Raw genomic sequence first — 72,089 nt, 5'->3', positions numbered from 1 at the left:
TATAGAGTTTTGGAGATAGCAGAGCTGCAGATTTTGGGATAAGCTGCTTGCAATTTGCAGGAATGATTCACGGTGAGTTCCTTTAGTTAGAAAACTTCCCTTTGGGTAGTTAAATTATACCTTTAGAATAATAGAATATGATTTAGTACATTAGTACATAATTTAGTGACAATATGATTAAGATTTATACCCTTGCTAGAGTACTCTAAAATAACTTTTATGTTGATAAATATGATTATGGTAATGTAGAAGTTAGAGGAAAAATATTATGATAAGTTTTACGTGAGAATGAATAAATATGCAATTTCGGCTAACGTTACGTAAAGTGAGAATTGTTTGATTTTATTACTTTATTTTGACTCTTAGCTAAATTAAATTACACTTTTAAGGTAATATAGTGGTTTGGCTTGGCTAAGACTCCAATTCTCATTATTGCCGAATATGTAGCCGAAATTGTATTATGCATATCCTCTAATCATACACTACCATAATGTATATTTATTTGTGTAAAGGAATGTTTAGAGTAAAATGGCCATTGGAACAAATTATTCATGGGTAGATTTCCAATTATTGGAAAGTAAAGAATTCTAAGTATGAATGTTCGGCTTAATTAGTCGGATTTAATTTATCAGGATATGGGGAAAATTTTATAACCTTTTAGGAATGGCATATGACAACGATATGCCTAGAACCTGAATAGGTTAGTATCCGAATTAATTTCAGAACAAAGACGGAATCACTACGTCTTTATTATTAGTTTCAGGATGTTTTCATTAAAAGAAAATCAGTTAAGTTATTCCTCTCTATCTCCCCGTCAGTAGTGGAGTTGAGGATTAACTCAGTTATTAGAAATCAATTCAAGTTATAATATTAAAACATGTTTAAGTTGTGGCTTTCGCTATCCCGCCAGTTGGATACGAAAGGTTCCCGCCAGTTGGAACAGGCACTATCCGTGAGGATGACCCCACAATAATCAGAGGAGTCCGGTATCCCCGTCAGTTGGGTTCCCGCCAGTTGGAATTATTACCGGTCAGAGTGGAATAAATTCCGGGGTTACTCCACCTGGGTTTATTCCGTAAAATCAACTCAGATAATATTGTTTGTTCAACGCTAACATTTCTAACATAATATGACAGACATTATGATTATAATTATGATTATGAGTTGAGTATGTATTAGGATTATATCAGTCTTTTAGACAGCGATCCTAGTTATCCCCCGATCGCTCAGTTATGCATGATAAAAATTGCATAAACCCAAAAACGGTTGAGTTTAGAGACAAATGGCGATCCTAGGTTCCCTGAGATTGCCTACAGCCTAGGATAGGTGGAACTCACTGAGACATCCCGTCTCACCCCAATCCCTTTTATTTTATTTCAGAGGCATAGTTGGATCGCAAACAGGGCAGTTCGTGATGAAGTAGAAGAAGAAGCTGGACAATTATATTTACTTGTCAATGCATGTATGTTGTACGCGTCAGTGGCACTATTTTAAATGTATAGACAAGTAGTTTTATGATATGCAGCGGAAGAAATTTTATTATTGTAATTTTAGTGTATCCAATGCCAAGTTTAACGAGCATACTAGATATCCTAGGTAATTTCTAGTATGGGTGTTACAATTTCTCTTACCAAGAGCAAAAAACAATTACTCACAAGAACAAGAATGATTCTCTAACCCTCAAAGCAAAACTTGCATGCCCAAAATTCCAACACAAAGCCTTTCAGAAAAATAACATGTTCATACATATAAAAATATTTTTAAAATAGAAGACTTGATAATCCAACTGAAATTTCCCAATGATTACTAACCTGTCTTTTATGCCAGCCTCTCTACGACCAATAACTGGAGAGTCTGCAGTAAGGACAATTGCCATGAAACCAGCTTTTTCAGCTCTTCTCACAAGCTGAGTAACCAAATTTCTGTCTTTAAACAGTTGAGAGAAGAAACTAACAAATAAATTAGGTAGTAACACTAATAAATTATTATTTGAAAATTTAGAAAATCAAATTAATACTAGTGTGACTGAAGAAGGAGAATAATATTTTGTTTTTAAAGGAACTTATGAAGAGAAAGTTATTGCATAAAAGTCAAAAGTTACATAATATTTTGACAACTTTTCCTTTGCAATTGCTTCATACTCATTCACATTTGTTACATTCATGATCTTCTTTGTATTTAAGTTACTTTATTATGTTATGTCCACAGGATATTCTGAAAGTGAGATTATTAAAATGCAAAATTAATCAATGACATCAATTCAAACCAAATTAATTCCTATTTCAAAAATTGATCATGAACACCCATACGCAGATAATAAAACAATGACCCATTTGTGTTCTTCTAATGGCTTTTATTATTATTATTATTATTTTCTAGTTTGTTCAGAAGCAAAGAAGAGAGCGTACAAAACAGATCTAGAAATATGACTAAGGGGTTAACATCTCTTAATTTTAATTGGGATTGAATGAACATGAACAACATGATGAGGAGAGGAACAAACCTGATGAAATGAGAATATGAACAGTTGGGTTCGATCTGAACAGGAACAACTGCAACACGATGAGACAGCAGCAACACGATGAGATCAGGAGATGAAAATGAAAGGGGCTGTCAGACAAGTATTTTTCCAGCAACATGATGAGATCAGGAGATGATAACAGTTGGGGTTTTCAATTTGATTATGAACAACTTGTACAAGTATTTTTTTACAAGGCACGTAGTGTTTGAGTTGTTTCTTCTAGTTTTAAGTAGTTGCTTGCAAAATGTTTTATACTGTTTACATTATTATCTTTGTCCATGTTGGTCCATTTCAATCTTTCAACCTTTGCTAAACAAAACAGAACTGTAATATTTTACTTTCCATAGAAAAAAAATACTTCACAAAACACTTTGAAAACTAGACATTACTAATTTCATCATTGAAATAAACACTTCCAATGAAAACTATGAAACTGAAATCACCAATACCATAGCTCCCTGTGTTCAATAACAATCAAAATTTTCATCATAACCATAATTTAATCACACTCTTAAGTTAAACACCATTAAACATACTACATAAAACACATAACAACAATTCAAATTCCTTAAACATAGCACAAAACTACTAATTTGGGTGCCAATTGAAAATTTTACCCTAATTAAATCAATCAATCAAAACAAAACCCTAACCCTAAATCCTAAAATTGAAAGAGACCCATTAAAAAAGATTGAAAATTTCAGAATAATGAGGGAAGAAAGTAACGAAGAAGTTGAGAATGAAGCTTACCACTACTATCGTAGGGTTCGTAATCCTACTGCAACCTTATTTTGCTAAAGGGGCTTAGGGTTTCACGAAAAGGGTTAGGGTTTAACGATTGAAAGGTCATATATATAGAGAGAGAGAGAGAGAACTCACCGGAGGAAAACAGATTGAGCTTCGACGGGAGAGTGGTTGAGCTTCGACGGTGAGGTTGACCTTCGACGGGAGAGGTTAAGCTTGGACGGTGCGAGATCGGTGGAGTTCGATTGAGGATTGAGCTTGGACGGTGAGAGAACGGTGGAGGAGTTTGATTGAGGATTGAGCTTGGAATGGACGATGGTGTATTTTGACTGAGAGTGAGTAAGTGAGGAAGGAAAAAATGTGGATGTGTTTTACGATGGAGGAAGGATAAGGTAAAAGTGCAACTTTGTTTTTACTTCAGGCACACTTCTCACCACTAATGTGAAAACAATTAGACAAAGTTTTCACACAAATTGCTATCATGCCACCGCGTTTTTTTCCCTTCATTCCAATGATCCACTGATGTAAATGGTACATGCTACTAGCAATTCCCCTCATGTGCTTAAGTCAACTGATGTAAAAGCTCACCATGTGTTTCTTTCCCATCAGCTATTTTCCATGCTGATGTGAAAACTAAAACCCTTATGATGTTAAATATATATTTTGTAGTAGTGATATTTTCAATAGTAAACACATGAGCGGGCCTATCAAGACGCTGCACCTTGATTACGGGCACGTCATTCCAGTGATTCACACGAAACATGGAAGACAAAGTAGCAAGAGCATCAGCCATCTGGTTTTCATCCCGAGGGATATGGTGCAGCTCAACCTTAGTAAAGTATGTCAACAGACGCCTTGCATAGTCACGGTAAGGGATCAGCTTCTCATGATGAGCCTCCCATTCACCCTTTATCTGATTAATAACAAGTGCGGAATCTCCATAGATGTCAAGGTGCTTGATTCTCATATCAATGGCTTCTTCAATGCCCAAGATGCATGCTTCATATTCAGCTACGTTGTCCGTGCATTCAAAGGTTATTCGAGCAGTGAAAGGAATGTGGTGCCCTTGCGGAGTTACAATAATGGCCCCAATTCCTTTACCATAAGCATTGACAGCACCATCAAACACCAGTCCCCATTTGCTATTGGGATCCGGCCCTTCATTGATCAGTGGTTCTTCACAGTCTTTCGCTTTCAGATACATAATCTCTTCATCAGGGAAATCAAACTTGATCGGCTGGTAATCATCAAGAGGTTGATAAGCAAGATGCTAAGCAAGGATGCTTCCTTTGATTGCTTTCTGAGCTTTGTACGCAATATCATATTCAGACAACAACATTTGCCAACGTGCAATTTTTCCAGTGACAGCAGGTTTCTCAAAGATGTACTTGATTGGATCCATTCGGGATATCAACCAAGTTGTATGATTCACCATATAATGACGCAGGCGTTTGGCAGCCCAAGCTAAAGCACAACAAGTCTTCTCAAGCATTGTGTACCGAGTCTCACAGTTGGTGAATTTCTTGCTCAGATAGTAGATAGCATGTTCTTTCTTTCCAGTCTCGTCTTGTTGACCGAGAACACAACCCACTGAATCATCTAACACTGACAGATACATAATCAAAGGCCTTCCTTCCACTGGTGGGACAAGGATAGGTGGTTCCAACAAGTATTCTTTAATGCTATCAAAATCTTCCTGACATTCATCATTCCATACAACAGGCTGATTCTTTCTGAGCAATTTGAAAATTGGTCCACAGGTAGTAGTCATATGAGATATGAATCTTGAAATATAATTCAGGCGTCCGAGGAAACCTCTTACTTGCTTTTCAGTTTGAGGGGCCGACATCTCTCTGATGGCTCGAACTTTGTCAGGATCAACTTCAATGCCTCTTTGACTGACAATGAAGCCTAGCAACTTTCCAGTTCTTACACCAAATGTACACTTGTTGGGATTCAACCGCAGCTTGTACTTTCTCAATCTTTCAAACATCTTTTTCAAATACACAACATGCTGCTCTTCATCACCTGACTTCACAATCATGTCATCAACATATACCTCAATCTCTTTGTGAATCATATCATGAAACAGAGTGGTCATACCCCTTTGATAGGTAGCACAGGCATTTATCAAGCCAAACGGCATCACTTTATAACAGAATGTTCCCCACGGAGTAATGAAGGATGTCTTTTCTCTATCTTCAGGTGACATCCGTATTTGGTTATAGCCGGAGAAACCATCCATGAAGGAGAACACTTTAGACTGAGCAGTACTGTCAACGAGTACATCAATATGAGGCAATGGGAAGTTATCTTTCGGACTGGCTTTATTCAAATCTCTGTAATCAACACACATTCGAACTTTCCCATCTTTCTTTGGTACTGACACGATGTTGGCAATCCACTCAGGGTATTCAGCTGTCATGAGAAAACCCGCATCAATTTGCTTTTGCACTTCAGCCTTGATCTTAAGAGTCATGTCTGGGCGAGACCTTCTCAATTTCTGTTAGACAGGAGGACATTCAGGTTTTGTCGGTATCCGATGTTCCACAATCTTGGGATCTAGACCCGGCATATCTTCATAGGACCATGCAAAGACATCTGGATAATCATGGAGAAGCTGAGTAATCTTCTTTTTCACTTCTGGCTTAAGTGTAACACCAATCTTGATCTCTCGCTTGTTCTCTTCAGTACCCAGGTTGATAAGCTCAATCTCTTCCTGGTGAGGCTGAATGGCTCTTCTTTCTTGCTCGAGCAGTCGAGTGATTTCATACGGTATCTCTTCATCATCCTCTTCATCTTCAGCTTCATATACAGGGAATTCAAAATTTGGAGGAACCATAGGGTCACTGTGTTCAACGGGTTTATTGTGGTTCAATCTGCATAATATGATTGGGATGATTTTAGAAAAATGTTTTTCATGCAGATTTTTGAAATTAATAAGAAAATACAGACGTTTTAGTTTTTTCTGGCATTACCATTATTTCCAAGAACAGGCACTAAAAAGTAAAAAACAAAGAGTCGCGGAAAAGACGACAACTTTTATTGATAACGGCAATGCCGAAACAAACATGCCCTTACAAGGATATCACTTTCGCCTTGGGCAGAGCGAAAGGATTGTTATTTTGAAAACAAAGAAAAAACATGAGCAACAAGACACATTACATGGAAGCATGCATGACTAAAGGAACATCAATGGCCTCCCAATTTCTCACAGTGCCTCCTGGTACAACAAATGTAGGCACATAACTACTTTCAGCAGCATCTTCAGCAATAGCATTGATAAACCCAGCACTGTAGAAAGTTCCTGTGGAAACGCCTGAGGTCGGGGAGAATCCAAGACCCTCTTTACGCTTGTTTTCCAAAATCTGTATCACCTTGCCCCAGCCAGCAGCTTGCCCCTCTTGAACAGCTTTCTGGGCGTCTTTCAATGAAGCCATACTAGCACTAGCTCTCCGGGATTCTGCACATTCAACAGTCAAGCCTGGAAACGACGTCCCTTCAGCGGACCCTGCTTCAACACAAGAGAAAGATGACACTTGGCTAACCAGATATGCTTCTTCACCATGTACAGTGACAAGCTTACCATTCCTCACAAACTTGAGCTTCTGGTGCAGAGTAGAAGTTACTGCCCCAGCGTCGTGAATCCACGGTCTTCTGAGGAGACAACTGTAAGAAGCATTGATGTCCATGACCTGGAAAGTAATCTGAAATGTCTCAGGACCAATGGTAATCGGTAGATCCACCTCCCCAAGAACATCCTTGCGAGATCCGTCGAAAGCCTTAACCAAATAGCTGCTTCCCCTCAGAGAGAGTCCATAATGACTCAACTGTCTCAGCGTAGACTCAGGCATTACATTTAAGGATGATCCAGTGTCTACCAGCATATTGGATATCATGTCAGACTTACAGTGCACCGAGATATGCAGAGCCAAGTTGTGGTATTTCCCTGCTTCGGGGAGCTCATCATCACCAAACCCCAAGTTATTGCAAGCAGTAATGTTACCCACTATTCCATCGAACTGATCCACGGAGACTTCATGATCAACATAAGCCTGTTCCAGTACCTTCGTTAACACTTTCCTGTGAGCTTCTGAGCTCAAAAGCAGAGACAAGATGGATATTTTCGACGGAGTTTGCAGCAGTTGGTCTACAATCTTGTAATCGCTCTTTTTGATAAGCCTCAGAATTTCGTCCCTATTAGACTCTTCAATAGATTTGTTGGGCCGGTGTTCTTGTCAACAGGGGGAGCAACCGGTGGAGTTATTGTAGCGACAGGTGTAACCACCTTCTTTTGGAACAAGGGTTGACGGACTTTTCCACTTCTCAGAGCTGTGATTTCTCCAGCAACATTATCAACCGTAGCTGGGGATACCAGAGGCACTTCTATCCCATTTTCAATCAAGGTTGCATTGTACTTGTAAGGGATTGCTTTTGTAGAGGCATAAGATACCGGACCAGGTAACATGATCACCAAAGGTTCAACATTCTTTGTCTGGGATGTACCTTCAGCCGGAGAATCATGGAACACTGGCACAATCACACAAACATCACTGGCAATCAAGTGCTTGTCATCCATCAGGCTCTGTATATCATCTTGCACCACACAACAACCCATAGGATTTTGAAGACATTCTGAACAAGAAGCGTGATTGTGATTGAACAAAGAAGCCTGGAAAAGTTTGACATGTAGCGGTACCAAGGGAGTAGCAACATTACAGACATCCAACATGGGAGCCTCTCTAGGAACAGGAACTCTTTCGAAAGCCTCGATCATGTTAACAGCAGCATGGTTTGGAAGTGGATTGTCGAGAACATGAGGAACACTATTTTCAAAAGTCAACCGTCCTCTATCCATCAGGTCTTTTACAATATACTTCAGAGCATAGCAACCTTCAACATCGTGGCCTTGAGCGCCCTGATGGAATTCACATGTGAGATCCTGTCGGAACCTGGGAGGCAATGGTGTAGGCGGAGGCTTGCCTGGTCTTGTGACACAGTGGCCCTTAGCAAGTAGAGTTGGGAGCAGATGAGCATACCGCATTGGTATTGGTGGAAAATAAGTCTTGGGCCGAGGACCCTGTTGTTGCTGCTGTTGCTGTTGAGCAAGAGGCTGTTGTTGTACTTGTTGAGCAATGGCATTAACGGGCACTGGTGGTTGACCCGGTGGCAGAGGATATTGCTGGTAGAATGGTGGGAAGAAGGGATGTTGAGAGTACTGCATGTATTGGTAGGGCAGGGGTAACTGAGCAGCAGCTGTAGGCTGGTTACCAGATACCATCCCTATTTCGGATTCTTTCTTCTTATGGTGGCCATTACCATACTTCTTTGGTGCACTAGCTGAAGATTCCCCCTTTTCAAGAACAATGATACCCTCTATGACAGCCTCCTCTAGACGAGTTCCCATAGTAACCATGTCGGAGAAATTATTTGGAGCAGAGACTATCATTCTTTCAACATATTCCTTCTTCAAAGTCTTCAGGAATGTCTGGGTTAGTTCTTCTTCATCAAGCCGGGGAGAAACACGGGCAGCTGCCCCTCTCCATCTCTGAGCATATTCACGGAAGGTTTCACCTGACTTCTGAGACAAAGACTTAAGGGAATCCCTATTCGGCTTCAAGCGGGTGTTAAACTCATAATGATTTTCAAAAGCAGCAGCGAGTTCCTCAAAAGTATGGATATTGTCTTTGCTCAAACCAGTGTACCAGTCTGCCGCATCTTCCATCAAGCTATCCTGGAAGCAGTGGATCATCAGTGCATCATTATCCGCGTAGTTGGCCATCTTTCGGACATACCGAATGACATGGCTATGTGGACAAGAAGTTCCATTGTATTTGTCAAAATCTGGCACTTTGAACTTCTTAGGAACCTCAAATCGGGATACCAAGCATAAATCACGAGCTTTAGCAGAAACACCGTTCTCACGGCTAGCCTTGACATCACGGAGTTCTCCAGCCAATTCTCTTAACTGTTTCCTCATAGCCTCCATTATAGGGTCATGTCCACGTGGAGTATCAACATCGATTACCTGTTGCACAGTGTGTACAATAGGATCGGTAACAACAGTAGTTACTTGAGGCATAGAAGTGGGTGTTGTAGCAAAAGTTGTCACAGGAATCTGTCCTTGATTGCCAATACCAGAGATACCAGCCGCAGTATTAGGAGCATAGAAAGCTGGGAGTCCATAAGGATGTCCATTGGGCATAACAAACCGGGCATCAGACACCACAGTAGACAGTGGGATGGATGGAATCACTTCAGTAGAAACTGGAACGGATGTGGCTGGTTGTTCTTGTGCAGCCATCATAGTGGACATAGCGTCATGAGCCTTAGCCAAGTCTTCTTTCATAGCAGCCAATTCGGCACGGAGCTGAGCATTTTCTTCTTCAAAGTTAGCCATGTTTCTTCTCTTGTACAATCTTGTTTGATGAACTCTATCTGATTGGTAAACTTTACGAGCACGAGCCACTTTTCAGACTGTGGCGGACAAAACCAGGAGGCAATGAGCACGAGAGAAGTCTTTTGTGACCAATGAATGCACATGATGCATGAGATGAGTTAATGCATATGCAAAAAGACTCTTTTTGTGTTATCGAAGGGTTTTAGACAAATTAGAAATTTGTAAACATTACTAAACAGTTGAAACATTAAAACCAGACAAAACAATCAGACATCACAGAGTCTTACAAGATGATTCCCTTTGAAATACTAAGCCAAGGGATAGACTTTGAAATGTAAAACAACATAAACAACAGGAAAAAGAAATCCTCAAGCATAGGAAGTGGAAGCATCCTCCTCAGACTCAGACTCATAGCTGCAGTATCGTGCATAGAAGTTCTGGGCACCCCTAGCCCTCTTGGAGTCCCTCATAAGCAACTTATCCTTTTCTTCAATTTCCTTCCTAGCTTTAGCCAACTCTTTCTTTAGTGTCAAGACCTCATGAGTCTTCTGCTCATCCTTTCCATCCAAAGTCATAATCAAGTTCTCAGCCTCATAGTATCTAGTCCTCCACTGATGCTTCTCTCGGCTCTCCATAGCTAGGTGCTTCTGATACATCTCCTGAGTAGGTGGGAGTAGAGGCAAAGGCATGGTTGGAATAGATGCAGACACATATCTCATGGCGGGGTAAGGCATACCAATCTTCTTAGCTTGGTTTATCACCCATTGTGTATAGGCCTCATGGACAACACCGGACCTTACACCCATATGCTTCACCTCTTTCTTTCGGAGTTTAGACCAAGCTTCCATGAAATCTTCTCTTATTCCTGTGGGTGCATTGGAGTAGTGGAAGAAGTAAGGAGATGTAGCAAGATTGATGGGCTTTTCTTTCATCGGGAAACCAAATTGTCGCAAGGCGAGCTCCGGGTTATAGTTGATTCAACCCCGGGTACCAAGAAGAGGTACATTAAGAAACTTTCCACCACCAAATATGATTTCCTTGACTTTAGAAACTGGAGTGAGCCAAACCACGTCATTAGGAGTGAGAGCCCTGATCCTTTGTGAAATAGACCAATTCTCTGGATTATCATGGAAAGACTTCGGAAGGTGCGAAATAAACCACCTATAGAGAAGAGGTACACAACAAAGAATGTATCCACGACCTTTGCCGGATCGATCGTGAATAGCATGGTATGTGTCAGCTTGCAAAGTAGGAACCGGATTCTTGGAGTGGAAGATCATAATAGCATTCATGTCCATGAAGTCATCAAGATTTGGAAAGAGAATAAGCCCATAGATGAGAAGTGCAAGAATAGCCTCTAGAGTGTCCTGACAAGTGGTCTTGAGGTTGGTTTTTTCAAATAGATACTTCGAAGTGAACCCTCGGATGTGAGCCTTAGTGACAAGATTCTTGGAGTCATCGGTGGTCTTGAGATAGAGATCTTTGGCAATAACCAGTGGAGTAGGAGGATTCTCAAGTCCCGCGAAGGGTACCCCCTTAGCAATAGATAGACCCATCAAGCAAGAATAAGCCTCTAAAGTAGGCACCAACTAAAAGTCGGGAAATGTAAAGCACCGATACTCCAGATCATAGAATTGCACTAGAGTGTGCACAAGCTTCTCATCCACATTAGTCTGGAGAATAGTAAGTAAAGCCCCGTAACGATGTCGGAAACCAGTTGGATCCTTGATCTTGAGTGCCAAATCTCTCAAACTAGTCAAATCCACTTCCTTGAACTTGTAGGACTTAGTCTTCCCCATTCCTACGATGTTTACAAATTCAATTTGTCTAAGCCCTTCGATAAAATGCATGGAAAAAGTTTATGCATGTATGCATGATTATGTTCAAGTACGGAGAAAACATGGTGGGTTGAAATTCAAAGTCATGGAGTCACGGGTGGACACGGTTTTCGGTGAAACTAGGGCTTTAGAAAATAGTAATCGGGTTCTAAAAAGGTTCCCAAGTCGCAACCTCTCCGACGTATATCATGGTGCCACGAGACGAACACTCGCTCCATGATTATACGTAAGAAGGTCTAACTTGAGTGTAGTATTGCGTGACGACTAAAATTCGAGACAAACACTCGGTTTAGCCTCCGCACTACATCCTAGAAAATAGCCATGGATGGGTTTAGTTATCTACGGTTCATAGCGTCATAGAACAATTAGAAGTAAAGTGCCTAAACGCGACAACACGCGCCGACAACATCACCCCCAAAATGCCTCAGCTATGTGGGATTGATCGCATAATCCAATACACGAGGCAACCCCCGGAATGAATTGTCGATTATATCCCTCCTAAATCCTAAGTCCACTCAGCCCGGGTGTAGGACTTTTGATATTCTCACCCCACACGTTTGCAAGAAATTAAACATTTATTCACATAGGAAAGCAAGTAAAAGAAGCAAGTAAAAAACGAAAGCGCAAGCGTGGAAATAAAGACTAGGCGTAACTCTCGAATCTCCCCAGTGAAGTCGCCAGCTGTTTTATCTTGGTTTTCGGGTGTCAAACATTGATTAAGTTTGAACCTTTCTAACCTTTGACATCTTATTTTTTCTTGGGAAGGGAAAAAATAAGCAAAACCCTTGAGAATCGAGGTCCGGGAGTTGTTTTCGCTACGGGAAGGTGTTAGGCACCCATAACGACTATAGTATCCTATAGGAACCGTCTTTATTTTCTACGCGCGCGCTTTATTTTTAAATGCTATTTGAAAAGTGATATTTACACCTAAGAGGTTACTAAGTCAAGAATTGGAGGGAGAAGAAGATATTTGAATTTTTATTTTATTTGAATTGAATGAATATTGGTTCCTTGCCTACGTACCCGGTTAAGGGATCAAATCCACCGTAGTTCTCTTCCAAAAAATGTTTTTGTTTTTGTTGGTTGATTTTAAGTTTGAAAATTGGAATTTTGAAGAATGGAGATTGAGAGGCTTCATGAGCATTGAGATTTAAGAAAAAGTGGGGTTTGATTAGTGATTTTTGGAAAGAAAAAAAAAAGTCAAGTATGATTAATTTTCATTGAAATTTGATTAAGAAAATAAAAGGAAAATACAATGGGATTTTGATCCCAAGGTTTATTTAGAAAATGATTTGGGTGATGTTGTTCATGTTTTTTTTTTTTTGGAAAAAAGATTGTTGGCTAAGTTTTAAATCCTAGGCATTCATCTAAACATTCAATCCTAAACATACATCTAAACATGCATAACCTAAGCATATATCTAAAGATACCTATGTGATGTGTGTGCATGTGTCGGTGCTTGTGTCGGTGTATATCATTAGAGTCCATAGTCCATATTACATCCTTCATCTACATACACACTACTTCCTTGTGAGAACTTAATCCCACATAAATGAATTAAAAGCAAAAGAAATGTAAAGAAATGGGATGAGAAAGTGTGATGGAGAATATGCTTGTGATGTATGAAACATAGAACAAGAAAATGTTAGTAGCATAGGGTAATATCAAAGAAGATAAAGCAAGTAAAATATCAAGACAAAAGCATAGAAAACTTCACAAAATAAAGCCCAAAAAATGCAAAAATATAGCTAAAATTTACTCACAAAATGCAAGAATCTTATTGCCTAAAATTCTCACATTCTAATACATTTTTTAAAGGCTTAGGATCAGGTCTTAAAATGAGAATTAAGGCAACATGATGAACTTGACATTTACAAAGTAAACTTAGGCATATTTGCATTATTTATTCACAAATGTAACTTGTAAACCAAGCAACTAATCAAGATTCACACACAAGCATCAAAATTATGTACAAACAGTAGCTAAAGATTCATAGAATCATATGACATATGTATCAAATAATCATCAAGAACATAGAATGGAATTGAGCAATTTTTTAGAGGTTTTTTCACATAAAATCAAGAAATAATGCAAGAAAATGTGATAATATTTTTAACAAAATTTTCAGTAAACAAAATGCATAGAAACATCACAAAAATAACAAAAAATATACATGAAAATTTTTTAGAATTTTTAGAGGGATTTTTAAGTTCAAGAACATATAAAACTTCACAAATTTTAACAAAAATAGTAAACAATTAACAAGAAAAATGCCACACATATTTTTAATCAAGATTTACCACATAACCACATCACAAAAATGCCAAGAAAATTGTCAAGAACAAATAGGAAATTTTTAGGGATTTTTTAAAGGATTTTTACACTCAAAAATTCACAAATCTTAACAAAAATAGTAAACAAAATAACAAGAAATACTACATATATTTTCCTCAAGTTTTGACACATAAAAATATCACAAAAAGGTCAAGAAAAAATATCAAACACATATGGAAAATTTTTATGGAATTTTTATAAGAATTTTTGAGTGAATAGGGGTGCAAGAAGCAACACAGCAGGTGTACATAGCAAAAAATCCAACACAGACGAAGAAACCAAGCCCAAACCCAAACCTGTATGGATCCTGGATCACAAGGGAGACTATGGAGCGTTGGATTGATCCAAACGGATCAAACCCTAGATCCTGTGGCTACGAAAGAAAGCCAAGTGAACCAAGAATGAACTGGACCGGTTCAGGGGCCTATAAAACCCCAAACCTGCCGGTCCAATTCATTTCCTACGTTCACTTCTCTCTCTTCTCTCATCCTAGTGAGAGAAACTCTCACTTCTCTCTTCTCCTCTGATCGTCTTCTCCGACGAACACAACGGAGGAGGTGCGGTGGCTCGCCGGTGGCGCCGCCGCACCTGAACTTTTTCTGGAAAACTTTACACCGTTGTGTTCGTCTTTGCTTCCTCTTCATGATTTTGAAACTCGTTTTTTGAAACAAGGCTTGGATTTGAACAGATCTACACTTGAATCTTACGTTCTAGGGTTTCAAATCTTTTTCTAATCTCTTTGAAACTAAACCCTAACTTGACTTATTTTCTACGCTGATGATGATTATAAACCTGGATTCATGAAATAAACGGTGAATCTTGGACAATTTACATTTTAGGGTTCGGTTTTCAATCTTTTTCTAAACTTTTCGACGTTTTCGCTTCGATTCACCGTTTATTTTCAATTTCAAGCCTTCGATGATGATTTAGAGTGAAAACGAGAAGGATTTGTATGTTTACCTTGATTTGAATGAGAGTTTCAGATGAGATTCTTTGGAAAACTTGAGTCCTGGATGTGTTCTTGATGCTTCTGGTAAGTTTTGCAAAGAAACTGAAAATAAATCAGTTCTTGATCCTCTTCTTCTTCACTGATCGAATTCAAACTTCGATTTCTTCGTCTTCTCTCTCTCAACCTTCTTCTTGTGATCGCCCTAGGGTTTGAATTGCAAGAAGAAAGGAAGCAGTTCAATGATGATGATTACGTAAGTAATCGCTGAGAACTTCGCTAATTTCGAAAAGATTTTGTTGAATTGATAGTGTCTTTGCTTCGATCTTTAGATTTTGGTGTTGATCTTGTGTAATTTGTGACGAATTTGGTGAAGGATTGAGCTAGTTAGGGTTCGGTGATGATGAATATTGATGAAGTTCTTGATGAACTTCAACAATGTTCTTTGGATTTGTTGAATTTTTGATCTAACTGTCAAGAGAGAGAAAGTTATGATCTGTTTCTGTGATTTTTGATGTGTTGGCGCAATCTGAATGGGATTGTGATGATTGGGACCTTTTATAGCTTGACATGTGTTCCTGATAGCCAATAGGAGCTTGCCACGTGTTCTGGACTGATGACTTGGACTGAAATTTGGACATGGGCCTTTCTGCAATTATGAAAGTTACAAGGGCCAATCTGCAAATAACCAAAAAAGGGACTAAAAAATAAACTGGACAAAAATAGGACTACTCTGCAAAAAAACTTAAAAATAAATTCGAAACAAAAAGGACTTGAATGCAAAAATTTAAAAATTTGAGGACTAATATTAAAAATGAATTAAAATTTGATAATTGGAAAAAAAACTTAAAGTGAAACAAAAAATAAAAAATACTAAAAGGACTAAAATGAACAAACTACTTAAATGAGGTACTTCAAAGTAACCTCTGTCTGCCAAAATTTCGTGTGAAATGACCAAAATGCCCCTAGGGACTAAAATGACTCAAAATGACTCAGATGCAATTTTAAAATGATTTTTTTTACAAGGAATGAAAACAAGAGTTTATACAAGCAAATTGAAAAGACTCAGGGACAATTTTTAGAAATTAAACAGAGCTTTAACACATGAAAGGACTAAAATGCCCCTAGGGGCTAAACTGACTCAAAATGACTTCAAATGTAATTTTTGAAATAGATTTTGTCATGAGATTGAAGCAAGTACTTATACAAACCAATTGAAAGGACTCAAACAGTTTTCAAAGACTAAAATGAGTGTGAATGTAGGAAATGACCAAAATACCCTTTTTCATGAATTTTGCAAATAACATTGAAATAAGATGCAGTAAAAGATGCAATTGATCAGAGACATGTCAAATGTCTTGAAATACAAGAAAAGAAGAGTTGAGCTAGTATTTTTAGGTCCAAAATTAGGGTATAACACATATGTGTTATCAACTCGTTCTATGATTTTAGAGTAACAACCGGGGCATAAACTCATTATTTGTATATGGTAGAAAAACATCAATATCAATGACCCATGCACTATTTTATGAAGTTTTCTTTAAAGAAAGATTAACGAGCAAGCAATGGTATGATTAAGCAAAATATAGTATTCGAGAATGCGAAGGTACAAGATTAGAAGTTTAAGAAAGGTATGTTCAAGTGCTAGACGCGTTTGGTAAAAGAACTCGGGTTTACTCGGAAAACAAGTTCAAGTATGACATGTATACCCCAGCTGGTAAATTCAATTAGCAAGAATGTAAGGTTTACCCTAAGTCAAGTATCATGAGTATAAGATAAGTCATCACGAGTTTTGTCCTTACAAGGCAGTGGTAAGGACAAGTGTAAGGGTGCGCTGTTGGTTGCAACATGGGAAGTCTTGAGAACAGTGCAAGAAGTTGGTATTCAAGTGGTAAGCAAAAGAACTGTGAAGTCTCAATCGCTCTAATGGAATAGAGTAATGGTCTAAGCCAACCGGTGGGAATCAGAGTAGCGCCATGGAAGCTATTCGATTAATCATGGAACATGGAAGTTTAGTATTAAAGAATCTTCGTAAGGGACATTCGGTTGGTAACATAAGTTTAACAAGAAGCATCATGAGACGAACAAGGAATCCTCGAATGTGAAAAGTAAGAATGGGTGCTTATACAATCAGTGTAGGCTAAGGTAAAAGTATAAAGGATGAATCTTCACTTAAGTAAGATGAGAAAGACTGGAGTCGCTATTTATGAATTTATCAGGAGGTATGAATGATGAAATTGGAAAACATGTAAGACTTAGAAGGCCTCCTCTAGTGACTCAAGTAATGAATGAAGCATCGAGTATGATGACCGGTAATCGGAAAGGGTATTAACGCTCAAGCGATAACCGAATTGGATAAAGTGGAGAATCAAGTTTTGTGTTCCTGAAGAGGAATAAGTTAACGTCAAGTGGGCCAAAGATTTTCTATGATTTATGTTATACAGCAACGCGTATCTGAGGTATGTATATCAGTTAAGAAGGGAAGAATCCATCTTCGAAGTTAATCATGTTATCACGAACGAGACCCAACTCATAAGTTTTGAATAATGAGATTCATACTCCCGTATGCAATACTTGTTGAGTGAAAACGATATTTGTTAAGACATGTCAAGCTATGATTTTATAACTTTTAAAGCTAAGATTGGTATTATGGAACTTGGGAACGATGCTTATTCTTTTTAAACTCATGGAATTATACATTTTCGAAACTAATGAAATACGTCGTAAGTAAACTCACTTAAGACGTACAAACTTCAGGACCAACTTGTCGAGGACAAGTTTGGGGCGAGTTGTAAAATCTTTTTTTCAAAATATAGAAACTTGTCCGGCGGTTCTGTGGTACCATTACAAATTCAGTTTTGGAAAATGATAAAATCTTTTTAGTCATGTATCTATTCGTTCCAAGAACTCGAATACCAAAGTTTAAGAAAATTTCTTCAAGAATATGCTAAAACACGTATCGTTATCATTTAACAAGAGGCGGCACTTGGAAGTATGCACATGTTGTGGAAACGACAATGTTCATATGAAGCTAATATCATACAGGATACACGGTACTATGTTAAGAATGTTTGATGTATGTGCAAGTGGATTTGCTAGAAAGTTTCAAGAGAAAGTGAACCACGACGTTGGTTATTAGACTGTCAGATGACGTGGCAAGTTGATTTCACATTTTCATGTCAAGCTATGTGAGTTACCCATAGTTTGGGTGTGATAAGATGCAATGAAATTGCAATGAGATCGGAAGATTTCCCAAGGCTCTAACAAGAGACAAGAGATTCATGGAATCGTTTGTATGAGTAATGCTAGTAAGAGGCATGTGTCTCAAGGTACAGTAAGATTATGTATTCATGATAAGATGTATGTATGAAAGATGTTTTATGTTGCAAGTAAGCACGGCAGGGCAAACCTGGTATCCGATAGGATTCCAGTTAAAAGGAAAATCCTGAGTGTTCATGTTTATGATAAGATACCTTTAAGAATGGTTTATGTTAAACGGGTAAGATACGAGTCTGAGACAATAAGACTATGTGTAGCAAGGTAAGTTCCAAATCATGAAATACCAAGATAACTCTAAGTTTGAGTGATATTAAGATTAAGAAGGCTATGTTCAGTTACATGTAGGCTAAGAAACAAGATGAGGACATGATACAGCGAACCTTTTGAATATGTATGAATAGAAAATGTATGGCTCAGAGCATAGATGGTAAGATTTTGTAATGATGTTTGGTAGTCGATCTCTAAATTTCGAGGACGAAATTTTTTTAAGGGGGGTAGGATGTAATATCCCGCCTGTTAGCATCAGATATATTACCCGTGATCGTGCTAGAGGAATTAAATTCATGGAAAAGTAAGTAATGGAAAATATTTTATGAGATGTCAGGTTTTACGAGAAAAATATCAGAGTTGTTTTAACCACGTTCAAGGCAAGGGCAATTTGGTTATTTCACGCAAAAGAGATATTTAAGCAAGTTGGGGCCAAAATATCTCACTTTCTTCTTTCCTTTCTCTCTCTAGGTTTAGGTTTTGATTTTTGCTCTTCCTTCTCTCTTCCTTCACACCACCCTTTCCTCTCTTCTCCACCAATCTTTCCAAAATTTCCTCTTCTCCCATGACAAGATTGTATCTTATGATTTCTCATGATACCATGAATATGTGGAAGCTTGGTTTTGTTTGAATTTCTCCGTCTTCTCTTTAGTATTGGCCCTAACCCTCTCTTATGGTTTTAATCTTCAACTTTTCATAACTTAGCAAGATCAAGTGTAAAAATACTAACTTAAATTATTGTTAGAGAAGGTTTTCAAAAATGTGATCTTAATTGATGAATATAAATTGTGATTTTTAAGTGATTTTTCGGACGACATTATTTTTATCCAATACATCCATACTTCATTCTAATGGTTCAATTTTTTAGAATCCAAATATGTTTCACCATTATCATCTGAATACTTTTATGTGGTTTTGTATTTTAATTTAATAATTAATTATTTGTTAAATTAATATATTTATCAAACATAAATATTTGTTCCCGTGAGCTTAACTCAGTTGGTAAGAACAATGCATAATATATGCAATATTTCATATATATACTTTTTAATTGTTATGTTAGATGGAAATCAGATCATTTTTTTTTTGTGATTTTTCAATTTTATATTAGACACCACAAAAAAAAACATAAATATTTCATATGTATACTTTTTAATTGTTGTGTTAGATGGAAATCAAGTCATTTTTTTTGTGATTTTTCAATTTTATATTAGATTTATTTTAGTTAATTTATTTATGAAAACATGACATAATTCTAAGAATATTACATGGGCAAAGCGGGGTGGAGAGGCAAAAGTTATGGTGCATAAGGAAATCCTTATGCACCGTGCATAAATCATTCACAACCATCAGATCTAGTGTACATGTGTAATAATCCTAGGCTTCACCTCTCAAACTACACCAAATCAAGGAATAAAGAAAGAGGTATAAGTGAAACATAAGTTAAAATGCTTCTCTCTCTAAATTATTTTAGAGAGAGAAGCTCTGCAACAAAGGTTATCTTCTCCGATCAACATTAAAACGCCGGCGCGGTGGTGGCCGGCCCAACAGGGCGGCGCCACCGCGCCGGAAAATTCAACTTCCTTTTTTTTTTGAAAACTGAAGACACTTTCCGCCATCCTTTTTTGCGCTGGTTATGAATATGGCCTTAGATTTTTCGAAAACTCAACGGTTTGTTCTAGATCTAGAAAAATAGATCACGGTTTTACCTTTCCTTTCTTCTTCTTCTTCTTCTTCTTCTTCTTCTTCTTCTTCTTCTTCTTCTTCTTCTTCTTCTTCTTCTTCTTCTTCTTCTTCTTCTTCTTCTTCTTCTTCTTCTTCTAGATCTAGAACCGGCTTTGTTTTGTACAGATCCGGTTCGGATTGTGTTGTGATTGCTTGATTTCGGATTTGTTGTGTTATTCTAGATGATGATGATGATTTGAAAAGGTTGTTGTTATTTGTGAGATAAGGAAAAAATATTGATGGAGATAGTGTTGTTCTTGAAATCAAAAGAAAAAGATTGTTGTCGGAAATTTTTATCTGATGATTGTTTGCTGGAAAAGTGTTTGATGGATTTGTAGTGAAAGCTCAAAAAATGAATTGCTGGAAAATAATGTTCATGTTGTTCTTGCTGGAAACCATTCCCACAACAAAATGGTTTTGGAGTACAACTCACAGAAACCATTTCCACAGCAAAATGGTTTTGAAGTACAACTCACAGAAACCATTTCCACAGCAAAATGGTTTTGGAGTACAACTCACAGAAACCATTTCTTTCCCTCTCCTCCAATTGTGTTAGTCCAAAACTGAATGATGACAATGACTCTAGGTCCTTAGTTTTTTTCACCTGCTGGAAACCATTAAGTACATCCAATGGTTTTGGAGTACAATTCACAGAAACCATTTCCACAGCAAAATGGTTTTGGCATAATTTCATGTTTTCATTTTTTATTACATGTTTTCATTTTATCTAAGACATGTTGAGTTTTTTACATGTTAGTGTAAAAAATTTCTGAACTGGAGCATTTTTCTTTGTTTTATTAAGCATTTACGTGAACAATTAAACTTGCCAGTGATGATATATGATACACCAATTACAAAAAAAAAAAAAAAAAGTGAACAATTAAACTGAAATTTCTATTGTCAAAAAAAATAAAAATTAATTAAACTGTGATTCACGTAAATGCTTTAGGCTACTAATCAGACCAACGATCACTACTAATGTGAGAAAATAGACAAATATTAATTAGGACATTATGAAAACAAATTAAATTCCGTAAAAACAAAATAAATGGTAAGGAGATATTAATTGTTATTAGAATTAAGATTTCATTTAGGGTGTAGAAAACAATTATGTTGGACTACCGGTTAATGGGCTGGGATTTATGCACGGTGCATAAGGATTTCCTTATGCACCATAACCACACCCGAGTGGAGAGTGCTCCCTCGCTCCTTGTTATACACTATTGGGAGATTCTCTATCCCATACTCACCATCACAACTCTATAACGACCCCCATCAACATAATAAATATAAATTGTACATTATTTTTCGAATAAAATCAACCTACTAAGACCCCGTTCCCATTCTTAAACTTTCCTCGTCACCATCCCACAAAGAAACCATCTACACCCGTGATCACCAAATGGGGAAATCTAGGTGGGGATCTCAACTCATAGGGATAAATTACAATCCCTACAAACGTTTGAGGAAAAATTTTAAAATACACATTATAAAAAAAAAAATCCCATAGATTATATTAATATTAATTTGTTTTAAGTTTACCATAGATTTTCTTCACTTGAAATAATCCTAGTCAATGGCTTATGGACACTAAATGTTGCTACCTCAAACATCCAAAATTTAAACTTTAATTGGACACTAAATGCTGGTACCTCACTAACCCGAAATTAAACTTTAATTTAAAGACGGTATTATAATAAATATATATAAAATTTAATTATATTTTAAACATATTTCTTATTTTAATTATATTAAATTTTCTTTTTTGAGTCCAGAACAGATATGTAACTGATTATAATGTTTTTTCTTTTTATTATTTTTTTAAAAGTAAATATTATTTATTTTAATGTAAAGTTTTGACTTGAATTATATTTTTATAAAGTTAATGTTAATTACTATTGACAGTCAATTTATAATCTTTTTTAAATATATCTTAAATTTTATTTGTTAAGATATCCATTTTTTTAGAGGATTTATTGTGGTATATTAAATATATAAAATTAACATAATCAATCAGTTTTAGTTATTTAGAATATTCAAATTAAATTTCTCGTTTTAATTAATTTTTATTTTTATTTTTGTATTAAAAAAAGGCATGTAACTAATTTTCAATTTGTCATTTTAATTTACAATAATAATTTGAAATTTAATTAATTTTTTTACAAAATTAATGTTATCTCTATTAATATCTGAATTATTATCGGTATTTGTCTTGAGAAAAAGGTTTTTATTAATATCTTAAATTTTATTTGGTACTATCGTTGAAAAGGGAGTAACTTGACCGCCTGACATCTTTTCTACGCACTTGTTGTCAATAAAAATATATATCATATTTTTTTGGAAAATAAGATTAAAATAAGTTATCTTGATAGTGTCAATTGTGATTCTGTTGTAGCGATGTTGTTCTTTTTTTTTTTATTAAAATTAAAAAAAATCCTATTTATACTATATATAAAGAGAATACATGAGTTTGAGCATTTTTTTCCCATACTATAGAAAAAATTGGAAAGGCTTTCTTCAACATGTGCTTAGGTGATTGTTTGGCAAATTTTAGTGTGATTTCTCATTGTTCACATACCTTACCCTCCCACTAAGCTTTCCTACCTACACCATCACCTTCCACCAACAAACAAGACGACAACCATGCAAACCACCACCCAACCCTTTTTTATTTCATAGCCTTGCTTGCAAGATCAAGCCTTACCACCACCATCAACATCATCTAAACCTAAAACTTCATCAATTGCGATATTCCACACAACCAGCTCCCAAAACCTTGTGTTGAAGGTGATGATATTGATATTTCTATTCCAGATGACGAATATGATGTTGGATTGGAGGAATGCAAGCATAACCTTCAAGGAAGGATCATATGGCCCAAGGGTTAAACTCTAGTTACTTTGGATAGCTTGAAATCTAAGTTATCAGTGCTTTGGAAATCCTTAGGCAAGTGGGGAGTTATCTATCTTCGTAAGGGTTTCTATGAGTTTCTTTTTTCATCTATTGAAGATTTGAGAAGTGTTAGATAAGTAGGCTCTTGGAATCTTAGCTCTGGAATATTAAAGTTATTGGATTAGTCTAAGAATTTTAACCCTAACATGCAACACCAGACCACTGCTCAAGTTTGGGTCAGAATATATGGATTATCTTAGGAATATTGACGCGAGAAGATCGTTTTTGCCATATCAAGTAGTGTGGGGACTCCTATTTGCACAAATAGTATCTCAGACAAGCCTATGATTGAGAGGACCTTTGGCCATTTTGCTAGGGTTTTGATTGATATGGATTTGGATGAGAATTTAAGATATAGAGTATTAATAGAAAGAAAAGGTTATTCCCTTTTTTGTTGAGAATTTAAGATATAGAGTATTGTAAGATTCCTGGACATCATTTTGATTTGTGCAAGAAAAGAAAGATGGTGAACTCGGAGAACAATCAGAATTACCAAGGAAAAACAAAGGAACTAGTTGTGATTAGACAATATTATGTTCATGTTGTTAAAGAAATAATAGAAGTTAATGTGGAAACTAACACATGTCATTTTGAGGACCAGAGAAGAAAAGAAGCAGACTTAGCGATGGAAAAGGAATTTAATGAAGAGCTTGAAGTTGAGCAGGCCTATAATCAAGCTAGCAACAACAAAACACTAAATGTTAATGCTCATGTAGTTAATGAGGAATCTCAGAGTTCTATTGGATCACAATTTGTGGATGCTACCCATGTTCATAGCAGGGCTGATAGCAAGGTATCAAATATTTTTAGTTGATGGGAAAACTCATGAAGTTGAAGGTGATAAAAACACAAGAAGGGGGGTTGAATTGCGTTAGATTTTTCTTCTTTTTAACTAAGTCCAAAGTTTAGCTTCTGATAGAGTTCAGAACCTGAAGCAATGTTCAAAGTTAAGTGCAACAGATTATAAAGAGATAGATAAATAGATGGATGGATGGATGGATGGATAGATAGATAGATAGATAAATAAATAGAGTAGAGAGAGAGAGAGAGAGAGAGAGAGAGAGAGAGAGAGAGAGAGAAGAAACTATATTGGTTCCTTCCACAATCCGAAAGTAGGCCAGTCCACCTGTCACTTACATGATATTTTTCACTATAATCACACAAGATTACAATTTCTCAAGCAGACAAGCAAGAGACTTCCTATGCTCAAGCACACAAGCATGATACTTCTAACAAACAAGGATTACAATGAAATAGTTGTTTGGTTGAATACTTGATATACAATCAGAGGTATTCACAATACAAAATAGTTTAGACTCTAGACTTAAGAATTTCTAAGATATGAAAGTTTATAAGAAATTCTAAGTGTTTGATGCGTAATGAATTTTGACAGAGTTTTAGCACTTGTAAAATATTTCAGAGTCTTGTATTATCTTCAAGTCTTCATTCCTTTATATATAGGTAGAAAAAGAGACGTTGAGAATGTCAGCGCATCAAAAGAGTCACTGGAGAAGCTTGATCATTCAATAGTGATTTTTTGCTTGATTTGGTTAATGACCTATGAAGGAATGAATTTAAATCATTTCCTTGATAAGGAATTAACCGTTTGTACTTGCAGTGAGTACCATTTATCAGACTAGGGTAAATTTGTTTAGGTCATTCCTTGAGAAGGCTCTCAAGGTTAGTATTTGTAGCCATAAGATGATTGGATAAAACCTCTATTTTAGGCGTTTAGTTATTTGGATGAGAATAACTATCAGGAGTTCTAGCTGCTTCTAGAATGTGTGTTTGGCGGTGCCTGTGTAGGAGAAACCTTAGGCTATTTCGGCCCTTAAGGAGGGTGCTCATGACTATTTGAACCCTTATGAAGGGCATTGTGTCCATTATCCGGGTTTTCCCGGTCCACATGCCCCCCAAGCACGAGTCTTGGGACAAGGCGAAGTGTTTTAGTTTTGACAAGAGATATGGTCCATAAGTCTTGGGCCCTTACAAAGGGCGTTGTTCCTTTATCTAGATATTATCGGTCTACAAGCCCTCCAAGCCCGAGTCTTGGGACAAGGCGAAGTGGTTAGGTGTGGCTATAAGTAGTATCTTTTCAGTCCTGAGGCGGGGTAATGGCTTCAATCTGCTGAAAGAAGGATGTAAAGCTCGCTCTGGAGGAGAAGGAGACTGTTGAAGATGCCAAAAAGGAGGCTGATAAGGCTTTGGAAACTCTGAAGGCGGGCGTCGAATGAAGTTCACAGTGGATAGTGGAGTTGGAGGCAGACTTGAGGGAGGAGAAGATGGAATCATCTCTAAGTTTTGACAAAAGGTTTGAGCGGGCGAAGTCGCCGGTGGAGTTTTTGCATCTTGGTGCTAACCTTAGCCGGTTAAATTCATTCCAGATTGTTCAGGATGGAGACCTGATAGGCGAGGCTTGAATTCTTCTATGTTGGTTGTAACTTTTAGTTTATGAGCTTTTTGTAATATGATGATTATAATGACTTTGGTGATGTTTCCTTCTAAGTTATTTTTAGTTTTGTAATGTGACATTGTAATGACTTTGGGGAGGTGTTGCCCTTTTTCTAAGTTATATCTTTGTAGCGTTGAGTCTTAGTAGATCATTACCTAAGTTTGGTAGCTTATGCGTTTGTTATTTTCTTCTCTTTTGATGCGTGATACAAAAATACATATTGTTGATGGTAACTATCAAAGTTTGTTTATTTTCTTTTGCTTGTGTTAACTCCTTGAGTAGTTCTTTAATGTACATTTTATTTTTGTTTTGTGTCTGGCGTAGTACTTTTTGAGATGGACACTATGTCGTTTGTTTATGTCTTTTATCTCTCCTTACCCCGCAAGGATAAGGCGGATTCCCCTGTGAGGAAGGCGTTTAAGACATTTTCTTCTTTAGCTCTCCTTACCCTAATAAGGCAACTTCCCCTATGGGGAAGGCGTTTACGACATCTTCAATTTTAGCTTTCCTTACCCCGCTAAGGTAAGGCGACTTCCTTGTTGGAAGGCGTTTACGGCATCTTCAATTGTAGCTCTCCTTACCCCGCTAAGGTAAGACGGCTTCTCTGTGGGAAGGCGTTTATGACATCTTCAGTTTTAGCTCTCCTTACCCCGCTAAGGTAAGGCAGAATCCCTGTGGGAAGGCGTTTACAGCATCTTCAGTTTTAGCTCTCCTTAACCCGCTAAGGTAAAGCGGCTTCCCTGTGGGAAGGAGTTTACGGCATCTTCAATTTTAGCTCTCCTTACCCCCACTAAGGTAAGGCGGCTTCCCATGTGGGGAAGGACTTTACAGCATTTTCTTCTTTAGCTCTCCTTACCCCGCTAGGATAAGGCGGTTTCCCTTGTGGGGAAGGCGTTTACGACATTTTCTTCTTTTGTTGAGGAAAGTTTATTGGATGTTCTTGTATTACTTTGCTGAAGATGACGTTTTGACTTAAACTGCAACTGGACAATTTTTAGAAAATAGGACGCCTCGTTAAAAACCTGTGAAACGAATCTCAAAGGCCGAAAAAGGTTAGGATAACTCCATGTTTCATCCTCATGTTGTTAATGGTGGGACCGTTGCTTCCATATGCATTTCTTTTTCCACGTTCTCATTTTGTTTAGTGAACTTTATTTTAATTTCGCCCTTGACGAGCTTGTTTGTGTTTATAGGAGTAACTTTACTCTTGAGGCTGGAAATGTCCCTTTGCTTTCTTGCTTGATCCTTGCTGAAGTTGAACTTTTAACATTTACGTTCTGTGTGATCAATCCATGTTAATATGAACAATTTTTTTTATGTTTATAGTATCCAATTCCATAGGTTAAGGAAAATTGAAGTTTATAAAATTTTAATTTTTAAGTAATGAAGGATCTTATGTATGCCTGACACATTAAAACATGTAGATTAAGGTTGATAGGTGAATCACATAGCTTTAGGCTTCGTATATTTTTGATGATGTTCTAGTTTACTCCTTTGTTGATTATATTTTTGCTTGTATTCTTTAAGGAATAGTCTTGTTAAAAGCACCCAGCATCAATGCTTCACTGTCCTAGATTCCTTTATGTCTTGAGTCTACTTGTATTGAAGTCTTAGTCACATTTCAGGATTTTAGTCACTAAATCGATTCAGTGATATTTGAATTGATTCATAAAGGTTTCTAACTTGGACTGAATCGATTCACAATATTTTGAATCGAATCACTTATAACTTGATTCATGTTTGGTTGAGTCGTATCATGGTTTCTCTCTGTCTTGCACTGAATCGATTCATGTAAGTCTGAATCGCATCATTCTTCATCTTGGGTTCACTTGAATCGATTGTCGTATCAATCTTCATCCTAGGCTTGTTGACTCGTTTCAATTCTTCATTGATATGCATCATTCTTCATAACATTTTTCCCTCTTTCAGTCTTGTCTTTTGTGGTTTGAATCGATTCATACATTAATTGAATCGATTCACACAGTTGTTTTTGTGCGAAAATTTGGATATAAAAGATAAAAGGATTAGAATGGTTGCAATTTTTATCTGTTTGCAACAAAGCAAGTTTACTTGTTTTGGTTGCAGAAATCTAAGCTACGGTTAGGCAATACAAGTGATGAGGCTGTTGGGACGTTACTGACCTATTTGGTTTATCCCTCCGATGACTATCTACACATGATGATCGCACGGTGATCCTTACGTGCGGGGTCTTGCTAATTCAAAGGTAATTGAAACAAAAACTTAAATTGGCTTTCCGATTTTTCCCAAGGCAATGAAGGCCAAGGTTCCATTAGGTCTGCCCATCTATGAATGTTAGGACACCCATAGCACACCCTCTCTCACCTACTTAGTAGTTCTACAAACGGGAAACCCTAATCTACGTCTACCTTACTAAGGGGTTTAAGTGAATGGTTCTATTAGGCTATGGCTTATTTCCTTTAGCTAGGAACTTGTTTCCCAAATTACTAACCAGATACATCCTAGGTTCAACAGAGTTACTACTCAGTCATATTAATGTCACCTCCTAAGTACTTACTACTAGGGTCAACTCTCTCTCGGTATCTTTCGGTAGTTAATAATCACTTACTTCCTGGACAGATAGTTACGAGTATAAGCATATAAATATCAAGATATAAGCATTCAGATATTGATAGAAATGTTAGGCCATAATCTAAGGTTGCACCTATCACAGAAATAAACTAAGAAGTTTCCTAATAAAACTTAATAGCGAACAAAAAATAAATAAAATATAAACGACATTAAATTAAATAAATATTCAACAAAAATAAACAGAGTTTCATCTTAGAACTCTAACCTAAAAAGATTTAGTTACACATGGCAACTAAAAATATATTACTAAAGATAAAAACATACCCTAGAAAATCAAGGAGATGATAGAAACTCTCCCGAAGCTCCAAAGTAGCCTTCCTCTTGAACTGTCACATTTCTGAACGAGAAATTCTGAATGAGGAAGGATGGTATTTATAGTGAGAGTTTCTAATTGGTTTTGGGCTAAAAGTGCGGGCTTTACCCAAAATAAAAGCAGGAAAAGACGCTTGTGCCCCGCATTTTCAGATGCATGGGGCACATGGTTAGCATGCCAAGCACATGGGTGTATGGCAAAAGCCATGCCCTAGGCGCATGGATTCCATTCCCATGTGCTAGGCGCATGAGGTCTTCTCATGGGCCCAAATTCTTCGATTTTCCGTCGTTTTAGGTCTTCGTCTTTGTAACATCCCGCTTTTCAGCGATAAGAATTTTACCCATCAGATGTATCAGAGGTTAAGTGATGAGGAATGTTAAGTACGACGGAAGATATTATTATGTGATGTCAGTCAAATACGGGTTGAGCCTAGGGGTGTAAGTGGTTCGGACAAAACCAACGAAACCGAAAGTCCAAACTGAACCAAACCGAAAAATATCCGACTTTGTTTGGTTCGGTTTGAAACCGATCCGAACCAATCAAAACCGATCTAGTTTGGTTTGGTTCATGGTTTTTTATTTCGAGATCCGTGAAACTGATGAACCAATCCGATGATAACCACACTCCTTATTTTACTAATATTATCCTACCTCACACAAACTTATGGTTAGGCCTAAAATTAAAGATAAAATATTTTTTAATTCATTCACTTTCTCTCATCTTCATCTCATCTCATCAGTCGGACTCTTTCATTTCTACTAAAAAAGAAACCCTAGTCGTCAACCACACCAAACTCATTGTTCATCGCCACCGGTCACCGTTGAGATCGTTCATCTCTTGGTTAATTTTATCATGTTTATCCCATTGATTTATACTCATGGCGACCATAATTTCTTGATGCTTAAATATCAGGATGTTTTAATTTCAGTTTGCATGGATTTGTTATTTTTACTATGTTTTAATTTTAGGATGTTCTTTTTGGAATTTTTGTGTTTGTTGATGAATGATGCATGTATGGATCATGAATGATTGAAATATTTGAGTTTGATGAAGTTGTTTTGAAGAATGAATCTTGGATCATATGTATGAAATATTGAGTAAGATTAGTTATAAAAAGTTGTTTGAAAAATAGAGAACATGAAAAAATAAAATACGAAATACAATTATACAAAGTTCTATGAAATATTTTGTGAGAATATGAATTTTTTTAATTGTGTTTTTAAATAAATCGATCAACCGAACCAATCCAAACCGAACCAAACTGATTAGTTTGGTTCAGTTTCTTTTTTGAAAAACAGTGAAAACCGAACCAATCAAAACCGATGAAGGTTTCATCGGTTCGGACATTTTTTTGACTGAAAACCAATCCAAACCGAACCGTTACACCCCTAGTTGAGCCATCAGTAACGGCGAATGTTTGTCAAGTGATATTAGTCAAGCACGAGTTAAGTATCAGTGTCAGGCCATACGCGATTAAGCCGCAAGGGCTATTTAAGGCCACAAGGGCCAATTTCCTTCATTATTCATTTTACTTTCTCTCTCTAGGTTTTGAGAGAAAGAGTTTCTCTCCTCCTTCTCTCTAATCCACGCCCTCCCCCTCTTCTCTAACTCATCCAACCTTCCTCCTAATCATGATCAAGCATGGATTAAGGTAGCTTAGAAAGCAAGAAACACATGAAGGAAAGGATTAAAGCATAGTTTGGTTGAAAAGTTTAGGATCAAGAAATAATCAAAAGCTAGGGTTTGAGCTTGGAACTTGAAGGAATTACAAGAAACATGTTAAGGTGAGTTCTATAGATAGTTTACCACCTTTGGGTTGTGTTATCTCTTGTGAGAATTCTTGGATTTATGATAATTAGCGGTTTAGAACCCTAAAGCCCCTTTGGCCAATTCTTCTTGATTAGATGTTAAATTGCCATGAAATATGTTTATAAATGTCTCTATATGTTGCTGAATGTTCGTGGTGCATTGCAGGATCGAATTGGACGAGTTTTGGGTCAAAAATTGCAAAATCTGCACCACAGACCCGAAGAAACTCCCTATTAGCGAAATATTTTGCTAATAGCAAAATTCTTCAGAGCCTTGCTCAGAAAAAGTCGCTATTAGCGAAAGTCTCTGGTCCAGCCAGCAAATTTTTGGCTTGTTGGCTCCTCTTAGGGCCGGTGGTGCAATCCGAAGCCTTTCTTTCATCGTTTTACAACTTTATAACCCCAAAACAACATCTAAGCAATGCACATAACATCAAATGATTCTTGAAATGAAAATCATGGTAATCTTAGCAGGTATGGCAAGAATGGCACAAGAGAGTTTAAGCCAAATTACTCGGGTAGCGATGAACTAAGAAAGAGTATGTGTGTAGAGCCACGACATAGCTTGTTGAGAACTAGAAAGTTAAGTAAGAATCCTGTCTAGGATAAGACACGAAGTATATTCTCTTCGCACATGATTAAGAGGATTTAAGTACACATGTTAAGGATCCGAGGTAAATAAGAAGTATGAATAGGTTTAACCTTTCACGAATGTTTAAGACCAAGACTTTAAAATGATGTAGGTGCCATGTCTCTCTAATCCACGCTAGGTTGGATTCGAGAGGTTCTCCAAGGGGAACAGGATAAGCTCCGCAAGGGGGGCCCGCATGTCACTGAGTAAGCAAGAGTAGGTGTCGTGTCTCTTGTGATCCACACTAGGTTGGATCTCAAGGGGTTTCGGCTAGGTGAAACGGGATAAGCTCGTAAGGGGGGCCCGCACGTTGTAACGCCCATTTCGATTATTTAATTATTTTAAATGAGTTTTAAGATATATTTATATGATTGAAGTGATTTATATGAGTTTTTAGATTATATTTATATAATCGATGTGATTTATATGAATTATGTGATTTTAGAGAATTTTATGAGATGTTGTGACTTATTTTATTATTTAATAAAATAAGATTTGAAAATAAAATAAATATTGAGTTGTGGGGCTGTTTTGTGAATTTAGAAAGTTTGGTGTAGAAATATATTTGTTATTTTGTGTAGAAATATATATGTTATCTGGTGTAGAAATATATTTGTTATTTTGTGTAGAAATATATATGTTAATATATTTGTTATTTTGTGTAGAAATATATATGTTATCTGGTGTAGAAATATATTTGTTATTTTGTGTAGAAATATATATGTTATCTGGTGTAGAAATATATTTGTTATTTTGTGTAGAAATATATTTGTTATTTGATGTAGAGATATATTTGTTATTTGGTGTTAAAATATTCTAGTTGCATCCAATGAATTTTTTTTAGTTACACATTTAATTGACAAAAACATCCTACATCTATTTTTAAATTTTCAAGTTCAACCAATATATTTTTCTAACTTCTCTTTCTCTTCTTTTTTCTTCGTTCTTTTTCCTTCATATCATTTGTATATTCCTTTGTCTTTCTCTTCCTTTTTTTGTTTTGTTTTGAATTTAAATCCATTTCTTGTGTTTCAAAACAGTGTTGTGTGCTGGGATATGATTTGGTTTTTAAATTTGATTTGGGAATATTTTGTTGTTTTTGTGTTTATGTGATTGAAAATTTGATTTGAGATCTTTGTAGCCCGGAAAGAGCGAAACGGAGTACCACACAAATTTTCCAATTTTCTTTCTTTGTTCAATTGATGAACAATTTGATTTGGAAATATGTTTGTGTTTCAATTGATGAACACGTGAATACAATTAACAGTGTCATATGTGAGTTTCGTACGTAAAACCTTCTCAAATCATTAAGTAAGATCATTTTTAATGGATGCTTGTGAGAGATATAAAGATTTATAATGAAAAAGGGGTTTTAAAAGTTCATATGAATAAGGACTTTTTGGTATTATAATTTGATTTTAAAAGAATTTGAGTGCAACCTTATATTTTTGGGGTGTAACTAGAAAAATGTATGAAGTATGTCTAAAGGACATACACCCTCCGGTCACTATTATAAGCAAAATTTTGTATTTTAGATTCATTCATTAAATGATGCATGTGGTCTATAATAAAGACTACATACATCATTAATTGAATGAATCTAAAATGCAAAATTTTGCTTATAATAGTGACCGGAGGGTGTATACCTTAATACCCCCTATTTTGTCTCATTCATTGATGACTGTTCCATAAGACTATGGGTGTATCCTATACCGCCTATTCATAATATATATATATATATATATATATATATATATATATATATATATATATATATATATATATATTTATATATGCACACACACATACAAGAGAAGGGGACCAAACCAAAATCTTTAGAAAAGAAAAATTAAAATAAGAAAAAGTAAAAAATAAAATAAAAAAAATAAGCCCCAAAAAAAATGTGATACTCAGACCTTCAAAACTAATTCATGTCACATGGAACCTCAAACCTATGAAGAGAATAACCAAATTCTTTCATAACTTTTATGTAAAACTTGATAAACAATAAAAATGCTTCCATACAATAAAAATGTAAGTGAAATATTCGGAATAAAAGGAGGCAAAGTTATGTTCATCATCTCCCTTGCCTCCATCTTTTCTTGCAACCAAAATTAAAAAAGGGCTTAAACTATACTTCTGAAAAGAAAAGAAGAATATTACTTATTAAGAAAGTCTTCAAACATATTTCATGCCACAGTAGATTTTAGTATCCAACCTTGATAAACAAAGTTAGATAGGATACTAACATTTCAGTTAAATATAATTTTTTTGAAAGCCATGTAATTAAGCTAAAATCAATTAGAAATAAACTATACAAAGTTATCACAAATTAAATACAAAAACACCTAAATCTCAAACACTAAAAAGATAAGGGATTAATAATAAGGGAAACTTTGAAATCTCAAACAGTTTAAATCAATTATAAGAGAGAGAAGTTTACTTCTTAATTATATTGTCCCGATGGCTCACCGACTGAAGGAGGTGAAGAGGTGCTTCGATTGATCCACTTCAAAGTTGGTAAAAAAATCTTTAGTCTTGTAGTTGTCGTAGACAACAGTGTGAATGAGGTAGTGCGAGTAGAGTGAAGAGATAAAGTAGCAGTTCTTCTGAGCAGCTCGAAGACAGCTCCGATGGTCTTGCAGGTGAAGAAACAGGCGTGACTATGTGATACGTTTCTCATAAATACTTCATCCGTTTCAAAATATAAGCAAAATTCACTTTTTAGGTTCATTCATTTAATGATGTATGTGGTTCATAATATGGACCACATACATCATTAAATGAATCAACCTAAAAAGTGAATTTTGCTTATATTTTGAAACGGATGGAGTATAAAGATAACCTCAATAGTGGGCATGATAGATAAATTGGATTTATGATGGTCAATTACCAATAAGAGGTGCACGAATATTTTTTGTGGTGTTACCTCTCTTATTGGTTAACTATGTGGTGGTAAATTTTTGAGCCTAGTGTCCAAAATCTTTTTTCTACACGTGAGTAATTGTGCCATTCAAACCATCCATGTTTATCATCCTAAAATAAGAAGTGCTTGATGCTTTGTCATTTACCATGCATAGTAGCATTTTATTGCAATCATACTTCCAAGGTGCATCACTCTGCAATGATAATAGTGCAGCACCGTCTATGAGCGTTGGAATTATGCAACACCAATGCATTTTATTTAAGGAATTCTATTGGTAATATACCATTACTTGTTTGAAAGAGTATTTACATATGGGTAATGAATGATATTGCATTGGTGAACCATACAGCAACTAACGTGACCGAAGAGGTTTCCATAGACAATTGGTGCATTGAACAGTATCCAACATTAATGGTTAATGACAGCAATTAAGAGATGTCGTTGGAAACACGGACTTGAGGGTGGAGGTTATATGTACATGCATTAAGTGTTGATGATCAATGGTTAACAATGAATGGAACCTAAATGTCAGGATTCAATGGTTTAGAAAAGTGGGGGGAAAAATTAGGAGGGAAAAATTAGGGTTAAGGATAGCTTTGGGAGATAAGCTTTAGTAAGTAAGATGTATACTCTAAAAAATGATAGATCTAACCCGTCATATAACATTTTGTAATTACAACATTTATTGACAAATCAAGGAGAGGAGATGAATGTTCCTAGAGTGCCATAATAAGAGGTTATATATTTTTAAAAGGTTGAAATATCTGTAAATCGGAAAGGAAAAAACAAAAACCTTTTAAGTAAATAAACTAAAATCATGCCACCGTTTACTTTTGTACCATTCCATTCTAGCATTAAACTGCTCTTCAACACAATGTTGACCAGATTTTATTATGATATGTACAAGGTCTTGTTGCTACTTGCTAAAGACCTTGCAACATTAACAAAAAAATACGACCATACAATCTATGATCAAATATAAGACGTGAAATAGAAAGCACACTTTTAATTGACAAGAACTGTATGTCCACACTCTTTTAGAGAAAGGAAATTGGAGACACACTGGTAATATGACACCTATTGGGACATCAAACACTTAACGTGCAAAATTACATTAAGAGTGAAATAAGATTTTCTTATAAAAAAGCTGTTTGCTCAATATACTTATCCCCCCAAGTAGCAACCATGTAACAAGCCCAGGAATCATTATGGTGATGTAATGAATAAAACATTATATAAGAATTTAGTGACATCAACAATTATGGCAACTGTACAAGGCAAGTACCCGGGTTCATCATTAACTTCTTATCTAATGAGTTAATCCGCCACTATATAGGGTACTATGATCAACAAATAAACAATAACGAATTACATAAGCATTTTCCACCAGTTCACCAAATCTACAGGGTACCACAGCCACTGATCTTAAACTTGAGACTGCTACAGACCGTTCGTCTCTGACGAATATATCGGCTAGTTGCAAGCAGCTAACTTCATTTTCACTTAGGTCAAAAGAGTAACTCTGCATCCTAAACTGTTGCAGCAGATGTTTTCTTTGCATGCTTCTCATCTTCAACATCCTGAAAGTTCCCATAACATGATAAATACAAATTATCTAACCAAAAAAAAAGCTGCTAACAGCTAAAAGTACTATAAAATGCTGAGGAAGGCCATATATGCCGATAAAAGAAAAAACTTGTCAATCAACATTACACGCTGTCCTAATAATCCTATTAAATTTTCCGCCTCTTTTGAGAGTGGACTTGCTCCCTAGTTCTCTTTTTTCATTTTTCCTCTTTATGATATGTTACTGCAATTATTATTGGAGAAAACCCAAGAAGAGTGCTACGGGAACTCACTAACAGTCGTTCTTTTATTGGGTCCCACCGCTTTATGTGGGACCCATTCTAAAAGTGTGTGACCTACATAGATTTCAGCCAATAAGTTAGTATTCCTAGCACTCCACAAAAACCTAATTCTACCGTTAATTAGAGATATATACAAAATGTCCAAGAGCTGACAGCTTTAGTGGTATGGTTGCAGCTTAGCATTGTAACCTCAAGGGACATGGTTCAAATCCCACCTAAGATATGTATACAAAATAGAGCTTATAAAATTTAGACAATCCCCACATTACAAATCAATTTTGTGGGTTTGAATCAAATTCAAACCCTAACCTAAGATAGTATTAGAGTATATGCTAGATCTATTATCCATCCATATTATTATCCACAGCCCAAGTCCAAAAGTTCAAGCAATTATGGGCTAAGCTTTATATGCAACCTTAGCTTATTAGACCCAAAATATGAAGATCAGTTATGATTCTACTAACTAACAACAAAATCAGTTTTCACAGGGAACATCATATTTGCCTGCTCTCTTAACAATATTAAGGCAAATAAAGATTGTTAGCCCAACAGAAAACAAGAAACCCAAACCAAAGTATATCCAGATAAAAAACACTTACAGAACTTTCAATCTTGTCAAAATCATCATCAAAGCTTCCCTCACCATCATCTGAAAAATATAAAAGATTACACAAAAAGGTAGAAAAACAATGCAAGATCATAGCATTTGCAGATCATGACTTGACAGACAAATCTTAATTATAATCATCAGAGACAGTGTCTGCCCAAAGATTTCAAAATCAAGTTTTTTTTATTTTTTTTTGAAGATTTCAAAATCAAGTTCATTCTCTAGAATCATAACAATGGTAAGTAATCACGCTTATGCAAATAAAATTCCCTACATAATGCGTGCATAATTTCAGTTACTGGTCATATAAACAAATTCAAATAGCCATGGTAAACTACATATTTCTGTGTGCGTGTGTGTGTCTATATATATATATATATATATATATATATATATATATATATATATATATATATATATATATATATATATATATATATATATATATATTAACAAACTTTTGTTTGAATAACATACCTGGAGCTTCATCGCTGTCTTCAAGATCTCCAAGAAGAAATGTATCCAAGTCTTGCTCAGTAGAGGATGAATTAGAAGATTTACTCACAATCTTCCCTGTTACTTCGGCCTTTCCACTTCCTCCACTAACATCAGATTGCTCTACCTTAGCGTCTTCACTCTTCTTTGCTGCTTCTCTCAGCTCTTCCATGTATTGCTTCTCAAACCTGCTTGTAAAGTCATGATTATTAAATGATAAAAACTGCTGCAACACTACCCTCATATATATGTAGCTCAAATTACTTACATCCTAAATGCCAAGTACTTCATGAAAATGTTTCATCTAGGGTTATAGCCTTTAAATAATACAATCAACTTATCTTGCTCACACTTTAACCTTAAAGATTAAAATTTTTGTAATTAGATTCTTGCATATTAACATTGTTTAATTTGTATAGGTGGCTATACAAATTTTCATGCTACAATTGGCGTTAAAACCGAGGCAAACAGTGAAAAAATTGTATCCAGACATGGTAACAGGACTTAACCAACCCTCTAAAAACATGGAGTTTAATCAACAAAATCTCATAAAATAGAAAATTTCTTAACCAGCATTAAAAAACCTAACATATTATATGACCTGTTAAAATGTATGCTACTTACGGAGCCACATGAGTGTTGACAAGTGTGAAATATATCTTCCAAAAGTGTCTTTCCTTCATAGCACGTGGGCATAGTTCATATCTCAACCTTGAAATTTCCTGTAAAGGAATAAAAATTAAAATAGGTAAACAGTTTTATAGATGCACCTTGAATTTTCAAATACAAGCATGTCTTTTTTATATTTTAATTGATGCATTATACAATCTTTTTTTAGTGAGAGATAACGAGAATATATAGACCATGCATGAAAATAAGAATACACCAGCATCACCAATCATTAAATTAAAGAATGAAAATAAAAATAAAAAAGAGGGCATAGAAGTAAGCACACAAAAGACAGACTAAATACATAAATTTCTTAATCATGAATCATTCATTATATGTGAAGGGGAATGCATTATAAGGCCAAAAATGCAGGTAGGATCAGCATGCTAGGTGATCCACCATAGATCAGGGCTCTTTTACTACTTTTTTATTGTTTTAAAGTTTTTTAACTTCTAAAATACATATATTATTTCTTCTTCTCTCCCTTCACCCCGAGACACAGACACTACCCCTCTCCAATCCCTTGCCGCTCCATTCAACTGGAATTATAAGAGTCTGCTTCTTTTGCTTTCTCTAATTAGAAAGTATTGACGCCCAAGCCATTTCTACTTTTTCACTTGCTATTCACGTGCCTCTGCTCTAGTCGTATATTAACATATAGTTGTATATTAGCATATAGCCACGAGGATGGAAACGTGAGAGGAACCAGAGACGGATGCTAAATCCTCATAAAATCCAAAAGAGGGCAAAGAGGATGTGAGGGTAAATTATAACATAAAAAAAATGACACTATGGGATTTAGTAGATAAAAAGTGGAGATAAACAAAAAAAAATATATATGGAGAAAGATCCCTCAGAATGCCAAGTATCAACAAAGGAGAGGGCATGGCATGAAAATCAAAATGGGTTCCTAAACTTCTATTTTTCTGTAAAGAAGGAAGCCTGCACTTTGATTGAAAACCATGAACACCCGCACTCCTCCTTCAGATTACTAAAATTTTCGTCATCGGGAAATCTTCTCTACTAGAACAATCACAGCTGTTATTCTCAAATTGGAGGAAATTCTGTTTTTAGAAGAAAAAAGAAATGTTGTGGTTTCAAACTCCACCTTTTCTGCTAGTTGTTTTTAGAAGAAAAAAGATATGTTGTGGTTTCGATTACTAAAATTTTAGTCATTGGGAAATCTTCTCTGCTAGAACAATCACAGCTGTTATTCTCAAATTGGAGGAAATTTTGTTTTTAGAAGAAAAAATAAATGTTGTGGTTTCAAACTCCACCTTCTCTGCTAGTTGTTTTTAGAAGAAAAAATACATGTGTGGTTTCAAACTCCACCTTCTCTGCTAGCCAGTGGATTGTGGATATAAAGACAGTCGCACTATGGCAATATAAAGTACAAACCCTATATATAAATAACTCAACTCACAATCACAACCCAGTTTTGTTTCGTTTTTTTGAAACTTGGTATCCGGTCCAAGCAAGGTATCCAGGATCGAGTCCCAGCTCGTAGGATCGCACAATCTTACGTGCTTTCCCCACCAAAACGAGCTTCAACCTTGATCTGGGTCGTTTTTGCCATTTTTTTAGTCAAGATCGAGTTTCTGCAGCAGAAACGTAAGAAAAAACGTGCTGGGCTTTGCGAACTGGGTCGGGTCAAAAATAAAACCCGGTTTTATATATAAAAACGAAACGTGTTTCTTTCATCTTCACCTTTTCTAAACTCTAGCCAAGCGGCGGCCGCAATTCCATGTCCCTTTTCCGGTGAAGTTTTCGCCGTCATTCACTCTTTTCCGTCACCTAACCTTGTTTTCGTTCACTTTCATCCACTAAAACTCAGTTTTTCACATTACCCATAACTCTATGCGTTTTTTCCTCCCTTATCTCTGTTCTCTGTTATGATTTTGAATAATGATGATGATTATGACTCATTAATGTGTAGTTTAATGCACTTAAGTTTTATAAGTTTTTTTATTTTTATGTTTTCGTGTGTATGTATATGTGAAGTTACAATTTTGCCCTTGAGTGGGTTCTTACGAACCATGTTACATCCCTCGTGTTTACGTTCCTACATCGGCCGACCGAACCTACGTAGGATCTCGATCCTGGCTACATTGGGTCCAAGGACCGACTATTCGGGGGGACACCCAGTTTTATTTTATACATTCTTAAAAATAACAATATTAACAACCAAGCTTAGTTGGCTACATGGAACAAATTACATCATAATGTTCTATCCTAAACCATATTTATGTCCAACTCATTTATCTCCATATCTTTCTTAATAGTTTCTCTTGTAGTTTTTTTAGGCTTTCCTCTGCCTCTAGTGATCTGACTATCCTCCATTTGATCTACTCTCCTTAATACAAAATCTCCAGGCCTTCCCTCTACATGCACAAACCACCTAAATCTAATCCTATTTTCCACCAACTTTCTTTCTCTAATATTGTCATTTCTAATTCTATCACATCTAGTCTTACCACACATCCAATGCAACATCCTCATCTCCACTACACTTATTTTATTCTCATGTTGGTTCTTAAATAAATGCACCACACGAAGGAAGGTTTTCACACCTAGCCTTTTACACATTACTAAAGTAAAAATGTGAAGTGAAATGCAATTCCTTTCTCTAATATTGTCATTACATAAAATAACCACATTACATATGATAACACAAATGCAATTCAAACCAATATAAAACGATGCACATAAAAGAAAATTTCATAAAAAAATAAAAATAAAAAATGTAATAAAAATATGAATTTACCTTAACAGTAGTTAAAACAAGAGTAGCATGCTTTTCCTGAAACTCATTGAGATCCTTCCTAACATTAGAAGTAGCCACATCAGAACCCTCAGATTCAGATTCATCTGCATTCCAAATCACAAAAAACAAATCATTTGAAAAAAATAATAAAAAAAAAAATAAATTACAACATAAAACCGATTTTAAATCACAAATTACCTGAATTAACAGGAAAATGTTTGAACGTGGTGGAAGTAAGCCCCTGAACAAACGATCGAAGATCATCAGTGATACCGAATCGTTCAAGATTTTCCACCGGAGGAGCTACGGTAGAGCTTGTTGCGGCGGCTGCAATGGCGGATAATTGAGGAGGAATGGAGATGTTATCGGAAAAGGTCTTGATCTGATCCGCTTGACGGAGAGCGGCGGATTTGATCTCATCGGCTTTCTTGGAAGCTTCGGCGGCGAGTTCTTTGGATTTCTTGGCGGTTTCGGAGACGAGATCGGCGATTCGAGAGGTGGCGGAGGAGGTGGTTAGAGATTGGGATTTTTTTGCGGCTTCTTCGGCGAATGTCTTCGCTCTTTTCCAGAAGTCTTCCATTTCGTGGTGAAGTGAGAGAGATAGAGAAAGGTTGAAGATGAAAGGGGGAAAAAGGATTTGGAAGATTGGGACTTTTCTTTTAAGAGGATACGGCGACGTATTGCAACGGGGACGTGGGAGCTAATATGTGTGTAGGGATCATTTCAATTTCTGTTTTTTGAAGAGGAAATATGATTTTTCCTATAAAGAAAAAATTAAATTTTGTCGTGGTTTTTATAAATATTTTAACCTATTATTATCATTTTTTGTATTAAGTAGCGTAGTGTTTAGAAATTTACTTTTTAACTTAAAAACGAGATGGGATGGGTTTCTTTTAATTTAACCAATGTTTTAGTTTAAATTTTAGTATTGGACATGTAACAACGTAAGATTTTCAGGGAGAATCGTTGTACATTTGCATGGAGAGGATACTTGGTTCAGGCAAAAAAAAATTACTTTTTAAGGTGAGTTAGTGAGGAATTCGAAGTCTGAATCCCAACCATTTCATATCGCAATGTCCTACCAATTGGGTTATACTTACGACGACTTTGAACTTTTTAGTTTAATTCCCTCTAAAAATTTCTTCATTATTTATCCCACAAAAAAAAAAATTCACAACGTTTAATCCTGGTTTACATCACTCTTTATGAAAATGCCACCACAAGCTGCATTGCCAATGAACCTAAGGATGCAACATATATATTACATTCAGTACATGACATAACAAGAGGTTGTCACACCATTACTTTGATGTTGACCTTAAAGGCCTTCAAGATAGCAAAGTCCCTCATTGAAGGAGTTGAAACTTTCTTAGTGCCATTGCCGGCAATGATAAGGTAGTTTTTCAATAGATGTTCTTGCTATTAAATCTTGCTTGATTTCTAGAGAACTTGTTTATGAAAACGTGAAATTAGTCATGGTTCGACTGAGTTTTCTTAATTGTGATTCTCTTTACTTCAAACGATTAAGTTAATAGGAACTTTGTCCATCAAATATAGGTTCTATAACTTCTCTAATAAAATGTTAGGTACAATTGTTTTGAATTAATGAACTACACTAAAAAAATGCATAAAAATAACGATAAAGGCAAAAAGGAAATGGATTAAAGAAAAAATTGCTTGTTTGAGTGCTTAGATGTCTTAATTACAATGGATGAACTAAGCATTTCTAGCAAAAAATTATGCATGTTAGCCAAACGATGGTGAACTGCAATAATGAGCCCTTTGGTCAGCATATATTGTGGGTTGTGCGTGTATATTTTGTCTAACTTAAGACAACCAAATCTGAAACGGAAATAAATATATTTAATAAATGGGAGTAGTGGAGTCCAAAAGTTAACATGTAGTAAGTGTTTGGTTCGGCGGTGGAGAGAATTGATTTCGATAGAATTGAGTTTGACAAAATTGATTTTGGGTAAAAGTAAGTTGAATGTGAATTGATTTATGTTTGGATACATCGACTTAGATGTGATTCTTAAAAATTCATGTTGTTTGGATAGTTTGGCCCAAAATTGATTTTGAATGAATAATTACCAAAAAGGGTATTAATATCTATTTAAAATTAGATTTCATTTCTATTTTATATAATTACTCAAATTTATGTTGCATTATCAATTTAATTATTTGTAGATTAGTAAAACTTCTAAAATAAAATGCAGATTTCCTTAAAAAAAAAAAAGGCAGATTATTTTTACACATATTAATTAACAAATTTTGTCAAAAAATTTAATAGGCTTGCATAAGAGGAGAAATTAACGGACCTTTAGAACCTAATTCCATTTTGTGAAAATTAAAATAAAATAAATAAATAAAAACCCAATTCCATCTTCTTCTCAAAGAAAGAGAGAGAATGTTGAAGCTTGCAGGGTAACATGAATGCTGAAACAGAGTCGAGAAAATAATTTGAGCAATGAAAAAATTAATCATTTTGGCTGTGTTGTATACAACTTTGTGTAGGAAAATGAAAAAGAATATCATGGGTATTTTGGGAAAGTACATCAGCCACCAAAAATTGATTACCCAAATTGCTTTTGAGTTGCTGAAAAGCTCCAATTTGTGGCTTCTGGCAGACGTGAGTTTGGGGGGTTGAATCACGTTTTGCTGAATCACGTTTCCAGTTACCCAAACATCACAAAAATAACAAAATTGCGTTTGAGTGCTTCAGACTTGCGTTTGAACCCACAAAACGGGTAACCAAACAAGCAAGTAGATATGTACACTCACAATTTCACGGTCACGGAGTTGTTTTGAAAATGTCTCCAAATCCAACCCAGGTTTTATGGTTGGGATTCAATGACATGCTACAACATGGTGAAGTCATGAGAATGACTTTTCTGGTGAAGTTAACACTATAACATCAAAAATGTAGTGAGTAACACCCCACTCTTTATACAATGGCATCAAAAGTTCAGTCCTCATAGTATCATCAATTCATTAGATTAACAAGATTACACTTAATCTAATTTTATCATACCTTGTTTTAAGCGTAACACCTCACAAAGTGTAACACTTAAGATTTTATCATCAACTCTGTTTGCATGTTAAAAATTTCAACGATAAAATAGTATCTGTAAGCCTAAGATGTTGCAAGCATTACTAGATGAATTACTGTTGATCATTAATCAGTAATCAACAATTTAAAAATGAATCAAACATTAAGATCAAAATTAACTTTTTCAAAAAAGTCAGTTTAATGACTGCACCGTAGAAGCTCCCATGTTACTTTGCGAAATACTTTCAGTAGAACAAATGCTTGAATTTGACACACATCCTCAAATATGTCTTGTTGGCTAGAGGTGTCAATATCATGGGGCCTTGAAGTTTTGGCCCCAGCCCACATAGTAATGGGGCTTAAAAATCCACAAGATTAAAAGGCCCACATTCATGCAAGCCCACAAATCAAAAGTAATGTTGGCTATATTCACACAAATTGGTGTTTTAATCCTCCACATGGTGTTATAGCTTGACATAAACACTAATTTTTATTTTTGTCGACTCCTTTTTGGTAGAACTTTTCTTTTTAATCCTTTCATGTTTCAGTAGACTCATAATTTGTTGATTTATCAAATCGTTGTAGAAATGTTGACCTTATGTTGACTTTAGTCATCTTCAACAAACTCTAAACTTTGTTAGTTACAATGATATTGATTTAAAGACAGACAAATGGTCTTAGTCAATCATATAACATTTTAAAAACCATAGGTTGGGGTTAGTAGAAGATGATGACCAAACTATACAGCTATATACATCATCCGATCATTATTATAAGTAAAAATAAACATTTTAAATTCATTCGTTAAATAATGTATAGTCTATAATAAATATTATATACATCATTAATTGAATAAATAAATCTCAGACGTAAATTTTTGTTTATAATAGTGACCGGGGGTGTATATGATAATAAGAGAATCTGAAATGAAAGTTACCACTTGGTAAATTATCAAAAAAAGTTTTTTAAAGGAATAAATTATCAAATTTTTATTTGTTAAAAAAGGAGATCGAGACTGATAGTATATGCTAACTTCAAGAAGTGAACACAATTTCTTAATTACGTTCTTAAATCTCATGATTTTATCTTTGAGTTTTTCTTGTGAGGTTTTTAACGAGATATTTATTGTCAATTTGTTTATTTACTTCTTAGATTTTGGCCTTGTTTTCCAAGCTTCTTAATTCTTCTTTTATTCCAATTTATTTATTATAGGATAGGATAGGATCATGCAACAGATTATATAGCGTTTGACTTTGTATGATTAGAGTATAGTTGATGAGCATTAGTCTTCTCTCACAAGTTTCAAATATCTTTTTGCCTAGTTTATAACATTTTTTTAAACATTACTTCAAATGGCATTTGAGTTCATAGAGTAGATTTTACTTCTTTTTTTGTTGAGGGGAGAGTAGATTTTACTCAAGTAATGTTATTTGAACATCTATTTGCTTGACAACCAAATAGACAACCATGTATTGACATGAAAATCAAAGTAATAGAAAGATAAAGTAAAAATATAATATGAGTACGAAGGATAAAGTGTCATAAAAGTTGTTATAAAATGGTTGTACAAATATCATTTATTTTTTTTCAATTAGTTTAATCAGCTAAATTGTGTCTACGATAAGTTTATCCGCCATTAGAGAGGTTATTCAAAATGAGCTGTTTTTTTACCAAGAGGAATGATATTTTGACAACCAATTTTCAACAACTTTTATGACAACTCTCTTTCATACTCTCATTATACCTTTATTCTCTCTCTTCCTTTTTCTCTCTCTATTGTTATTGTCCAATAAGAATAGAGGAAAAAGGTTGTCCCTAAAAAGTTGTTTAAAATTGGATGTCAAAATATCATTCTTCTTTTACCAAACATGGCCATAATCAACATGATATATGCTTTAGGAAATTAGCCATTTGAGTAAAAAAAAGAAAGAAGGATATTAACTATTAAACACAAATTTATCTTCCATGTGAAACAATTTAATAAAAAGTAGAGTATTACTTTTCCCACCCTATGGCCTTCTCGCGCGCCCTATTTTTTTTACCAAAATACCCTTTATCCGGAAAATATATTCCGGACAATATTCGGAATGTATAATCCGTACCGTTTGAAAATCACCCTGTCTCGTGAGGACTTGCGAAACTTGGGGTTGGTCAGTTGAAATACAATCCGGATAACATACTCCGGACATAAGAGCTGTATTCCGGAGAAGATATTCCGCACGCCCTGTATTCAAAACGAGCGGGAAAAAGTAGACGTCTTTTCCGGAATATGTAATCCGGATAGCTAGGTTATATATAGTTCTCTAGAACCTAGCTGAAGCAGACCACCTTTATCAAAAACACTCCCTACACCTCTAAAAAACACTCCATTTGGGCGAAATCTTGGTTTGGAGCAGCAATCTGGCCATAAAAGGGTGCTAACATCATCATTTTCGTCTGAATGCAAAGGTAATGTGTATATAAACCTTTCCCTAGTCGATTTTTAGGCGATTAAGATTTGATCACGTTGTATGATCTTCACTGTACTTATCCAGAACACGTAATCCGGATTGTGTTCATGCATTCCGGATAACATTTTCCGGACACCAGCAGTAGAGAAGCCGTGTTCATTTTCTGACTCTGTTTTGCACTGTTTTCAGTTATGGTTGTTCCTGTTGATCCCCCGAATGATGATGGACCTGAATGATGATGGACCTCAGAATGAACCTCATGTTGTGGAAGAGCTTCTTTTACTTGAATATGCACATGATTCCGGAGATGCCAAATCCGAGAATCCCCTACCACCACCCCCGAAAGTAGTGGATGCTCCTCCTCATATTCCTCCTGTTGTACCACCTCCAGTTGTTGCTGTTTGTATTGACCAGCGCGAACATTTTACCACCAAACACAAGTTTACAACACGGAATGATTTGTTGGAGTGGGTTCGGGAGAAAGCTAGGAAGCTTGGGTTTTCCACTGTTATTGGTAAATCCGATAACGGTGGCAACGGAAGAAATGCATTTGTTACTTTGATATGTGAAAGGGGAGGTTCATACACTGAGTACAAGAGAAGGAGTCGGCGTGAGATAGCTGGTTCGGTTAAATGTGAATGTCCATTTAGGCTGAGAGGTTACTTGTTGACTGGTGGTGAGTGGAGCCTCAAAGTTGGTGATGGTAAACACAACCATGGCATGACAGATGTGTTGAAAGGTCATAAAACCGTCGGTCGTCTAAACCCAAATAAACGTGTTCACCTTGAAGAGATGGTGGAATCTAATGTTCCTCCGAGGCAAATGCTTACCAACTTTTTGATAATTGGACCCGGTTCAAAGTTGTATGCGCAAAATTTCCCAAGTTTTTGGATTATGTTGAAAAGACAATTTTGGATCCGGTTAAGGATAAGTTTGTGAGGTTTTGGGTTGGCAAACACCTTCATATGGGGAATACTACAACAAACAGAGCTGAATCTGCACACGCTCGGTTGAAAAAGTATCTGAGTAGTAGTATGGGTGATTTGAGCACAAACTGGAAATCCGTTCATGCCATGCTAGAGCTGCAACATACCGCAATACATGCTTCGTTTCAGACGAGCATTATCATGCTTGAACATCGGTTCAAAGACAAGGTGTTGTGGTCTAGGTTGATCCGGAACATTTCAAGGGAAGCTTTGCATCATCTCGTAGTGGAGTACAATAAAGCACTTGAAATTGGTACGGATAAATCAAGATGTGGTTGTTTGAGTTTGATCACATACGGGTTACCGTGTGCATGTATGCTAGCTTTGAAGATCAAGAACGGCACCGCCATTCGTTTGGAAGAAATTCACACCCACTGGAAGAGGTTGGGGTTCGAGTACGAGGTTAACCCGAAGCTTAAAAAAGAAGACATCTCTCTATTGCCAGAATGGGATATTCTCCAGGTATTTTTTTCAAAACTGTCTCTGTTTATGTTCTGCCCAGGATTTCTGTTTCTGTATTATGTACTGGTGCAATCCGGATTATATAATGCGGACATAACAGTTGTATTTCGGAATATGTAATCCGGATAAGTAGCATTTACGTCCCATGCAAGTGCATTTAAGGCTCATGCAAAGGGTGTATCGGGAAGTTCCGGATTATACAATCCGGATTAGCTTGTCTATTTCGGATTGTATAATTCGGAAGTCACCAGTAGTAACAGAATGGCATGTTTCTGACTGGTTTTCCTCTGACTGTTTTGTTACACATTGTAGGCGCGGTTCAAGGACGCCGATTACAACATGAAAGTGCATTTGAAAGAACAATTCCGGCAATTTGTTTTTACCGAAAACCACCTCTATGCGTCCACCGCCAAATAAGGTCACCACCAAAGGAGCTCCAAAGAAAGATAAGCAAAACATTCGATCGACAAGGCGGTCCCCTTCCCTATGGGAGATTGTTGACTCCCAAGAGCAAGAAACATGGGGTTCACAGACACGGTCAACAGGGACAAGTAGAAAGAGAGCACGGAAAAGCAACATGTCTCCTACTCCTCCTAAGCCAATTCCAAAAAATCCCAAGAAGCTAACACCCGTTGAGGTCCACATACCAAACAAAGACCAAATCCCAATTTGGATGCATGGCTTTATTGAAAAGGTTACGGATGTACCCGGTGATGGCCATTGTGGGTTCCGAGCAGTTGCGGTCCTACGTAACTTGACTGTTGATGATCACGTATTAGTCCGGTACAACCTTTACAAAGAGCTTATCGGTGTAGAAAATGACCGCTATCGGAGGATGATTAATGATGATAGGCGGTATAACGAGGTCTTGGACGCTCTATCCTACTCCGGTATTGGCATTGCACCACCGGATAAATGGATGACAATGCCGGATATGGGGTTCCTCATCGCACAGAAATTCAACCAAACGGTTGTTGTGTTGTCCATTGGGAAATCAGAAACCTTTTTCCCTCTATGTGGTCCACCGCCGCCTCCAACTATCGATCCGTTGATATGTCTAGCATATGTGAATGACAACCATTTTATGGCCTTGAAATTGAAGGATGGTTGTCCGATTCCTCCCACTTCCGCTCTATGGAGACAATACCATCGAGAGGATGCAGACACATGACCTGATAGATATGTCAGCCGGATGGCAGATTATAATGAGCTAAGTCGGGCGGCGGGTGTTGAGGTCATAGAAGATGATGAAGAGTTGTACGTTGTTGAAAATCTTGATCCCGATGAGAGGGTTGGTGCTGGTCCTGCTCCTGGTGTGAAGGTTGAAGTGGATGATAGTCCCATTGATCTTTCGGCGCCATAGATTAGATATATATCATTAGTTTAGTTGAAATGTATATCATTAGGTGAAATGTGTAATGATATAAATTCAACTTTTTTTGGTATAATGATATATATATATATATATATATATATATATATATATATAATCATTTTTTGATATAATATTTAAGTTAATTGTCTTTTATACAAACATATATAATGATTTATTGAAAAAAAATGATAAAAACCACGATGACATGAAAATCTGTTTCAGTTCTGTTTCAGTTCTGTGCACTGCTTCATTCCGGATTATATAATCCGGAAATCCCCGAGGGTAATTTTGGAAAAAAATAGGGCGCGCTAGGAAAGACATAGGGTGGGAAAAGTAATACTCTAAAAAGTATATACAGTAAAAAATGGCATAGACCCAGAGTGGGCCTTTACTAGTTGAAAAATGCTAGTTCCCCCTTTGAAGTGAAACAAGGCTTTCCTTGTATACAACAGCTCTGAATGAATCATCATACTTCCCATAATCTTTGACTTTTAGATCCTTTGTTTTTTGTGAGTCATGTTCATGCAACACCAACTCATCATCACAACATTTCCAAAGAAAACGATTACTCCCAATGAACCCCATAAGCCTATCAATCTCTAACTCAATGGACCCAACACTATATTGCTTGATCCAAGAACTTTCATCCCAATAATCTCTCATCACCCAAACATCAAAGTGTTTCACATTTCCTCTTATAGGGTTAACAATGAAACCAATTGTAGAAGATTCTTCAAAGGGTGCTAATGTTGCAAAAGTTTCTTGTGAAGACTCACATATTCTTGGTACTTTAATTTTTCTAAAAACTTCATTGACTATGTCAAATGACAAAACAAAATCTTGTTTCATACCTTGAGATTCATGATCATCATTAACAAAGCTCCACCAGTGACAAGAATTGTTTGCATAAGTATAAACCCGAGACGACGATGAACCACAAATTTCAATGGGAAGAGGAAGAGTATTAGCATCAAGCTTTTTCCAAGAGTTTGTATTAAGACTGTATAACTCAGCTGTCCAATACCCTTTTTGTCTTTCATCTGTTTCCTTTAACCAAAGATCTTTGAGCACAATAACTTTAAAGTCATTAGTTTTTGGGTCAAAACCAAAACTAGCATAATCAGTGAGAGAATAAATGCCATTTGAATCTGTCAAATGGGATTCAGGTAAAGCCTTGAATTGTTGCAAAGAAGCATTCATCAAGACACTTGGATTTCCTTGAAGTAAATATATACCATTGCATGGTCCTATAATTTCAGACCAATATTTATGTTCAGAATTGTATTGCTCAGGAGGGTTTAAAAGAGAAGAAGAAACATGGTTTTTAGGATCATTGAAAGTTGAAGAATGAAGAGAAATGGTAGTTTTGAGGCTTGAAATAAAGGGTCTACGAATGACCAAGAGATGCTCTTCTTGGTTTTGAAGTTGGTTATGGAAAGAATAGTAATTGTTTGTAAAATGAGAATCAGTTATGAGATTGTACCATGTTTTGCAAACAAGCTTGTTTTTCAACAACTCTCTTGAAGGTAACCTTGAGAGAATGTTTGATACCAATTCATGTGGTATATTTTCCATGGTTGTTGATACCATCTTTCTTTTAGGTTTTTGAACTGGTTTGAAAAACAATGCTAATTTGGAAAATTGAATTTTCTTGAATGCTAGAAATAGAAGAAAGTAGAAAAAGTAAAAAGATAGCATGATTAGTTGTTTGGAATGGGTTTGGTTGTGATAAGTGATAAAGATTGTGTGCATGTTTTGAAGATAATATTAGATATACTTATAGATAAGTTTTTCACTGTTTGATCCTTACCAAATACCGTGTACGTTGCCTATGACTTGGTCTTTGGTCATTGTATATAAAATTCTTTTCACATACCTTTACAATATAATATTCAGATTATTAGTTTGATTTTAAGCATCCATTTTTGGAAATTTATCAGTGATCGAGAAGTGAAGACCACGAAATTTTCAACCGGTTTACCAATACAAACAGTGATCGATCATGAAACGAAATGATACTAATATTTACGCGACAAAAGAAATTAAAATATTGCTTCGGATTAAATAGAGATAATCATGAGCTTAGTTCAGTAGAAACATTCCACAATATATACAGGTAATATTTCAATTACTTTATTATGATGTGAATTTCTTTTTTTTTTTGAGCAAAAAAAAATATAATATGATGTGAATTACTTTTTATTATGATGTGAATTACTTTATTATGATGTGGATTTCTAACTTATAAATTATTTGACAAAATAAATAAAAAATATAATAGATAGTCAACCATATCTCTATTATTTGAGGTGTGTTGAGTAATTTGATTTGCATTTCTTAGGTATGGGAAAATCAAATTGGTCTACGGATAGAACCCGGAATTAGACATACTTGTCTTGGAATTAACATTAAAAATTGTTTTTTTTTTTTTTTTAGGTAACCTAATGGCTATAATTTACTTTTTTTAAGATGAATAAGTAGGTTGATCGGAGTTCGAACCTCGGCTCCTACATGTGACAATGCATGTCCCTACGAACTGAGCTATGTTTACGGGGACAATTGTCATTTTTTAATGAGACATTAAAATTTGTCACGAAAGTTACTTTATATTTTTTTTTTACAAGAAGTTACTTTATATTTATTGGGAATAAAACAATGAAAATCCCGGACGATAATCCAACCAAATTTTAAATCAAATTTCTTATTTAGACATCAATAAAAGATGAATATAGGTTAATTATTTGAGTTAACATCAATTAAAATTATTTATTAATCTTTTAGTATCACCCTTATAAACAAATTAATGATTTTGATTTGTGATAACTCAAACAATATTTTACTTAACTTTTGTTAATAGACTTGTCCCCAATTTTTAAAGGTTGAACTACTTTTTTCTTTGGATTTTTTTTCAAAGAGACTGCAAAATAAATTAAAGAGAGTATACGCGTCAAACCAATTTCTCTGTAGGGCATCTACATTTGTTTTTGTCATCGCTGTATGGGCGGTGCGTCATGCAGAAACGTGGAAAAATTGACAAAGACTGAAGAGTTATGATATGAAATTTGTCAACCTTTTAACATATGTCGAAATATCATACTACCTCCGTCCCTAATTATAAGACCCTTTTATCAAAATTACGAGAATTAAGAAAGTTGATAATAATATTAAATTTGTTTATAATTACTATTGTTTTTACAATTTTATCCTTAAGAGAGAGTTAGTTTATGTTTTCAACATAATATTTATTGTTGATTGAAGAAAAAGATGCAAAATAAATAGGGGTATGGTGGTAAAGAAATAATTAATGTAATTGAAAATAACAAAAAGGTCTTATAAAAAGGGACAAAAATTTTTTCAAAAGGATTTTATAATTAGAGACGAGGTACTAATAACTAAAACTAAATTTGTCATCGTTGACATTTAAAATAAGTGGCCAGATAGATATTTACACGTTCTTCATGTTGAAGTTTTTTGCTTAGCCTTGTAAAAAAAATATATATCAAATACTTCAAATGGTCATTTAAGATAGATATTTGTAATATTGTTTAAAACATTTATGTAATAAATTGATCTCTTAAATCATAAAGTCGGCTTAAACGTGATTATTGCGATTGTTTAATGTCAAATTCGTAGGTTTAAATTTACCGTTCTTAAAACTAGAGTTCGTATTAATCAATATTAATTTGAAACAAAAATTAATCAATTACTTAATTTATAACGTTTTTGATAATATATTTATTTGTAAAATTAGATTTGAATTTGCAAACAAGAAGTAAATGTGTTTAAGTAAGAGTAGTGCTAATACCACTCTCTTTTCAACACTCTTCACCACTTATTTTTTATTAGCTTAAATCATGTTGGGTCTCACATTTTGGAAATGGGTTCCACTAAAAGTAGAGGGTCATATATTGGTTTCATCTAATAAGAGAATGAGTGTTGAAGAGAGTGTTGAAAAATGAGTGTCCCTAACATTGCTCGTTTAAAGTAATCATGTTTGATATCACAAACATTTTTAAATCGGTCACCTCAATATTAAAGAGTCGCATAAACACCTTAACGAAGTTGGATAAAAAAAAGGTAACAATGTACACATTTTATAACTCGAAGGACCGATTTATTACATAAAAACTTAAAGGATTAACATATTACAAACATCTAACTTAAATGACTATAATAAGTATTTGACCTAAAAAATACTTATAGCATTTCATCAATAAAGATGTCATGGTACAAGTTCAAATATAAGCTGGATGTAGAAAAAAGAGCATGAGTTGTTTCCTCGGATTGTCTTGTAATAAATTCAACCCTTGAGCTTTGAGGAAAAGAAGTAGAAAAAGGATCCCTACAATCTAGTAAAATAACACCTAATTGAGAAACATGACATCCATGAAAATAGAGAGAAAAGCTTAGAAAACTATTGTATTGATGATAGTTGAAAATGATACAAGAATGAAAAAGATCGGTACAAATGAGTCAACTATGTGACTTATATAGTAACTAAACTAGTGTCCTAACTAACTATATCATTATTCTTAATAGCCTCCCTCAAACTCAAGGTAAGAAAACTCTTAACTTGAGTTTGGATTACAAAGCTAAAAGTCAAACAAAAAAAATGCTACACTGACTTCAAATGGGATACTTATGCAAGAAAATTTCATGTCATTGTCTTCAAAAAATAACACTTCTGCAATGTTGGCATATCCATAACAGTTGCAGCACAAAATCTATGCCCATTAGATCTAAAACACCAAGCATGAATAATAGAACCAGCATCAATAGAGTAAATTAAAGTCTCTTTCCTTTAGCTATTGATCCCACAACAAAATCACTCCATCTTTCCCACCAGAAGCATAGAGAGAACCATCAGTACATTCAGACAATGAGAGAAAAACTGAGCAAATCAGGAACCTATGAATCAAAATGCTTAACCATTGAGTAGAAGCCACAAACACATGCTTAACCACTTAATAGAAGCTACCATCATCAAAGCCATAAGGCCAAAACTTAATCATCAAGCAAAAGCCATAACTCAAGGCTTAATCACTTGGAGGAAACAACCATGCTTAACCACCATAAGGCAGAAGCTAACATAAATGCTTAACCATCTATGACAGAAGCATCAGGCTTAACCATCATAGACAAAAGCTCAACCATAAATGCTTAACCATCTATGACAGAAGCATCATGCTTAACCATCATAGACAGAAGCTAAAGATAACAAGCCAATTAAGGCAAAAGCTTAACCACCTAACAAAGGCAAAAGCAGCCAATGCTTAACCATCTATGACAGAAGCATCATGCTTGACCATCATAGACAGAAGCTCACCACAAAGCCAATAAGGCTAATCATCAATGGAATAAAGTCACCAGAGTATGAAGTGAAATGTGTCTTCAACCCATATACACCAATCAGTAATAACAAACCACCAAAGTAAACCAACAAATTACTAGAGACACTCCACTTGATTGGGAGAAACTAATGTGGTAGCACCATCAGAGCAAAGATAAAAACACCAAAACAAGTGTTGTGAACATTTACACAACTAGAACAAAATAATTCCTGAAGCTTCACCTTGTAGTCTACCCAACACCACTTTGCCAATATTATTTTTCTCAAAATTTCAACTCTGTTACTCTGCTATAGCTACATACAGGCTGCAACAAAACCTCATTCAAATAAAACCAACCTAAATTGCCTTCAATCATCACACCAAAAAAGAAGTAATATCAATATCGAAATGCAACAATTAGTGCAGCAAGAAAAATTGCCATAATAACTTTGCAGACCAATTACCAACCATGCATCAAATGCAAAACTTCTAACATCAAAGATAATAAATCCAACATTTTGAAGAACTCTTCATTCCAACAGACAAACGCAAAACTTCATGGAATAAAGGGAACTCATAAACCACACCATCAACAATATCAATGCCTCAATTTTAGAGACGACAAAATGGTATGATGTTGAACCTCAAATAGTTGAATACACACAAACTCAATTAGTGAAAACTTGACAAAGCAATAAGAACCAACACCACAATGGTAGAACTTCCAAATACTCATCAATTCAATAACCAATTGCCTTTAGACTCCAAAGTGGAGAAGACACAACCATCTTGTGTGGAGGATTGTGAGTAGCCAAAAACAAATGCTTCATACTCATTAGAAATCACCATAAAATGAAGAGGTTGGATTCACAAACTTGAAATTCCCAACGTAGCTCTTCCTTACACTACAACAAAATACCCCCTTTAATGGCATTCATTTTTGCATTTAATAGCGTTTTTGAAGCGCTAAGAAAGCCCCCGCTATTATATGTCAAAACCTCTATAATAGCGCTTTCTAAACGCTATTAAACAATCAGTGTTTCAATAGCGCTTTCAGAAAAGCGCTAACATAACCTTATTTTGGTGCTATTTTTAAACATATGTTTCTTAGCGTTTTTGAGAAAGCACTATCTTAACTATCCCCCTCTTTATTAGCGCTTTCAAAAAAGCGCTAATAAAGATGTGTCATTAAAAGCTTTTATTTTATTCCTGCATTCGAAAGTTCAATATTGCAGTAAATTAGCAAATCAGTCAAACATCTCATTGCATCCATTGATAAAAAAATAAACACTAGTAATATGTTCATCAAAAACTTGGTTACAAAATAAATCTCATAATCAATCCTAGAGAAGGACATCTAATTTATAAAACTAAAAAAATTGTAAGGCCAGTACACATATAGCAAAAGTAAAAAACACCCAACTGCAAAGGTACTAATGCAAGCGATCCAACGTCTAGTGGTTAAAGCTACCTCTAACAAATAATTTCATGTGTCATATGGAAGGAAATTTTAATTTTGTATTGTTCGATATCCAGCACAGAATCCATATGCCCAAGATTTTATCTCTCTACCTTAATAAAAACGACAGAGTGAACTAACCTGATTCATGAGAGATGAGGATAGTCAATGCAAATGCGCAGTGCATAATCGGCAGAAAAATTCAGAAGCATGAGATATTCTATGTTAAAATGCCAACCTAAATAGTGTTGCAAACATGCAAAATATTATGCTGAAGACTAGTCTCCTAACAATACACTTGTGTTTGGATTTCACAAATGCACACTACCTCAGTTGGAGTTCACAGACAAATGCACACACACATGCAAACTACTAATCATCTCAGGTCTACGATAGAATAAAAAAGAAATATAAAAGATATTAACATTGATTTTGAATAAAAGAGAAACTAACACTCATTTTAAATAAAAAATAAACTTACAAGGAGAACTTGAATCAAAATCATACAGTTTGTTCATGATAGTAGATTTGCCAACTAGGATGAGGTTCACTTGGCGGCTTTCGACACACTACACAACCTTCGTCAAACTTCTTCGCGTGCATGTATAGCTACAAAGTTAAATTATGAAGTTTGAGGAATCAAGCTATTTGTTCTCTGCACACAAAAAATAACACATCAAAAAAGTAGGCTCATGATGATGTGGTATGCTAGTTATGCAAAGACACTTGCACTTGTTCTCTACCTTTGTATAATGCATAATTACAACCATTGGTGGAATATCAATAATTAGGATTGTGATAAAACAAGTACTTGAAAGCCAAATTGTCTTATTTGATTTTTATAATCAAATGCTATGATTCTGCATTATACCCTCCAAAATGCAGGGCTAAAACAAGAACTACATTTTATTTCTTTTTATATCCTTAGATTGTAAAGGAAAAAAAAATTAAAATATATAGACATGAGATTGATATATAAAATATGTGCTGACATAAGTAAGAAAATAAAAGACCACAAATAGTAAAAAGTCCAAACTCAATATCATCACTGAGACCAACACACACATACTAGTTAGATAGTGAGGAATATCTTAATGTGTAAAACTAAAAAATGCACAAGACTGAATAAAAGACCTATATAAACCTTCTAATTGGATTAGTGATTCTTTATTACTTATTCATACTCAGTTGTATTTAACTTCACCAATATTTTATAGCCATAAGCAAATCATAAATAAGATGCCATATAAGAATATGTGATAACAAGACAACCAAACAAGCAACTATGACTTACCTACATAAGGTCCACACGAATATTTCTTTACATACAAAATAAGAAAGCAACAACTAGAGAGAAAAAATTAACAAGTGTTTTTCTTTGACAATCTAAGGCAACTTATTTAATATTATAGTGATGATTTTGACAAAAGATAAACTTTGAAATTTCAATAAAATAACGATGTCACCATGGTTTCGTCAAACTTACCATGAAGTCAAACATAGTGGACAAAACACTAAACTAAATTCCATTAAAACAAATCATATCAAGTGAAATTGAAGGAGGTGAAATGATGTGATGAACTTTCTTAACATAGTGGAATGATGACAGTCAGTCATACACTATTTTTAGAGTCATTTTAATTAAGTTTTTAGTTTATTTTTATAGTTTAGTATTTAATTTAGAGTCATTTTGAATAAATTATCGTCTTAAAATTATTGTGTCACATAGTAGAATATCATTATATTTAAGTGGTAATATGAACAAGGAAAGAAAAGTTTGGCTAATTGAATTTGGTTGATGGCCACATGATTTACTTTTGATGGTATGAATGAAACAAAAGAAAATGAGGACACATGTGTAACTTGAGGTGCTGAAATCAATTGAACAAGTGGGCCTTTGACCTATGTTTTGTTTGTTGACCGATAGAACCAATAGGTCACAAAATAGAAAGGAATTCTGCTCTTTACCCAAATGGTTTTGCTCACTCCCAAAGTAAAAGTCCAAAATGTCCATACACAACTTAACTTGCGCTAGTGTATTCTGAGCTCATGTTAAGTCACGCTACGTGACTTAATATGCGTTAGTGTATTATGAACGTGACTTAAGTCATGCTCCACTTAGCACTAGCGCAAGTTAACTCACGCTAGTTGGCCGGTGAAGAACAAACGTTTTTCCAACTTTGGTCAGCTTTTCAACATTAAAGAAACACGTTTTTTTACCACTTTCACACGTTTTTTTTGACCACATTTATGTTAGATACAACCTAGGTTCCCATTTCTACCTATAAATACCCTCACATACTTCCTATATTCCTCACATTATCTCCTCCCACTCTCTCCCTCTAATTCTCTTCTTTCGTTGTTTTTTTTTCAATATTCTCTTTGGGGTAAAAAGTGATCAAAATTCGTCGGGGTAAAATAGTGAGTAGCCGACTTGGGAAAGTGATCGACCCTTGGGATAATTTTAAATCTGCTTTTTTTTAACCGCTGAAACTTTTTACCGTGGGTAAAAAGAACTTCTTGTGGTAAAAAAAAACAAGATTTAAATTTAGCCCAAGGGTTGATGATGTATTTTCCCCAAGAAGGCTGCTCACTATTTTATCCCACGAAGATTGATAACTTTTTACCCCAAAAAGGAGAAAATAATTAGATTTAGTGAATAAGTTCAAAATTATTGTATGACAATTGTTGTAATGTATGAATTATTAATAAAATAAGATATTGTTATATGCATCAATTTTATTCATTTATTTTATATATGCTTTTATTTTCTAATGTTGTATTTACTTTTATTAATATTTGTATTTATTTAAAGAATAATACCGAATCAATAATTTAGATTAATGTAAACAAAATAATTTCGAAATAATGTTAATAAAATAATTTAGAATAAATTTAAGAAAATAATTTAGTTTAATGTAAACAAAATAATTTCAGAATAATGTTAATAAAATAATTTAGATTAAAGTTAAGAAGTTAATTTAGATCAGAATTAAGTCATGCAACATGACTTAAGTCACGTTTCTATTATAACTAGCGCAAGTTAACTCACTCAACTAGCGTGAGTTAACTTGCGCTAATGCTAAGTGGTGCGTGACTTAAGTCACATTCATAATACACCAACGCATGTTAAGTCACGTAGCTTGACTTAACATGAGCTCAAAATACACTAGCGCAAGTTAAGTTGCGTAGGGGCATTTTGGACTTTTATTTTGGGAGTGAGCAAAACCATTTAGGTAAAGAGCAGAATTCAATAGAAAGAATTGAGAAACTAGGTTACAGAAGGCTATGAAAGGAGGAAGCACAACACATATTGGTGATCACGTTTTTGGAGAGGAAGAAACGAAAGTGAAGAACTGTGGACGGAAGCTGCGCATACACAAAGAAATAGAAGGCACCAAGGATCGAAGAAAAGCAAAACATCTATATATGTTTGTAATTTCTTTTATTCGTGTTGTTTATTCTTTTACTATGTCTAGCTAATTTCTTTGATTAGGTCTGAGATGATTTTAATTTGAGCTGTTTTAACCTTGTGGTTGGATAAACTCTTTTCAATACAGTTATAATCCTAGTTTTATTCAGAAGTTATGACATAAAAATTAACGTTCATAAAGCCTTCAACGGTTACGAACTCACTTAAGGGATTAGGGTGTTGTAACTTTAGAAGTGTGTTATGAGTCAAGGGATTGATCAAAAATATTTTGTTAATTTGTCGTGAGTCTAGGAGAATAATTGTAGAGACTTAGTGCAATTTACCAAACAGCGATAATTAATTGATTCGAAAGACCTGATCACTTTTTATCTCTATATTTTCCAAAACCATTTATTTTTATTTTTATTTGCAAACTGAACTCAATCAAATATATGCTCTACATACCCGCTATTTGTTAAATCCTTTATTTTAACGCTTTTGCCGAGTAGAAATTGAAACAGTCCATGTGGACACGAACTTATAAATTTTATTACTTCGATATATTTTTAGTACACTTGCTAAAAGTCTATCATGGTACATGAGTAACATGAGATGCTTCACAAATACTTCAAATGCACATTACCAACATTTCAATAATGAACCAGCTCCAAAATAAATCCAATGATCTAATAACGATGAAAAATTTCACCACTATCTCATAGAGTAAGCTTCAAAAAATATCACATTATGTCAAACTAATCACCAATATGTACATAAAGGGTAACAGAACCCGAATGAGAGGGTGGCATTTAGCCTACACACTACACAAATTTGTGTAGCATACACAAGTTATAGAAAAGTTATTTTTAACCATTAGATTAGAGAGGAACATTGATCTTATTATAGTCTGTCTACACTATATGTTTTTCATTTTGTCTTCAACCTCCCACTTTTCATCACCACCAGCACCACCAAACTCAACCATTTCTTACTCTCAACACTGTTGTTTTATAAAATCTTCCTCCACCAGCACCACCCTTCTCTTCCCCACTCACCCACTTCTTGCTGTCAATCTCCTTCCTTCTCTCATGCGTTGATAGTCCTTCCGCCGGCGGTTGTTTTACAACAAACAAGTTCTTCGGCGCCGGCACCGGTTCCGACAGTGGTGGCAATTTCAAATTAAAATAGTTAAAATAACTACTACATTCATCATCAATATTTTCTTTTATTTTCTCAAAACGACCAACAAATGTGTGCTTTCAAGAAATTTCGGATCTGATTTTTTATGGAAGGACAAATGAAGTTCATAAAAACTCAGGGAAGATTCGGAAACTTGAGCTTTATGCTCTCATAAGTTAAATTCAGGATGAAATGAATCAGCTTATACTCTGTCTGGTTAAATTGCTTGTGAATTTGAGAATCATGTTATAATGTGACTAATAATTATCATGTCCCTATGTATTTAGTCTATTTGAATTGATTGGATCTGGACAAGTTATTGTAATTTATTGCAGATGAAGCTCATAAGCATGGACGAACCTAGAAAACTACCCACAACCCTTGAACATTATCGCAATCAAAATGAAATGAATCTTAAAATCACAAAGTTAATGGGAAAGATTGGAGACTATGAACATTAATATATCATATGTGATTGTCTTTTAAAAATAAATCCAAATCAATTTTTACGCTTTAAGCTTTTTGAGTTAGGAATAGGAAAAATCATTGAATGTTGTAGAACATTAGGTAACATACATATACACCAGATTGATTTCACTTTGATAATGGAAAAATGTAAAATGATGCAATTGGATGTTATATGCTTTGTTATTAATTTCCTTTGCTGATTGTGATAACTTGGTGGTGAAAATTTAAATTTTATTGGTTCTCCCATGGGTGCTGTTGGTTTGTGGTGGTGGTGAAAAGAAGAAGATGGTAAAGGTTGAAGACAAAGTGAAAAATATATGGTGTAGATAGACTATAATAAAGATCAATGTTTCTTTTTAATCTAATGGATAAAAATAACTTTCTCAAACTTGCTTATGATGCACAAATTTGTGCATTGTGTATAGTAAATGCCACCGAATGAGAGATCTATACTCACCGGATCAGAAAGCATCACAATATCTTTTTCTTTGAAATTCAACCAATTGAAGATGACATAATGAAAATCTGGAATCATTAGAAATCAAACTTCTTGATTTCTAATCACTATCAATCAATCGATCAAGATCCGAATACCATATCTAAAATCCGAACATAAAAATCCAACAAACTTCAAGAACCATAAAAACACGTAAAAGAGATCAAGAAATTGACATGAACGAGACGCAAAAACACAAAATAAATCAAACAAAAGCTAATTGGATATTTCAAGAACCAAAACGCTAGGAAGATAGAAAGTGAAACGGGATTGGAATTGAAATTGGAAACCCTAAGTTTTAGGGGAAAATTGCGATAATGAAATTGCATGAAAACAGAGTCAAAATTGATCAGGTTTTGAACAAAAAGTTGAATTGAAATTAGATTCTAATAAGGAATTGAACAATCTTTCTCTGATTAAGCAATGAAATTGAAACCCTAAAAATTGGGAAGAAAAAAAATGATAAGAACAATATCAAGCGGAATAGCAAACGAAAATGCGAGACTCGCAAAACAGGATTGAAGCAAGAATCGCAAATAGACTAACATGAATCTCATATTTTGAAGATTGAAGATTTGAAAGAAGAAGAAAAACAAAATCAAGAAAATGAAACTGAATCGGAGTGAGAAAGTATGAGAAACCGAAGGAAAATGAATTGAGAAACGGAACAAAAAATTGAAGAGAAAATTAGATTTTCTCTAGAGAGTGCAGCGGAATATATGATTCAAGGTGGATTCCAAATATGCTCTGATACTATGTTGAGAAACATGGCATCCATGAAAATAGAGAGAGAGAAAAGCTTAGAAAACTATTGTATTGATGATAGTTGAAAATGATACAAGAATGAAAAAGATGGGTATAAATGAGTCAACCATGTGACTTATATGGTAACTAAACTAGTGTCCTAACTAACTATATCATTATTCCAAATTCAGCAGGTTCAATATGAATATCATGAATCTATCGTAAAACAATAAGCAATCCACTAGCTTCCTCTTGTTCAATAGCACAAAGAAGAGAAAACCATTATGTTTTGGATAGAACCAAGTTACTTTTCATCTCTTATGAAAATTAAAATTCGAACTCTAATAAATTGATTAGAACATGATAATCAGTTGTTTCTATAAACATCATAATCCACGGTATCCCATGATCTGCAAGCCACATCACCTTTGTTAAGTAATCCAAATTTATCATATCAAGCTTTGCTTATATCTAGCTTCAAATCTACTTCACTGACCCTATTGCACATATGGAATTAATTATCTTCGATAGAACTCCCTGCTACAAAAATAATTTGGGTTTTCCGAAAATGTCCATTACGTTTTCGGATTTTAAAATCCAAAATCATTTTTCATTAATTCAGATTTTATAATCCGAAACATGCTTATGTAGAATCTCTCCCATTTAAACCAAGTTGCTTGGGCTCCAGTGGCAAGGAGCTCCTTCCAAGGACGTATCTGGGGAATACTGGGTTCGATTCCCAGGGGAACAATGCTTGTCCAGTGCGCATGCCTCTACGCACGAGCCGGATTAGTCGTCCACCTTTGGTGAGTCGGAAACCGGTGCGAAAGCCAAAAAAAAAAGAATCTCTCTCATTTCAGCAGTTTTGATTTTTGCTGTTAAAAACAACCAAAAAAACAAAGTAAAAAATGCTAAAAACTTGTCAAATATTTTTTTTTCTTTTGAGAATATGAAAAATTAAAAAAAGAAAGAAAAATGGGTCTAAACGATATAATTTTAGATTTTAAGGGCGGAGTCCCGTAAGAATTTCCTTCTAGGGGAGTCTTGATCCTTGATTCTTTTCCTGATTTTCTGGGGAAGTTTCGGAACAATCCAATCAAGTAGCCCAAAAACCGAATTTTTTACTAAGAACAGCTGGCAATGACCCAAAACAGATGGATGAGGATTATGAAGATTAATATTGTCCTTAAAATGACTATCTATGTTACAAACATGTCCATAATTTGTGTTGATGCAATTTGGATTATATAATCCGAATTGTTTTTCCCTTGAAAAAGAGTGTTTAGGTGTTCGGATTCTATAATCCGAAAAAATCAAGGAACGCCCCATTTTTTTTTTTTAGATTTCCGGATTATAAAATCCGAATTGGTGAAAAACTCATTTTTTTTCACCCCATAACAAAGGAAAAACTCAGTTCGGATTCTAAAATCCGAAAATTACAGCAGCATTTTTAGGAAAAAACACAGGACGCGCGAGAATGAAATAGGGTGGGAAAAATAATAGTCTTAATAAATTTCAAGTCCATACCATGATAAAAAAAAAACAGGAAACTTGCTCTTCTCCCACCAAAAAACGCTCCCTCCCAACCGAACAGCCCAAAATACCCCCACGCGAGTTAACTCTCTCTAGGTTATACACCTGCGTGAGTTAACTCACGCAGGAGTATTTTGACAAAACATGACAAAACACATTGTTTACAGAATATGACAACCCAGGAAAAACCAATTCTTCTTCTTCTAAAGTATTGCACATTCCTTAAGAATTTCGTTCCATTACTCAACTGAAGATTCTTTTCAAACGTCAATAATTATTATTCTTTCGTTCGATTACTTAAGAATTTTGACTATGGTAGTTTTGGAATTTGGTTAAAGTGTTGTTGAATCTTCAAGCAACACTGGTTTTAGAGGAGATTGGATTCGTTATGACAACACGATTGGCCGTTGTAACAAGGTAGCAGCAATCAAGGTTTCGATGACGCCGGGAAATCCATGGCCGAAGGAACATAAACCATGGAAATGACGAAAAATAATGCCTTGAAATTGATTGATAAACATTAAGGTTGAAATTGATTGATGACCATGAATCTAAGGTTGAAGATTTTAAGAAAGAACATGAACATGAATCAATAAAAACAAATATTGATTATAATATAGGTGAAAGATGGCGTGATGGGTTATTACAAGAGAAAAAAGAAAAAGGTTGCAAAAATGCATGTTTAACACCTACGTGAATTAACTTAGGTGGGGAGTATTTTCGACAATTTGGTTAGGGATGAGTGTTTTTTATTGGGAGAAGAGCAATTTTCTAAAAAAAAGTGTTGATAAAAACCTAGATTGAGACCCTCAAGCCCATTTTACACTTGCCGCCTTTATGGAAATAACGGCCTCTTTAAATTCCTACTTAGAAAAAGGTGCTAGCGGCATATTTCTATCCTCGTCTTCAATAGATTGGGATAAATTGCTCAAACCAGGAGCTCATACATTACTTTGCTTCTCATATAGGTCATGAAAATAATCTCTTTCCACTTGACATAAATTTTAGGGTTAATAGTGTTTTTCACCCCTGTAATATAGGCCATTTCCGGTTTTCGCCCTTGTAAAATTTCCGGTTTGAAATGCACCCTTGTAAAAAATTTTTTTTCCGGAATACACCCCTCCCCCCTCCAACTCAGCAGATTCGCTGACTTGGCTTTTTTTTTTATCATTTTTTATTTTTTTTAAATGGCCAGGTGTAAAAAAAAATGCCACATCATATTTTTATTTTAAAAATAATTTTAAATAAATAAAAAAAAACCAAAAATTTTAAAAAATCGAAAAATAATTTTTTAAAAATAAAAAATCCAAAAAATAATATAAAAATTCAGTTTTTTTCCAAAAATTTAAAAAATCAAAAAATAATTTTAAAAAAAAAAATCATAAAAAATTCAGTTTTTTTCCAAAAATTTTAAAAATCGAAAAATAATTTTTAAAAATGGACCGTAGGGAAATAAACAAGTCACAGCTTCTCACCTATGAGGTCCGTATACGTAGTGCGGGTGCATGTACGATACGGATACGCGAATTTTTTAAAATTCAGGATACGATACGGCTAAGATACGTTAACAAAATATTTATTCTAAAATTTATATGCATGTAAAATACTTTTAAAAAAAGCATTGATTACTCTTCAATACTATATAATCTGCGCTATTCTAAATGTTGATGGTAAAATATTTTTAAAATTTTTGAAAAAAAATCTAATTTTTATTTTATTTTAAAATTTTGTGGAAAAAAAATATGACTATTTTTCTGTTTTTTTATATTTCGGAAAAAATCTTAATATTTTTTCTGAATTTTATAAAAACTATTTTTCGATTTTTTAAATTTTTTGGAAAAAAAACTGAATTTTTTTATATTTTTTGGATTTTTTTATTTTTTAAACATTATTTTTGGATTTTTTAAATTTTTCAAAAAAACTGAATTTTTTTATTATTTTTTGGATTTTTTTAAAATTATTTTTCGATTTTTAAAATTTTTGGGAAAAAACTGATTTTTTTTATTATTTTTGGATTTTTTTATTTATTTAAAATTATATTTAATTATTTTTAAAATAAAAATATGATGTGGCATTTTTTTTTTACACCTGGCCATTTAAAAAAAATAAAAATTGAAAAAAAAAGCCAAGTCAGCGCCACGTCAGTGAATCTGCTGAGTTGGAGGGGGGGGAGGGGTGTATTCCGGAATTATTTTTTTTTACAAGGGTGCATTTCAAACCGGAAATTTTACAAGGGCGAAAACCGGAAATGGCCTATATTACAGGGGTGAAAAACACTATTAACCCTAAATTTTATGAGTCTATAAATGATTTACCATCCATATCTTCTAAAAATTAATTGTGGCTTACCTAAGCCGAGCAGAAGTCACTACATTTGAAAATTATGTATTCAAATCACCATCAAGAAGCCAACAAATTTTTTCACATTGTGTCCAAAATCTATCATCTTTGATCAAGAGTTCAATCATCTTTTTCCTCAAGCTATATAATTTGGTATAATTTGAATCATTTACCTCATAATCTATTGTTATGAAAAACACTCATTCTAATTAATCTTTATTTATATTATGACAATTATAAATATAGGTGAAGTATAGGTTTATCATTTGATTATTAGTAGGAATCATAGGAATTATAGTGGTATAATTGGGCAAATTAGGGAAGATGTTTGATGAGGACAAACCTAGTTTACGTGCTTTCTTAAGTGATGACGAAACATCATATGATATTTTAGGCTATGTTTTTAGTTATTTTCTTTGCATTTGAAGACAGATAATTCAGCACAATAAGACACCATATGAAGGATCAAGGGATATGAATAATGAAGATCAATGGTTCTTATAAGGTTTTTGAAGACAGTTTAAGTTGGGGACAATTCATTTCAAATCCTAAGACTTTTCAAGACGGAAGAATGCACGAAAAAAGATGAAAAAATATAAAATTTTCACTTTGGTTATTGCCTCATGCGACCTTGCGCATGAGACAGACCTGGGGGATGCCTTATGTGCCCATGTGCCTTAGTTTGTGCGCCCATGTGCTTTTCTGCGGGTAAATTTCACATTCAGCTTGTTTTCCAAGCTGGATCAGAGGAAAATGCTCAGTTCTCATCTCTTAACTTCTAAATAATGATGCAATATAAATAGAGACCCTTTCACACACCTTTATTCATTGAGAAAGCCAACGGTACAAGGCAATGGTCAAACATCAGAGCCAAGGCAAATGGTTTTCTCCTCCTCTTGTTCTCTCTATGATATGTTTTTCAATTGTTTTGTAATGATGACGGTAATCATGAGTAACTAAACCTCTATTGATTAGGGTTCCACGATCAACCTCTATTTTTGTTGGATTCAATTAATAAAGATTTATATTTGGTTTATGATTCCGTTAACTGATTTAATTTGTATATGTTTCCTCCCAATGCTTTTCAGCTAGTAGTTGACCTGATATATAAGGTAAGGTATAAGACTAGATATCCTCCATGTGCCCGATTAGAAATAGTAGTAAATTGTTTATTTGCTTAATTAATTTTTTTTAATCGAATATAAGTATGATTGTTAAGATTATGATTCATCTTTAGGGGAACGTCGCAAGTATAGCCCTTGTCGAGGCACAAAGACTCGAACTTCCGAGTGTTACATCACGGGGTCATATCGGAACTCTCGTTTATCAAGACAAGGTCATAACTAATATTAAAATGAGTTAATTCTAAGAAAGAATGTAGCGGGGATTCAAGGCTACCGTAATCGTCGTTAAACATCTAAATCAAAAAACTTAATCTGGCATTGTGCAAGATAGTAATTCAAAACTTGCAAAACCATAAAATCTCTTTACTGCTTTTATAAATTAATAAATTCCATTGATTACTAAATTGAACAAAAATTCCAATGGTGACGATAACTTACTATTTTATTACTTATGAATTATGATGATTTGGTGCAGCCAACTCGTTCATCATTATTTTATTTTATTTTTAACAATTTTACTCGGCTCTATTATGTTATAAATGACTTTGCTTTGACACTGCTATGTTACAAATGTTTAGGCAAAATCACTCTAATGTTTTAAGATAAAAAAACTTTGATGATTAATGGATTAATTGACTTTGATAGTTTTTTGTATTTAATATCTGTTCTTGAGGGATTAACTAAGACATGAACAAAGTATAAATCAAACCAAGAATCAAGTGATGAAAGAATATTAAAAAAAAAAAAAATGAACCCAATCACAATTCAGAATGTTGCTCATAAGGTTCATCATGAGCAAACCCAGAAATTAATGCCCATACTAAGAACATTAAAAAAACACGTGACATAAAAAAGGACTATAACTTTAGATCAAACAAGCATTAAAGACATATATTTGAATAAAGTCAAAAGTACATTCATTGTTCATTAAGACTTTAAGAACAAATGAAGTGTGAACACAATAAGAATATTCTTCTAAGTCATAAAGAAGCTCATCCTAGTTGTTATACATGATGCACTTCATTCAGTTTCACTATTATGATTTGATTACATAAAAAGAAAGTATTTCAAATCATCCTTGGTGGAACAAAGAAGCATTATGATGAACATCAGAAGGTTCATACAACCACATGCTTTCAATGACAAAAAATAAAGTACAAAAAGCAAAAGCAAAAAGAGAAAAATAGTCAGATCTAATGAACAGTCAACACATAAGTGATAAGACATTGCTCATTGTCAACAAAATCCCTTAAAGCATTGACATGAAGTGAAAACTCCACTCTCCTATCTCTTACATAAGTTCCAAGACATCCAACAATGCTTAAACCTAAAAAACATTCTAAAGTTCATACAAAGAACTCATTTCATATGAAGATTGTAACAACCCAATTTTTCTATATACTATATTTCAACCTATATATATATATATATATATATATATATATATATATATACACACACACACCTTTTATGAAGGTGTCTTTTAGCAACCCACAGCTCAAGGTGTGATTCCCACTTTTTAGTTATAACTTTGCTAAAAGACACCTTCATAAAAATTAGTTGGTGTCTTTTAGCAAATGCTCCTAGAATAACTTAGCAATTACTGACAGGGCCACAAGTGCACAGCTGTGTCGTTTTAATATAAAAGGGGATGTCGTATCCTCAAAGACCAACTTAGCAATTATCGAAGTTCGTCGTTACTATGTTTATCTAAGGCAAAATCAAAATATTTTGGAATTTGCGCAGAATAAAATTGGTTTTAATTAATTAATAGACAAGTAGAGACCAAAACGACGGTTTCCGTCGACTTTCGTCTCTCAAGTAAATTGTTGCGCTAATTAAACGGTAACAAGAGAATTAAAACTTCTTGCAGAATTTATCGAAGAAGAGACAATGTTTGCTTTCGCAACACGTTGTCGGAATTTTTAGAAGTGTAACCACCTACTTTCGTAGCGTATAATTACAGGCCTAAAAATTCCTTTTTCTAAATTCGACAAACTCTTAGTAAAAGAAAAGAATGCTTTCGCTTTACCCTTTTCTATTAAAAACTTGAGATTTTTCTAAGTCGGATATCGTTTTCGCTCTTTCGATGCGTAAACGATATCTCGGTATCTTTACTTTCGTAGTAGATTTTTTAACAATTACAAAACAGAATTTTTCAAAACAATTATTTAAATTCTCGTTACACTATAAGAAGCGCGTAGTTTACATGAGTTTCGTCGATACGACGGAACCTCGTTTTGGACTTAATTTAGACTACTTGCGCATAATTATATTAAACATCCAACGTGTTAATTTATTCATACTAGAAGCAAATAGTTTATACCTGTTAAAAAAAACTGAAAACTTTAATTGAGTATAAATTCCCTCGAACAATTCGATGCAAACGGTTATGTAAGGAACCGTACTGCAAAACAATGGATTAGACAAACACGTGTACCTACAGTAGCTGAACACAATCAAAACTTTAAATAAAGTAGAATGAAGCCACGGCAGTAGTGTTGTAAGCAAGCAGAAATTCAATACGGCACCATTATGAGTTGGAATTAAGAAGCAAAAGCCGCAACGTTAACGGAAAAAAAATAAAGGGAAAAGCTATGTTTAGAAACAGTAACGTGAAAATTGAAATAAAGGAACTAATCACTTGTGAATTAAATTAGGAATAACAACGTGAATGCAAATAATAAGGTGGCATTTACCATGGGAAAGGGTGATTCCTTTCCCACCATGGGAAAGGTGAATTTTGACCTCCAAATGCCAGTCAACAAGTTGCAAAAAGCTTTTTTTGGTTTGATGGTTTTGACAAAAAAAAAATATTGAATGGAATATTAAATTAAACTTTGAACAAGAGAGACGAGACTGTGGCAGAGAAAACAAAACCCAGCTCCCCCTTCACCCTTCTTCTCCCTTTGAAAACAATAACCCACCACCATCGTAGCCTTTTAATCCGCCGTCACCGTTGGTTGTGTTTTCATTTCATTTTGTCAGTTTTATGGTTGTGTTCAATAGAGCTGGAATTTAGAAGGGAAATAGTTATATATTTTAATAATTCATGATGTTCAACCATGATAACACAACCGTAATAAAAAGATAATTGCATCTCAATATATTTTTTGCAAAAAGAGTTACAGAATTGTGATGGAACAATGAACTAGAACAATGAACTGTAATGGAGTAATTTACAATGTCATATATACTACTTAAATTTAATTACAAATTCAAAATTACATCTTCCACAAATGATTATGCAGTAGCACACCAAAATACATCTGAGCTTCTTCTTCTTCCTTCTAGGGTCTCCATTTATATTTTTTCCCTTCCACTACACACATTAAGAATACTTTTAAAATCCAAGCTCCATTTGCCTTAAAGTACAATAGCAACCAGAGATAAAGAAGTCAAAATCTGGAAAACCCAATTTGCTTCTTCCATATCTTCTTCTCTAATCAAATTTGTGAAAAAATCCAACCAATTTTCAATCCAATTTACAGAAAATAAAAATCATATCTTTATCTATCTCTCCTCCTCTGAAAAATCCAATACAATTTTTGTACAAATCCAAACGATAATAGAGGAAGGGGCGGCACTCTGAAGGGATGGTCGACCGCGACATGGATGGTGGTGGACTGGTGGTTGCAGGAAGACGGCATTGTGGGCTAAAGAAGATGGGTTGTGAATAAAAGTAAGATTTAATCTTACAATGTGGGGTCACAATTTTTATACAATTTTTAAAACCAAAAAGTTAACAACAGGTTACAGGTAACCCATCTCAACCATTGAATTTTTTTATTAATATATCAATGGTCAAAACATCACCTTTCCCATGGTGGGAAAGGAATCACCCTTCCCATGGTAAATGCCACCAAATAGGATAAAAGGACAATTGAAAATTGCTATTGAAAAGAAAATATCGTTTCAGAACTAAAATATGGCAGCTAGGAAACAAGTTGTTTTCAAAATTATTAAAACACTTTTATAGCACTGAATTTGTAACTAAAACACTTTGTTTGAGCCTAAACTTGTGCAAAGAAGATTTGGATTGAATTGAGATTTTCAGCAGGGAAACACTTTTATCAGCATGATGTCATTACTAGCTCAAGTTGCTCTTTTCACCTCTTTCTTGATTTTTTTTATTTTTGACACCCTCGTTACCTGAAACACAACAAAATACTAGGCGGAAGACATGCAAAACACAATAATCGACCCTAGAATAAATAAAAATTAAACTATTTAGACAATGTATTTTGCATGTTATCAATTACTAGCGCTATTATTTTAGATTTACGTGTATATGTGCACTAGCAATTATTGTGATATTTCAGTTTGTATTAGATTAATAATAAGTGTGTCAATAATTATATTCTAATCATTTTTAATGATAATCTTATTCTAATTATTTATTTTATAAATACTTATCTTGGTGTCTTAGCAATAATGTGATCATTTTTATTATATGTGTAATTGTTATGGTGTATGCTTTTTGCAGATGATGTAGTCTTGCTTGGTGAGTCGAGGGAGGAGTTAAACGGGAGGCTAGAGACTTGGAGGCAAGCCTTAGAAGCGTACGGTTTCCACCTGAGTAGAAACAAGACGGAATATATGGAATGTAACTTCAGTAAAAGGAGAAGTGGGTCTACCTTAGAGGTGAAAGTTGGAGATCATATCATACCCCAAGTTACACGGTTTAGATATCTTGGGTCCATAGTACAAAATGACGGAGAAATAGAAGCTGATGTACATCATCGTATTCAAGCTGGGTGGTTGAAATGGAGAAGAGCCTCAGGTGTTTTGTGCGATAAGAAAGTACCACTTAAGCTGAAAGGAAAGTTCTATCGGACAGCAGTCAGACCGGCAATGTTGTATGGTACGGAGTGTTGGGTGGTTAAGAGCCAACACGAGAGTAAAGTAAGCGTAGCGGAGATGAGGATGTTGCGTTGGATGAGTGGGAAGACTAGACATGATAGGATTAGGAATGACATCATTAGAGAGAGAGTGGGGGTAGCACCTATAGTAGAAAAGTTGGTAGAAAATAGGCTTAGATGGTTTGGACATGTAGAGAGAAGGCCCGTAGACGCCGTGGTAAGAAGAGTAGATCAAATGGAGGAGAGTCAGGTTAAAAGAGGTAGAGGAAGACCTAAGAAAACTATTAGAGAAACCATTAGAAAAGATTTAGAGGTCAATGAGTTGGATCCAAATATGGTCTTTGATAGAACATTATGGCGGCATTTGATCCATGTAGCCGACCCCACTTAGTGGGATAAGGCGTTGTTGTTGTTGTTGTTGTGTAATTGTTATGGTGTGATAATTTTATACATATTTATTTGATTTAGGAAGTAATATAAAATGTTAATATTGTGTATATTCATTTAATTATTCTAATCATTTTGGAAAGATGATGGTAATTTAGTCTGAGTGTTTTAGAGACTAAAGTTTTAATTTTTAGTGATGGACAAGTGGAATGAGTGTCTACTATTCTTTTTTGAACTTGAATCAATAGAGAAATATTTATGAACCATACTACTTCTTACACACC

The 72,089-nt window shown here is 34.7% G+C and overlaps 3 protein-coding genes and 2 long non-coding RNA genes across 5 annotated transcripts in view; 2 read left to right on the top strand and 3 right to left on the bottom strand.

The window, feature by feature from the left end:
- The window catches only part of LOC146921986 (uncharacterized), a 2,973-nt gene extending 1,393 nt beyond the window's left edge, over positions 1-1,580 (top strand). Inside the window, exons 2-3 of the long non-coding RNA XR_015012290.1 lie at positions 1-72; positions 1,381-1,580. The exon at positions 1-72 is cut by the window's left edge and continues 124 nt beyond it. This is a non-coding gene — a long non-coding RNA (uncharacterized LOC146921986). The remainder of the gene's footprint in view (positions 73-1,380) is intronic.
- LOC146921985 (uncharacterized) overlaps positions 1-3,910 on the bottom strand; it is a 7,003-nt gene extending 3,093 nt beyond the window's left edge. Inside the window, exons 1-3 of the long non-coding RNA XR_015012291.1 lie at positions 3,401-3,910; positions 2,504-2,610; positions 1,812-2,214 (exon numbers count right to left, since the gene is read on the bottom strand). This is a non-coding gene — a long non-coding RNA (uncharacterized LOC146921985). The remainder of the gene's footprint in view (positions 1-1,811; positions 2,215-2,503; positions 2,611-3,400) is intronic.
- A 31,048-nt stretch (positions 3,911-34,958) lies between these two features.
- LOC146921984 (uncharacterized) lies at positions 34,959-40,828 on the bottom strand. Its single transcript, XM_085715171.1, has 6 exons — positions 40,348-40,828; positions 40,150-40,253; positions 37,341-37,438; positions 36,699-36,904; positions 36,214-36,263; positions 34,959-35,326 (listed from the first exon to the last, which is right to left on the bottom strand). Exons 1-6 carry the CDS (start codon positions 40,727-40,729, stop codon positions 35,276-35,278), a joined length of 891 nt encoding a protein of 296 aa, XP_085571297.1. The 5' UTR covers positions 40,730-40,828; the 3' UTR covers positions 34,959-35,275.
- A 5,042-nt stretch (positions 40,829-45,870) lies between these two features.
- LOC146921983 (uncharacterized) lies at positions 45,871-48,267 on the top strand. The gene is made up of 3 exons (XM_085711424.1): positions 45,871-46,455; positions 46,554-47,096; positions 47,455-48,267. The coding sequence occupies exons 1-3, from the start codon at positions 45,871-45,873 to the stop codon at positions 48,265-48,267; spliced, it is 1,941 nt and encodes a 646-aa protein (XP_085567550.1).
- Positions 48,268-48,619: 352 nt separating this feature from the next.
- On the bottom strand, positions 48,620-50,220 carry LOC146921982 (F-box/kelch-repeat protein At3g06240-like). The gene has a single exon (XM_085715172.1). The coding sequence runs from the start codon at positions 50,167-50,169 to the stop codon at positions 48,877-48,879; it is 1,293 nt and encodes a 430-aa protein (XP_085571298.1). The 5' UTR covers positions 50,170-50,220; the 3' UTR covers positions 48,620-48,876.
- Positions 50,221-72,089: the final 21,869 nt, after the last annotated feature.

Source organism: Medicago sativa, chromosome 5 (genome assembly GCF_051527215.1).
Source record: "Medicago sativa cultivar Bolivia chromosome 5, Bolivia_mono, whole genome shotgun sequence".
Taxonomy (NCBI): domain Eukaryota; kingdom Viridiplantae; phylum Streptophyta; class Magnoliopsida; order Fabales; family Fabaceae; genus Medicago; species Medicago sativa.
The sequence above is the reverse complement of the archived record's forward strand: the minus strand, read 5'-3'. Positions and strand labels throughout refer to the sequence as shown.

Excerpts from the sequence above, each read along its gene's own strand:
- LOC146921984 (XM_085715171.1), bottom strand. The coding sequence starts at position 40,729 with ATGGAAGACTTCTGGAAAAGAGCGAAGACATTCGCCGAAGAAGCCGCA. Across the intron at positions 40,254-40,347 it reads ACATTTTCCTGTTAATTCAG|ATGAATCTGAATCTGAGGGT; the intron begins GTAATTTGTGAT and ends TTTGGAATGCAG. Across the intron at positions 35,327-36,213 it reads TTGACAAGATTGAAAGTTCT|GATGTTGAAGATGAGAAGCA; the intron begins GTAAGTGTTTTT and ends GGGAACTTTCAG.
- LOC146921982 (XM_085715172.1), bottom strand. The coding sequence starts at position 50,169 with ATGCTATCTTTTTACTTTTTCTACTTTCTTCTATTTCTAGCATTCAAG.
- LOC146921983 (XM_085711424.1), top strand. The coding sequence starts at position 45,871 with ATGGACCTGAATGATGATGGACCTCAGAATGAACCTCATGTTGTGGAA. Across the intron at positions 46,456-46,553 it reads AAGAGATGGTGGAATCTAAT|ACAATTTTGGATCCGGTTAA; the intron begins GTTCCTCCGAGG and ends TATGTTGAAAAG. Across the intron at positions 47,097-47,454 it reads CAGAATGGGATATTCTCCAG|AACAATTCCGGCAATTTGTT; the intron begins GTATTTTTTTCA and ends TGCATTTGAAAG.